Consider the following 72,089-nt stretch of genomic DNA (forward strand, 5'->3'; position numbering starts at 1 on the left):
ATATGGAAATTTGATGTATGTTTGAAGGGGATGTAAGCATGTTGTACTGTCTTCTCAATTATTTTTTCTATATTTCAATTCTAGAATAATAGTTTTTCATATGTATTGTCATCTATATATGGAAATTTGATGTATGTTTGAAGGGTATGTAAGCGAGTTGTGCTGTCTTCTCAATAAATTTTTCCATATTTGAACTCTAGAACAATAGTTTGTCATATGTATTATCATTTGTATATGGAAATTTGATGTATGTTTGAAGGGGATGTAAGCATGATGTACTGTCTTCTCAATAAATTTTGCTATATTTGAATTCTAGAACAGTAGTTTGTCATATGTATTGTTATCTATATATGGAAATTTGAAGTTTGTTTGAAGGGGATGTAAGCTGTTGTACTATCTTAAGCCTTGCTTACATAGCATATATATACACATATAATATACATATGCAATACACATGATACCCACTTTTAATTAAATATAAAAAAACTTACCACAACAATTGCTTTAATGAACGTATCTTTTTCAGCAATTTCTTCACCATTCTTCTCAGCCTACAAGATAAGCACATCTATGAAGTCCATCTCTTCCTTCTCTTTTGGTGGATTTTCCCTGTGCTTCTCCACCATTCACTATTGTAGGGGTTGAGTTTCCCTTGCACCTTCTTCATAGCCCTTCCACATTGAAACTGAGATAAGGAGCCTAACAAAAACCCTTGGTCAGAAAGAAGGTCAGTAGCTTAGTGGTAGGGAATTTTGGCATACATATGAGAGGTTGTAAGTTTGAACCATAGGTGGTCTGTGGAAAAGAAAACATGATATTAGAACCAGCCTAGGAACCCCAAACACCAAAGTGTGGCTTAATGTGGGGTGTTAGAAGACATGAACCACACAATAACTATAAGGAGCCTATTAAAAAGCTTCTTTGATCACAAAGAAGGTCAATTTCCTAGTAGTAGAACGCCCTAACATGCACACCCTAGTTTTGAGTGTTGTCCCATGGAAAATGACATTTACTCCACATTTTAATAGACTGCCTTACATCACTTATTCACACTATTGTCCTTTTCACTCTAAGTTGTATTACTATTTGTATAGCACTCAAAATTGTCTTCAATGAACTGGGGTATGCACTTCCTTCCATGCTTCTATGTTTACTTTACAACCATAACATAAATTTGTTCTTGTGTGTTCTTTACAATGACTAGGAAAGTAAAATAACAACAATATGTCAGTATAATACAACAACAATGATCAAACAACTCTGAATGCAAATAAAAACTAATAACTATAAGTATAGGTAGCAAGAAAATGGTATATTTTAGAATGAAGAATTCACCTAAATACTACTACAAGGTCATGCCTAGTTGCATAATCAAGTTTAGTTTAGGCTCTCAACTCTATATTGAATGCTTCAAGTACCTATTATGTTGTGTATGCATACTTTAACTGTCATGGACCTTTTTGGCAATAAAAAGCCTGTAAAGTGTGAAACAAGGCCTATACCTAGTCTACTTCCTTACATGGAATCTACTTGACAAAAACAAAACAACATAATGAATTTCAACTAAAGTGTATGCTTTGCATGACATGCATTTTGCAATGACTCACTGAACGAGTACATGCCACCAACACTTTTCAATTTCTATTGTGGTTGTACAACATGCTATAATGTTGGACATCAAGATTTGTATTAATCATTTTCATGAAACCATTGATGTGGACAGGATGCTTGAATTTTCATTTTGGAAGTCAAACAACTCTCTTGGAGCCACACAAATTGGTTTTTGAGTTTCATATGAATTACTATGCTTTAATTTGGTGGTAGGCTCATGCCCAAATTGTGTCCCTATGAAAGGGACTAGACAATTTTTTTTGAAGAGATCATAAAAAAATAGTTACCTTCTTGTTTACCAAGGCAAGTTATTGCAAAGTTAGCTTCAACTTTTCTACCCTTTTGGGCAAGTAGTCCAATAATAATTTGACCTTTATAATCATCTCTCCATCAAATTAGAGATGTAGCATACTAATGATGTCATTTTATTTAGTTATCTCATATTTTTTCATCTCTCAAGGGACTAAGAGCTTCTTGCCATCACTTCATTACTGTATGTTTTCTAGCTTTCTTAAAGTTGGATGTTTAGCAATATAAGGCACCTTCACAGTGTAATCAATCTTCTCTTTCTTCTATCTTTGCCAACTCCTCTACTATAATGCCCCCTTTTTAGCTAGTGTTAGTGAATGAGTTACTAGTACATCATTGCAACCCTCATGGGTTAATGTCATGGCTTGAGCTATTACTTGAACAATGGTGACATTACTTCTCTTTAGTGAAATTTGGGATCAGGGGGACTATCTGGAAGAAGTGAACACAAAAAGATTTTTGCATGATTTCTGTATGTTGAGAATTGTGTTTCCCCTTGGAAATATAACTAATTGGTGAAATGAATAAATTAGCTTTAAGATAGAGTACATTTATGTTATATTTTATTTGAAAATTTACACCAACCATTCTATTCTTACATCTATTACGAGCACTTGAATTCCAACATATTTGAGATCCTAGCTGAATTTGTTAACATATGCTCTTAGGTCATCTTCCAATATTTTGTCATAAATTTATAGTCTAATACTCCAATATTCTGTCATAAATTTTCATCTTGTTTTATGCATCTAAAAATATTGTTTTCCAGCTAACAATTGCTGAAAATGTCATTCATCAATCTCTTGACAAGCATTGATGAGGGGCTTCATGTCACTACTATTGCTTCCACACCTAGAAATGTGAAAGTTGTTTGGATTTGAGATATGGAATGAAAATTGCTCAATATACTCCTTGAGAAAGTCGCATTAGGAAGAAAAGGAGAAGGGGTGTTTTAGAAAGAAGCTTGGAGCAACATTGAAAGGAGGTTCAATTTGGATATGAAGATGAATCTTGTAAGAGACAACTTCAAGAATAAATTGAAAACATGGAAGCAAGCTTATTGAATGATGAAATACTTGAGAAATTAGAGCGGCTTCACATAGAATGAAACTACTCAGTGTGTGGATGCTGATGATGTTGTATGGGAAGAGTTGTTAAAGGTAATGTACTCTACAAAATGTTATAAGTTAAGTTAAATATCTCTTAATTAATACTAATGAAAGATAAATATCTAATAGCTTATTTTCCTTCATGTACTGAAAGGATTTCAAGAATGCTAGGGTGTACAGGAGGCAACCATTCCTCTATTACAATGACTTACCAATCATTGTTGGGAATGACATTGCTGATGGAACTACATCTACAACAACCCAAGAGAATGAAGATGGACACCTTTTTGATGAGGTAGTTGATCTTGACAATGATGGGGGCTTCACTATGCGTATGGATGGCACTCCCAAATTCGATGAAGGGTTCATTGGGATGAATGATTCTAGTACATCTGTTAGACAAAATGCTTCTACACCATCATCAAGGAGGACCAAGAAGAGGAAGGCAAGCATGGATTCTTCTTTAGATGTGATATGTGAAAGCATACAAGATATATGGGAAGGCATGAGGGAGTCTCAAATAGTAAAAGTTAATAAAGGAGAAATGAAGCAAGATATATTAGCTGCATTTGCAGCCCTCAAGGCCATACCTGGACTTAGTCGACAAACTCTAATTGTGGTTTATGACACTTTTACTTCAAAACCTATAAAAGCTTGGGGGTTCTTAGAGATGAGTCCAGAGGAGAAAGAAGAGTATGTCCAATATAAATTTGGAGGATTGTAGTGATTTCCAAACACGACATTCCATGTTTAGTTTGTGTTTCCATTTTGACTTTATCACACTTTTGCATGATTAGATTTTTCCAAATTATAACTTGTTTGTATGATCATATTTTCATATGTTGCTACTATTTTATGCATGATCATATTTTTGTCTACTGCTAATGTATTGGTTTCTTTCAATTATATCTATAGGAGTAAGACGTTTGGAATTTTTTCTTTACATGTGAGGAATATATATATACATCTTTGTACTAGTTATTCACCATATTCACCATCATTGTTTAGTGTTGAATGCTATCATTTATGTGGATTGTGGAAATATGATAATGTTAACTATGCATTAGTTTTAAGTTGGATTTGAATTTTTCATATTTGATTGAGAAGATGATTTCTGGGGTGAGACATTGTGTTTTGCAATTGTACTATTTGTTAGTGATGTTGCATATGGTTTAATATACATCTTTGTACCAATTCTTGCATCTTCGCCATTATTGTTTCATGTTGAATTCTATCATTTATGTGGATCATGGAAATCTGATAATGTTAACTATGCATTAGTTTGATTGAGCAGTGATTGCTGGGGTGAGACTTAAAGACGTGTGCTTTTCAATTGTACTATTTGTTAGTAATGTTACTTAGAGTTAATATATGTCTTTGTACTAGTTCTTGCATCTTCACCATTGTTTTTTATTTATGTGGATTGTGGAAATGTGATAATGTTAATTATGCATTAGTTTAAGCTAGATTTGAATTCTTCATATTTGATGAAGTAGATGATTGTTGGGGTGAGACCTGAAGATGTGTGCTTTGCAATTATACTATTTGTTAGTGATGCTGCTCACTCTTCCTATTGCTTCCATGTTATCTTGGATGGTTGTTCCATGTTCAAAGGCAGTGCTTCCAGCCTAGGTGGGTGTTTTAAGTGCCATACCTTTTTACCTCTTTATTTGTACCCTAAAAATCCTAATAGGAACCTATATTGGCAAAGTATTGGGATAACTTGCATCAACATTCATAACCAACCCTCTTTTTCACACTCTTCTGGTCAAATTGACTTCTAGGATTTAGAATGACACAAACACATTTGAAGATGTGGATTTAGACACAATCACACATTTAAATTTTCCCTTCACTATGGTATTTGGGACTGTAAATTCTACCATCAACACTCTAACTGCAATTTTTATATCTTTGTGTGAGGGATATATATATGGCTTATGGTTTAATATAAGTATGTGCACTAGTTCTTGTATCTTTGCCATTGTTAGTGCTAAATGGTATCATTTTCTCTGACAATCTCAATGCCTTTGCCAATTTGTTCACACTACAATAGTCGTCAATAATGGTTGTATGACTGATACAGTTGGGAATAAGTTAGTGATGTCAACACCCCTGCTACAAAAACACCACCCCAATAAATTGTGCTTCTCAATCTCTCTACATCCTATCTTTGCTTTATGGTATATAAAATGCATGCATTGGTATGCTATATATATTATAGAGTGTTTAGGAATTTGTGACAATATACAATTGAAAGTCATGTGTCATGTGTCAAAATTTTTAAGTCAAGAGTTATTTGCATCACTAGTAGAATTGGACTGAGGTGTGACAACATAGTCCATTGAATATAGATATCAGAATATATTTTATGCTTTTGTAGTAATTTCTCATTATATTTGTTCATTATTTATATAGGGTCGATAGATTTGACAACTTTTCCAATGTGTCGATGTGGTGCTGGACCTATAGTAATGAAGATGTCATGTACAAAGGATAATCCTGGGCATAGGTTTTTGTGTTGTCTAGATAAAAGAAAGGTTGTTAATCTTGTATATTTATATTTTTTATTTTATTATTGTGGCAAGCCCTAATGTAGTTTTGGAATGCAAGGGGACAATGGCTGTACTTTCTTTGAGTAGGTCAAAGATGGCTCATCTACATCAACGACATCAAAATCTACAGAAGAAGATAGGAAGGGTTGCAAGTTGTGCATTGTGCGGGAGACAACTGCTAGGGAGATTGGTTTCATGGTGAATGCCAAAATCATGTTTCAATGTAGACTTAATTCTGTTATATTTTTTATAAACACACTATTGGTGATGGTGATTCTAATTTTAGCAATGAAATGACCATTTTGTTGTAAAGAATCATGGAGACTAAACCTTTTATATGATTTTGTATTAAACAATGAGCAAATTTTAGTAATTTCAAGAGTATATTATTGTGTATAACATTTTTATGTTTATATCTATTCATTTAAAAAATATTGAAATAAATTAATTTCTTATTAATTTCATTTAATAAAATAGAATGGAACAAAATTATTTGAAATAAATTAATTTTTTATTAATTTTATTTAATAAAATAGAATGAAAAATAATTATTTTCTTTACAATAAATTGAAATAATTAACCAAATATAATAATATAGTGAAACAAATAAAATATATTAAATGAATTTAAAAATCAAATTGACGTACAACTGAATTCATCAAATTTGGTGACCTTAATAATCAATCACGATGAGCCAATTTTACTAATTTCATGATTATATTATTGTGTATATATTTTTATGTTTATATCTATTCATTAAAAAATTGTGATGAACCTCCTTATAGCAATATCGTGAGAATGCTCGAAATAACAGAATACAAAGTGATAGCAGAACTCAGAATGAATCTACTGATCGCAGGCCACTTCGAGGGGGTAACCTCCTTTGAGCAAGCTCAATACAATAAATTCGTCCGTGCCCATCAAGGGCCTCAACCTATTCTTATATACTGAGTACGATCTAGAAAAGTAATACTACCTATGCATGTGGGATAATAAAATATACTCACGGGACGACTTACAAAGCATATGCGTCCAACAACACTACTCTAACAAAATAAACAGAAGGAACACACAGGTTCCTAACATCCCCTCTCCCTTAGAAAAAAGCTTTGTCCTCAAAGCTTAAGGTGTGGAAATTGTTGTTGAATCTGAAGAAGGGGTTCCCAGGTAGCATCCTCTGGTTGCATGCCATGCCACTGAATCAAGACCTCAGAGATGGAGCGAGAGCGAAGCTGGCGAGTGCGCTGGTCAATGATTGCCACCGGCTCCAGGATAATGGATCCTTCCGTATCCATTTCAGGGAGAGTAGTTTGTGCTCTGACAGTGGTACCCAGAACTTTCTTTAGACAAGAAACATGAAAGACTGGATGAATGCGGGAAGAAGGAGGAAGTTCCAGTTTATAAGCAACTGAACCAATCTTCTGCAGAACCTTATAAGGCCCATAAAATTTTGGGGCCAGCTTATGACGCCCTTTCAGCTTTAGGGAGGATTGTTTGTATGGCTGTAGACGAAGAAAAACCATATCCCCAACTTGAAATGAGCGCTCAAAACGGTGTTGATCTGCTTGCTGTTTCATCCGATTACGGGCCATGTGAAGATTATCCTGTAAGGTACGAAGAATCTGATCCCTGCTGCGGAGAACTATGTCAACTGCCTGGACTGGTGAGCTGTTGGGAGTGTAGGGAAGGAGCACTGGAGGTGCCTGACCATAGACTGCTTCGTATGGAGTCATTTTAGAGGCAGTGTGTTAAGAGGTATTGTACCACCATTCAGCTAAAGGGAGCCACTTGGCCCACTGATGTTGCTGTTCGGAAGTGAAGCAACGAAGATAAGTTTCCAAGCATTTATTGACAATTTTAGTTTGACCATCAGTTTGTGGGTGATAGCCCGAACTCATCTTCAGTTTGGTGCCAGTTTTCTGAAACAGTTCAGTCCAAAAATGACTGGTAAAAGTTGCATCACGATCAGAGACAATGGAAGAAGGGAGTCCATGAAGACGAAATATCTGGTCCATGAAGATTTGTGCAACAGAGGAGGCAGTATAGGGGTGGCTAAGGGCACAAAAATGACTATATTTCGAGAGACGATCAACCACAACCAAGATCACTGTCTTGCCACCGGATTTAGGAAGCCCTTCAATGAAATCCATAGAAATATCAGTCCAAATCCGTGTAGGGATGGGCAATGGTTCGAACAAGCCAGGAAAGAGGGTTGTTTCACCCTTGTGGCGTTGGCAAGTATCACATTCAGCCACCATCTGTTGAATCGTCTGTTTCATCCCTTTCCAAAAGAAGTTTCTCCTTGCTCGCTCATAAGTTTTGAGGAAGCCTGAGTGCCCTGCTGAAGGAGAAGCATGGAGTTCATAAAAAATAGCCTGATGTAGAGCTGGGTTCTGAGGAAGCACTAGCCGACCCTTGTATCGAAGAGAAGAACCATCCCAAGAGTAATGTGGTATAGCAGAAGGATTATTGGCTAGCTGGTGAATGATTTGAGATAAAGAAGAGTCACTGTCATAGCCCTGCTGAACAGACGCTAACCAATTGGGAATGGGCATAGAAATAGCGGAAAGGGAAGCTTGATTATCAAATGTGCGAGAAAGAGCATCTGCCACAATATTCTCCTTACCCTTCTTGTAGGTGATCTCATAATCATACCCCATGAGTTTGCTGACCCATTTCTGTTGTGTAGGAGAGGATACCCGTTGTTCCAGGAAGTATTTCAGACTTTGGTGATCGGTTCTGATGCAAAAATGACTCCCTAAGAGGTATGGCCGCCACTTCTGTACAGCATGCAAAATAGCCATCATTTCTTTTTCATAAGTAGAGAGGGCTAGATTCTTACCAGAGAGGGCTTTGCTAGTGAACGCAATAGGATGGTCATCTTGCAGGAGAACAGCACCCAATCCATTGCCGCAAACATCACTCTCAATAGTGAAGGGTTTGGAAAAATCTAGCATTGCGAGAACAGGTGTACTGCACATAGCCTGTTTCAGTTGTTCAAATGCAGTCTCAGCAACAGGGGTCCAGGAGAAGGCATCCTTTTTTAACAGAGCTGTCAATGGTGCTGCAATTTTCCCGTAATCTTTGACAAACTTGCGGTAGTAGCCAGTCAACCCCAAAAAACCCCGAAGGCTCTTGAGAGTTTTAGGATGCGGCCAAGTTTTCATGGCATCTATTTTTGTAAGATCCACCCGCACTCCATGGTGTGCAACAATATGCCCAAGATACTCCACTTCCTCCTGGCCAAACACACATTTAGATAGTTTTGCACAGAGTTGATGATCAGAGAGAAGTTGCAAGACAAGCTCCAGATGATGGAGATGCTCAGCCCAAGTTTTGCTATATATGAGGATATCATCAAAGAAGACCAGAATGAATTTCCGGAGGTATGGTCGAAATATGTTATTCATCACTGCCTGAAATGTTGAAGGAGCATTCGTGAGGCCAAAGGGCATGACTAAAAATTCATAGTGACCATCATGTGTGCGGAAGGCAGTTTTAGGTATATCCTCCTCATTAACCCGAATTTGATGATACCCAGAACGAAGATCTAACTTGGAGAAAAAATGAGCCCCATGAAGTTCATCAAGAAGTTCATCAACAACTGGAATGGGAAACTTGTCCTTTATAGTGAGATGATTAAGTTCTCGGAAATCAATGCAGAGTCGCCATGACCCATCTTTTTTGCGAACAAGCAGAACTGGAGAAGAAAAGGAATTGGTACTAGGGCGAATAATACCTTGCTTCAGTAAGTCACGGACAAGTATCTCGATTTCGGTCTTCTGATGAAATGGGTAGCGGTAGGGCCTGATGTTGGGCGGAACACTGCCAGGAAGGAGCTGAATACGGTGGTCCTCTGGACGAGAAGGAGGTAATCCCACAGGTTCAGCAAATACACCAGAATACTTGTCCAAAATGTGTTGGAGATCGGCAGGAGTGCTAGAGACTGCTGATGGCTGCATCTGAATGGAATGGAGCTGAGCGATGACACCATGTGAATTCTTCTTAAGAAGTTTTTCCATACGGTGTGAACTGATGATGCTGAGAGACCCTGGTTGTAAGCCTTTCAAAGTGTGTTGGTGCCCCTCGGCTGAAAACTGCATCCAAAGTTCAGCAAAATCCCAGAGAATGGGGCCAAGAGTGCGTAACCATTGGGCACCCAAAACCACATCACAGACACCTAAGGGTAAGGCAAACATGTCAGAGCGCATGTTATAATCGCCAATAGAGAGACGCACATTGCGACATTTCCCTTTACAAGGTAAAGTGCCCCCATTGGCAATCATGACTTCAAAGCTAGAGCAGGGATGGATAAAGCAATCAGCCTGTTTGGCTATTCGTGGATCAATGAAGTTATGAGTGCTACCAGAATCAATGAGTATAGTAAGAGGGATCTTCTTGAAGAAACCCTGGACCCGCATGGTTTGTGGAGTAGTGACTCCTGCCAAAGCATGGACAGATATCTCTGGTGTAGCTTCTGGTGAAGGAGGTTCAGGCTGGTGAGGTTCAACCGCATCATCCACTGTTTCCTGAGCATCTACATATTCTTCCAGTTCCGGTGGAGAATCCACATCCAAGAGATAGAGCTTTTGCTGAACACATCTATGGCCCCGAGACCATTTCTCATCACAATTATAACAAAGCCCTTTGTCTCGCCTGACTCGCATCTCTGTTTCAGACAAGTGCTTGATCGGAGTAGTTCTGGGAGCTGGTATGACTGGAGGGTTGTGAGAACCTGTATTTCTGAATGGAACAAAATTAGATCTGGAGCGTTGTAGAGCACTAATCTTGTCTTCCGCTAACTTAGCCAACCCAAGGGCTTCCATCATTGTAGTAGGTCGAAACATTTTGACTTCTGAGCGAAGTGCATCCTTCAGACCACTGACAAAACAACTACGGAAGAATTCATCAGACAAGCCCTCTGTGTGATTAGCTAATTTTTCAAACTCTGTCTGGTATTCTCTTACAGTGCCTGTTTGACGCAGTTTAGTGAGTGCTCCTGTGAAATCATCAAAGGAACTAGGGCCAAAGCGCTCCAAAATGAGGGTGCACAATTCTCTCCATGTTGGGCCTACATTAGCCTTGATGTACCAACGGAACCATTGAAGAGCTTCATGTTCCAAATGAAAAGATGCAAGGGGGACTTTGTGGTTATCCAAAGTATTATGCAAGCTGAAATACTGCTCTGCCCTATAGATCCATCCAGTCGGATCAGAACCATCGAAGCGTGGAAAATCAAGCTTTGGTCCACGGAAATTGCCAGAAGAGGACCCAGTATCTCCTGAATGGTTTCGGCTCATGGCTGATTGCTGAAAGTTAAGACCCAGAATTTTGTCATCCAGATCTTGAAGTTTGGTTTTGAGGGATGCCATTTCTTCTTCCATGATTTTTGCTCCTGTACGCATAACAACCATAAAGCAAGGTTTTTTTTTTTTTTTTTTTTTTTTGAAATGGGTAGAAGAGGAGAAACAAAAACTTTTTTAGTTACGGCAAACTTGGATTTGGGTAAAACTCAGATAGGAAATGGGTGTTCGACGGGTGGTGGGAGACTATCTGAGGACAAGGGAAACAGAGAAATGAGGGTTTCAAGGGTAGGGAGGCGAAATGAGGCGAACAGTCCAAGAGGGATAAGGGAGCAAAATGAGGAATTGAATCTTGTGGCTCAGTTTGGTGGCGATTGGATGAGAGGTGAAAAAGATAGGGCAAACCCTAAAATTAGATAAATGAGGGATTTAGGGCTTTGATATGTAAAATTTGGGGTTGGGTCGCCAAGGAAGGAAGTATGCGAAATGATATTGCAGACGTTCTGCGGAAGTATGAGCAGAAACAGAAAGCAAACAAGGAAGCTACGACTAAAAAACAGAAAAAATTTTACAGTCGACTTAGAAAAATTCACTCAGACAGAACAACTGAAAAGAGTTATTGCAATAACAAGAGATATTAGAAGTGAGAGGAACCTGAAGGCCACGGCAGAAAAAAAAAATTTGATGTAATTTCCACCCAGCGAGCCCAAGAGAGTGCTCTGATACCAGATGTGATGAACCTCCTTATAGCAATATCGTGAGAATGCTCGAAATAACAGAATACAAAGTGATAGCAGAACTCAGAATGAATCTACTGATCGCAGGCCACTTCGAGGGGGTAACCTCCTTTGAGCAAGCTCAATACAATAAATTCGTCCGTGCCCATCAAGGGCCTCAACCTATTCTTATATACTGAGTACGATCTAGAAAAGTAATACTACCTATGCATGTGGGATAATAAAATATACTCACGGGACGACTTACAAAGCATATGCGTCCAACAACACTACTCTAACAAAATAAACAGAAGGAACACACAGGTTCCTAACAAAAATGTTGACATAAATTAATTTCATTAAATAAAATAGAATGAAAAAAATTATTTTCTTTATAATAAATTGAAATAATTAACCAAATATAATACTATACTAAAATATAAACTTAACTGTATTCCAATTCCAATTTTTTATTCCAATCAATACCAGGTAAACCAAACAAGAATGGGATTGCTCTTTTCCATTCCCATTCCCCATTTCCATTCCTATTCCAATTTTCCATTCTAATTTTCTATTCCTATGCTGACAAATAAACTGGCCCTAACCGATTTTATTAGAATGGATTTATGACTATGTGATGTGGGGTTTAAAGTTGTTTTGGGAAACACATAAAATATATTGGAGAGTTTGTGTTTTAATTCAACATCTTTTATAGATATGCTAGGTAGATAGGTAGATATTCTAAAAGTAAGTACTATAATATTAAAATACAAAATAATAACATAAGAAATTAAGTATTTATTTATAATTTGTTTGATCGATAATTATTCATTATATTTTTCAATGAAATATAATATAAGAAGATTAGTTTTGAGTAAGATATATTTGATGTGGTTTATAAATTTTAATAGATTATTTATCTATCACATATAATTCTTATACTTTTAATATTAGGACATACTTGGAATAAAATTTATTTTATCACCATTATTTTTTGACATTTAGCAATATTTAATATTTTTCTATTTATTTTGTCTTTATTAAATAGATATAAACATTTTATTCTTGTACTATCAAACATAGTCTGGCTAAAGTATCTTAACCATAAAAATGATAATTAGAGAACAAAAGCTCTTACATATTTTGAATGTTAAGTATCAAACATTATATAAGATAGATCTACAATAGAAAAATAAATTGAACATGTTAATATTTAAGATTTATAAGACATATTATGATTTAAAGCTTAGTATAAAAACTATTAATAATTATTTTGACTTATAAATACTACAATATTTACATTGTAGTATAATAATAATAATTTTTTTTATGGCAAACATACATTCTATTTCACATAAAGGCATGGACTCTAGCTCCTTAAGAGCTCTTGTTTATGCAAGTGATTAGAATTGAATTTAGGAATGAAATTAGAGTTTCAGTTGGTATTAGTGTTAGCATAAGCTTTATGCTTAAGATTTGATTATAATTTGAGATAGACAAAAGGTCGTAGTGGGTATTCTATATATATATATAGGGAAGTCAAGAGTTAGAGAGTTGTCAAGGCTTCAATTTTTATAATATATAGTTTATTTATCAATTATTAAATTATTCTCTCTCTCTCTCTCTCTCTCTCTCTCTCTCACACACACACACACACACACACACACACACACATTGTCTTTATATATTTTGAGCTTGAACTATCCTCTTTCTATATTTACCTCATCTCTCACCAATTCCCCTTATACATTTCTTCCATCTCCCTTCCCCTCTAGTCATTGCTTCCACCTAAATACCACATATATCTTTACATCGTGTCTCTCACTCATCTCTCTCCCAAAAACATACGTACATATCTTCCTCCAAAATTACTCTCTTTCCCTCTAGCCCCACCCTCCCCACATCATATCTTCCCCCTATTTAACTCCCCATGCTTTCTCTACCATCCTGTCTTCCTTCTCCATAACAATGTACATATATTGTATTCCCTAATTATTATACCTCATCTCTCCCTTTCTCTCTTTCTCACATATTCCTCTGCCCCTCGCCATCTCTTTCCCCTAATTATAATATAGCTCTAGCCAATGTCTCCCAACCTTTTCCTCTTCTCTCTCGATTTCTCGCACATGTCTTGCACACTTTCTCTCTTTCACTCTCTCATCTCTCTCCTCTCACCATCTCTTCCCCTATTTACCCTCTATCTCTACCTCATGCATCTCTCTCTCTCTCTCTCTCACACACACACACACACACAGACACACACACACACATACACACACACACAAGTCACTTTAACTCCCTCCCCTCCCTCCTCTCACAATCTCATCCCCTTATTTATCCTCTATATCTACCTCATGTCTCTCACCCTCTCTCACTCACATGTCTCTTTATCTCTCACAATATTCTCTCTATGTTGACCTCATGTCTCCTATGCTATACTTACTCCCTCCCTTCCTCCTCATATAACGTATCCATCTATTTTGGACCCTAGTTATCCTCTTTACCTATTTGTCACATCTTTCCCCTAATTACCATCTCTCTCTCTCTCTCTCTCTCACACACACACACACACACACACACACACACACACACAAGTACCTTTAACTCCCTCCCCTCTCTCATCTCACAATATCATCCCCCTATTTACCCTCTATATCTTCCTCACATCTCTCACCCTCTCTCACTCACATGTCTCTTTATCTCTTAGAATATTCTCTCTATGTTGATCTCATGTGTCCTATGCTATACTTACTCCACCCCCCCTCCTCATTATATCTCCATCTATTTTGGAGCCTAGTTATTCTCTTTCCCTATTTGTCACATCTTTTCCCTAATTACCATCTCTCTCTCTCTCTCTCTCTCTCTCTCTCTCTCTCTCTCTCTCTCTCTCTCTCTCTCCAGATCCATCCAACTGATGCCCTAATTATTCTCTTTCTCCCTACTCATCTCTCTTTCCCTCCCTTTTGTATCTTTCTACCTCATCTCTCTCACACACACACATAGAAACACACACTTTGAATACTAAATGTATGTGTTTTAAATTTATTTATAAAGCTTGATTTTATTTGTAAACTCAAACTTGATTTCAAATCCTTGTCTCAACTTTTAAAGGTTGGCTTAACTTCTAAATCATCTTTTAATTCTAGCTTTTAAGGTTTGACTTAGCTTATAAAGTTTGAGTTAATTCTTAATGGTTACCCAAATTTATTGGTCTTGATCTTATTTCTAAAATTTTAATTAATATCTATTTTTTTTGTAATTTATAAAATTTGTTCTATTTTCAAATATTTATTGTTATAGTTTTAACTTCATTATTTAATTACATTATCATAGTTTACTTATATTAATCAATTTTTTTGATGAATAGACCTTTTCCATTAATCAAAATTTTAAGATACATATTCACAAAAAAGAGGCTAGGAGATACAAGATCACCTTGCAAGTTCAAACGGCCCAAGGCCGGAGATCAACTATTCATCAAAAAACACATATAAGCAAAAACAAAAAGCCTTCAAGCTGCAAGAGCAGTACCAACTGAAGGAGGGTCTTTATCATCAAAACCCCAAGAAATCCTTGGGGTTAGCGGTTGGCTCAAGGGGATCCCAACCATTAGTAGCAGCAACATCTTTATCAACACCATTTTCTTTATCTTCCTCAGCTCTAGGAGGAGAAATGACTAAATCCAACTGATGGAAAGCCCACTTGGGGTCACGGTGAGTAGACGACCAACCCACATCAACATCAATAGGGGCAGCCACTAGGGACCAACCTGAGCCCAGCCTCCGAGGAGGCAAGGCTGAGTGGCGACGGCCACAAAAGCCACCATTGGGAGAGTGGCAATGAGGGTGCGACCTGGGAGTCTGTGAGCGGTGAGCAAATCTACTCTAGCCTCGCCAATTAATTTTATTAATTAACTTTAATTTGATTATTTAGCTTTAATTCAATTATTTGAGATTAGTTAAATATTTATATAAATACACAAGTCGTAGAATTCAAAATTTAATTGATTAGATTATAATTTAAGCAATTTCTATAATTAAGTTAAAATAATAAATAAATCTTATCTTCTTAGCTCTCCAAAAGAATAAAAATATCATAAAGTTTATTTTTATTCACAAATGCATATGAATGGTCACAAGCTCATCCAAAAGTAATATTAAGAGATATAAAATTTAACTAAAAATAATGAACATAACAAGACAATTATTTATTAAAAATTTAAGAAATTAAAAAATAATACAAGGCAGTATATAAATTTTTTACTTCATATAATTTTTGATAATTAGGCTTATTATTCTTAAAATGGATAAAAAATAAAATTGGAGTATACAAAATCCACACGATGGACCATAAATATCACAATTTAATATTAAAAATAAATAGTTAATTAATAATTTACTATAGAAAGTATGATTATGTTTGGAGTTCAATTTTATTTAATTTTTCAATTCTTCTTTTCCTTTATCTTTTTTAATTGCTCTAACTTTGACTCCCAATCTAGTGTAAGGGAAGAATTGGTCAAGGACAATGTAGTTCCTCTCCCATTTGATTTTTTGAAGTCATCTTGATGGATGCAACCTTGATGCTCTTGCTTGTGCATGATCAAGGTGGTGATTATTTTATGTTATTGCATCAACATGATTAATTTTATGCTTAGACATGATTTATGAGATTATGATGTGCTAGATGGTTTCACTGAAGTTGTACCAGTGGTTACTTGGATTTATATGGTATCACAATGTGGTTATGTGAGTATCCTTGAGATACGAACAATGGTTAGATTATGTATTTTTGGTATATATATCAGAGCATTATGATGTTACTGTAGGATGATTATTTGAGATCATGTGTTATATCATGCATTTTATACTACTGGGTACGCTATTATTATTTCCATTATTAAATGCTTAGAATAACTAGAAGTGAGCTATCCATATTGGATTTATACTTATGTGTTACATATATTTACCTTGTTCCTTTCACTAGACTTATGAGAATGGATTATTTAAAAGAAATTAATTAAATGCTTTATTATGTGATTATGCATAATTGTTGCTTCAACTATTATATATTGTGCATCTACACTTGATTATGTTTGTTAATTGTGTAGGACTTATATATCCACCAGTGGCACATGGGGTTAGTGATATGGCCTTTCATGTTAAGCTGATATTATCCCTATATGGGTAGTGTATTGTTATATCATTATTAATAACCCTTCAGTAATTGGTAAATCTAGATTCATAATACATTATGTGATTAGACCTATGACTGTATCTGTACATTTAGGGTTCCACAATTGTCATGAAAATTATTGAATTACATGTGGATTTAATGGGTTAGAGGGATTTTAATCATTTATTTTAATTTATTTTATTACTGGATAATTTTTTGTAGTTAGATTCCAATTTAATTGGAATTGCCTGATTTAATTTGGGAAAGGGTCAATTGGTTTACTAAGTTATTTTAATATTCTAATTTATAAGCCACTTTTATAAAAGTTCTTATATTAGACAAATGCGAGTTTCTCTTCTCACCACTTCCTTATTTCATGGTTTTGGAGGAAATTATTATTGTTGTAAACATTCATATTGTCAAATAGTGCAAAATGCAAGTTGATGAGTGAAGAAGGTATTGATTTGTAGACATTTGTTAGCATGAATGCTAATGATATTCCTATGGGGGAGTATCCTAGAATTGCTAGAGCATTGGGGAGATTGTTAGCATGATTGTATGTTGCATTCATGGTAGTATTTTTCATTGATGTCAACATATTGGTAATTTTGTAAAGAATAACAAAGTAGTAGATAGAGATCGAGGACGTGTGGTTTGAGGCTTGATAGTAAGATGTTGTGATATTAAGGACATATTCCTTAGTATATCCTGATGATGTGATCAAGAGCACATGTGGAAAGTCAAAGATAGATGATAGCCATTCAAGATTTATTGAAGATAGTGTACAAAGAAAGTTCCTGTGAAGTAGTTTTTGGAAATTGGATTATATATCCTAACATGGATAGAATCTTGTTAAGTACAATCGAACAAAGGTAGAAGACATCCTAAAGATGGTGTGGTTGATCATGCCAAGGAAAATGTTGAATGTGTGAAGAATTATGAAGACTGTGAGATGATAGTCTTATGTAATTGTGGAAAGTGTAATGCAATGTGTATTGTAATTTCTTAATGTGGTCCTATATTGTAATTGTAAATTGGGAAAGGCTCAAGGTCATCTCAATAATTAGTTTGAGGAATTAGTATAAAGGAAAGATGTTTTTCCTAATTGTAAGTGTGAATAAAAAATAGTAGAAATTGTGAAGTGTAAATTAAGTGAGTACTAAGCAATCTAAGGGATTATATGTGATGCAACTGAGAAAACCTGGATGTGATATCCACTAAACTTGATATTGCAATCAAGGAAGTGTTTGGTGCAATAGAGGTATGGTAAGTGAGTGAAGAGATTGTATTTGGAAGAGAGTGCTAGTGAACAATTGATCATTTGGTAATATTCTAAAAGGAATACTACTAGGGGTAGTTAGACAGTGAGTTTGGTGGTCTTTCCCCTAAAGTTATTTGGATAGTGGATCTTTATGCCTTCCACAACTCTTAACAAGGTTGGTACAACTCCTAACAGGGTTGGAATCTCCTTAGAGGGATTCAGAGTCTCCTAATAGGGGCTGATATGTACTAAATGTAATTCATTGACTCCTAACACCATCCTCTTACAAGGAACTTATATATTAGTACATCATTTTGTGGGTACCATCCCTACTGGGGTTTTCCCTCTGATCAAGGGTCTCCCTAATTAAAAAATCTAGTATTACTATGTATGGTTATCTTTTTGTGGTTATTGCATTTGTTGATTATATATTTTAGATTTTATAAGGATAATAAGAATTGTTTCAATTGGATTCCTGATTCACCCCCTCCCACCTCTTAGTTATCTCGGTGGAATTTACTTTCTAACAATTGGTATCAGAGCATCAAGTCCTTAAAGAAAAAGCTTAACATCTTAAGGATATTTATGGAGAATCATTTTAGAAAGGATAGTTTGAAGTTTGAAAGAAAAAACTATGAAAGTTGGAAATAGAAGACGAAGACACATTTTCTATGCATGGGCCCAAGATATTGATTAATTGAAGAGGAAAAGCTTGAAGATTGTGCTGAAAGACAAAAAGAATTATTCATGTGTAGCATTCTTGCTAGGGAAGCACTTTTGACAACTCTTCCTAAAAATGAGTACAATCAGGTAAAATCTTTAAGATTAGTATATGAAATTTGGGAAGCTTTAGAATCTAATTTTAAAGGTGATAAGTATGCTATGTAGGTTAGATTGCAAAATTGGACTTATTTATCTCAAGAAGCTAGAATGATGGAAGATGACTCTATAAGAAGATATTTTGGTAGATTACCCAAGATTGTTGTAGGAATTAAAGCTTGTGAAGGAAAGAAGGATGAAGATGCAATTGTATGAAAGATCTTGAAAAATTTGACACCTTCATTTAAATAGACAACATAGATGATTGAACAAGTTATATCTTGTACATAAAAGTTCACAAGAGAGACTCTTCTTGGAATGTTGGAAGCAACTGAGATAATCTTGAGACAAAGTGGAGATCCAACTAGAGTTGAAACCACATTCAACTCATTGAGTGTTTGACCTACATTATCAAGGAGTGTAAGTACTAGTGGAGATTATGCTAGAGGAAAATTTGAATAAGAAATGAATATTAAAGAAGGTATTGTCTTACATGTGAAACATGAAACTATCGGTAAGAAACTATTTAAATGTTGGACTTGTAATGAATATGGTCATTATGATTCTAAGTGCCCTAAGAGAGTAAATAAGTACAAAATGAATCCTAAGCATATGAGGCCTAGAGAATGTCTTTATGCAAGTGATGAGATCTAGAAGCTAGTGTGGAAATATTCTTGAGTGAAAGTGATGAAATAGGATTTATTGTAATTAAAGAGGAAAGTCCCAAAAAAAAAGAAATTAGAGAAGAAAAGGTATTAGTTTCACAAGTTGAAAAGAATAAATTGTTAGAAGTTTGGTTGGAAGCATGAATACTGATCATATTCCTATGGGGGAGTATTATACATGATATGTTACATTCATGATTGAGTTTGTCATTGATGTCAACAAAACAATTTTGTATGGTATCTGACAGAAGAACAACGGAAAGATTAAGTTTGTATGGATGACTAGTTGAGTATTCTAACTACTTGAGGTTATGGGAGATACTTCTAAGTATCTAGTATATGCAGTTAATATTGGAAGAAGAAATGATAATTCTAGAAGAAGTTATGTAAGTTTTGGTGATGTTTGTTCTGAGATAGAATTTACAAAGGCATGTTTTGGCAAACTTTTTATATCTCTTATCAGAGTTAATATTCTGAGGATCAAGGTTGAGGACATGAAGAAGACATATTGATGATGACATGGCTAAGCTCATTCATCATAATATTGCATGTACGAAAAGTTATTCAAGTTGCAAGGCAGAAGATTTATGTTATTGCTAAGTGTAACATGTTCTTAATGTGGTCCTATAATAATTAATTGAGAATGTCTAACAACCAACTTAGGGAATTATTTTGAAGACTAGGTATAAAGGAAGGACATTTTCCTTTATCATGATATGTGATGATATGGTTTTTATAATTGATGATAAGCAATAGAGAGTTCAAAATAAAAAGTTGAGCAGAGCAGTGCAGAAGTGAAGGAAACTTCATTTCTGAGGTTCTAGTGAGTGATCTGAGCTTTGATATTTGGATATGAGGTTCATGATCTAGTCTACAAGGTCTGATAGTGATTGGTCTAGTTGACAAGATAGAGGAAAGAGGAATATAATAGTAAATTACTTGTTTCAGTAGTGAGCTTTTCTTATAGTTGAAATTGCATGTTTGGGCAGTGGGCTCATCTTGCATACATTGTACTACAACTCCTAACATGGTTGGCACAACTCCTAATAGGGTTGGAATCTCCTAATAGGGATTCAAAGTCTCCTAACAGGGACCCTATGTACTAAATGTTGCAATAGACTCCTAACAGGGTCCATCCTCTAACAAGGGATATTTATCTTAGTACAACATCTTGTGGGCATCATTCCCACAGGGGTTTTCCCTGCGATTAAGGGTTTCCCTAGTCAACATATTTGGTGTAATTGTCTATGTGCATTTTAGTATGGTTGTTGTTTACTTTTATTGAATGATTAAGTTTGTTTAAAGAAGATAAATGTTTTAATTTTCAAATAACTAATTCACCCCACCCCCCCTCCTCTTAGTTATCTCAGTGGACTATTATTTCTAACAATTGGTATTAGAGCATTAGGTCATTGAAGGAAAAATTTAACAACTTTTGGAGATCCATGTTGAACATGTTTAGGGAAGATAGTTTGAAGTTTGATGGAACAAATTATGATAGCTAGAAGGAAAAGATGAAGACACATTTGTTGTATGGGTCTAGGATATTGGATCTTGACAAAATTAGAGAAGACAATCATTGTTGGAAAAGATTTTCAAATTTTCACTGAGAAAAAAAGAGATCTTTTCATGTGTGACATGAGAGCTAAAGAAGCACTATTGACTATACTTCTTGAAATTGAGTACAATCAGGTAAAAGCACTTGCTACTTCACATTTGATTTGGAAAGATTTGGAAAATAGTTTTGAAGGTGATGCACATTCTGAGAAGTTGAGGCTACAAAGTTGGATTTGTGCATTTCAAGATGCTAAAGTGATGGAAGATGAATTTGTAAGAACATATATAGGTAGGATATTAGAAATTACTATTGGTATCAAACCTCAAAGAGGAACTAGAAGATGATGAGGTTATATGGAAGATACTAAAGACTCTAACACCACCATTTAAGTTAGCAATTCAGATGATACAGTTGTTGATAACTTGTACCAAATATTTCATAAAGGAGACATTGCTCGGAAGACATGAAGCAGTTGAGAATGAACTTAGACAGTCTGGAGAGTTGACCAGAATAGAGATAGCTTTCAGTGCACTAAATTTTTGACCTAATTTGTTAAGGAGCACAAGTGCTAGAGGAGATTTTGCTAATAGCAGTAGATTTGAGAAAGAGAAAAAGATTGAAGAAGGAGTAGCCCTTCTGGTAATAAGAGAAAAAGGAGGTAAGGAATTTTTTAAATGTTGGACTTGTGATGAATATGGTCATTATGCATCTAAGTGTCCTAAAAGAGAGAAAAAGTATAAGGTAAATTACAAGTCTAGAAAGGATAGAGAGTGTTTGTATACAAATGAAAATAATGATTTTGATGAATAAACATTAAGTGCTAGTGATGATGAATTTGTAGAAATTAAAGAAGAAAGTCCTGAAAAGGTAGCTTTGGTGTCATGGGTTGAGAAGAAATCTAATTGGATAATTAACAATGGTTGTTCACATCATATGACTGGTGATATGAATAGGTTTTTTGACTTCAAAAGTCAAGATAGAGGAATTGTCAAAGTTGGAAACAATGTAGCATGCCAAGTTAAAGGCATTGGATCTATAACTCTTGATGGTAAAACTAACACTAAGGATGTATACTTTTTTGAAGGTTTAAAGCACAATATTTTGAGTGTTGGACAATTAGTAGACAAAGGTTATCAGTTGTAGTTCACATAAAAGACATGCATGGATTAAGATAGAAAGGTAATTGGAATAGGAACCAGATCTAGAAATAATGTATTTTAGTTGAATCCTACTGAAATGACATGGTTGGTTGCAAAGGTAGATGACAGTTGGTTATGGCATACTATATTTTTTCATATAAACTTTGATAGTCTTGTAAGGACAAGTAGAGTGTTTGCATTTAGAGATTTACCGAAGATTGTAAAACCTACTAACACAATTTGCAAGGAGTGTGTTTTGGCTAAGCATAACAAAACTTCTTTTCCCATCAAGAAGCTTACCACTACAAAAAAGTTGGAGATTGTACACATAGACCTCAGTGGTCCTACAAAGACTAAAAGATTCTATGGTGAAAGGTATTTTATGATTCTAGTTGATGACTTTTATAGAATGATGTGGGTTGCATTTCTTAAACAGAAATCTGAGACATTTGATAAATTTAAGATATTCAAGAATAAGGTTGAAAATGAGTCTAGTATGAAGATTAAATGTTTAAGATCAGATAGAGGAGGATAATTTACTTTGAATGAGTTTAACATGTTTTGTGAAAAAAATGGAATTAAAGGATAGTTATTAGATCCAAGAACCCTTGAACAGAATGGTGTTGCAGAGAGAAGGAAGAAGTTAGTCATAGAAGCTGCAAGAGCTATGTTAGTAGAGAATGATGTATCCAAGACATTTTGGAGAGAAGTTGTGAATACAACAGTCTACACTATGAATAGAATGCAAGTCAGAAAAGACACAAATAAGACCCCATATGAACTATGGTTTGGTCACTCACCTATAGTTAAGTATTTCAAAATTTTTGGAAGAAAGTGTTATATCAAAAGAGATGATGATATTGGTAAATTTGATGCTAGAAGTGATGAAGGTATGTTTCTTGGTTTTCATTGAAAAGAAAGGGTTAATAATCAAAGTGTTGATAATAGATTGAAAAGAGATTGTTGAAGAATAAGATTGTAAAAGAGGGAGATTGTATGTTTCAATTATTGTTTTTTCACTGGTGTCAAACCTACTATTTACCAGTAAGACAAATACTTATATGATTTAAGTATTATCACTTAGTTGATTGATAAAGATGATTTGATCAAAAGAAGTAACACTAGCACCTAGAGAAAAGGTTGAGTTATGATTATGTAAAGAAGTACAAGAATTAGTTAAGATAATGATAACATGATGTGTTGATAATCTACTTAAGGTTACAAATGCTGGTTACAATAAGAAAGTTTAGAAGAATAAGTTACACAAAGTTTGTCTACCAAGCTTGATCGAGTGGATAGTAGGTGCCAAGAAAAGTCAATACAAGTTGAGTAGAAAATCAGTTGGAGCCAAGTAAAAGTCTATTGTAGTGTATGTTGAGCATAACAATGGATGCCAAGTAAAGTTTAGTTGATGTCGAGCACTAGTAAATTTTAGTTTGAGCTAAGTAATTTCATAGAGGATGTCAACCAACATAGTATGTGCCGAGCATCAGAAGCTAGATAATGCTGAGCTACTATATTATTTTAAAAATCATGAATTCAATGAATTTGAGCTGAAAAGTTTATTTTCTTGGATTGTGTGAGCCATGTGGAAGATAAGATTGATAAGCTAGTGGCATAGGATTCAAGGTAAACCATTTTTAGGTGAATTCAAAGAGGATTGAAGGAGAAGTTTCTAGAAGAGATATGGAATATGGGGTAGATTCATTGTATCCTACCTAATCCATCCTAACCCTAAATTGGACTATGGAGAATGAGTAGCAAAAGATCTTAATTTCTTATTTATGGGAATGGTTAGTCATGAAGCAAGGTTGTCATGTGTGAGAACCTAAGGAAGACAAGGAGTCAAGGGTTTTCCTTCATCAAGTGACCTAAGAGAAGAATCTGTATTGGCATGTTAAGCAAGAAGGATTAAATATATGAATGCTTGAAGGGTGAACAAGCTATCAGAGCTGAAATGTGTGAAGGCCAGGTAGAATGGAGAACTGAAACAATGATCTATATTCTGCAAATGGAGTTGTAAGTTGTTATCAGATCAAGCCTTACTATTAATCTCTATTAATTGTATCAGTCTAGGGTAAAATCCTTTGGATTAAGGTTGACCTAATAGTAATTTATAAATCCTTTAACCAGGTGACATTCCAAGTAAATGGTCTAAAGTCATCTAACAAGGACTACACTTTAATAGGGTGATTGAAATCCTTTAATAGGGTCACATTTAATAGTGTGTATTGTAATCTTTAATAGGGTTGGCCTTTCGTAGGGCATCACTTTAGAAGAGTGAAAAAGAGTAGCATGTTAGTGGTGATTTTTCCCAAATTGGATTTCCACATAAATCATTATGTCAAGTGTGTTGATGAATCTGTTATGTTTCATGTTTACATTTTTGCAAGTTGATTTGATAGTAACCTACAAGTTTTAATTGATTACATAATCTTATGGATGCATGCATGATGATAAATTTTTTATGGGTTCACTAAGCTATGAAAAGTTTTATTTATACATCTGGACCTTGGATAACTGATTCACATGCGCCCCCTAGTTATTCTAAAGTATTCCGCCAATTGGTATCAGAGCCATCTTCTTAAGAGGACTAGTTTGAAGGTACTAGAAGCATAAAGATCAAAATGTCAAAAAGAGAAGTACCCAAGCTTAATAGAGATAACTTTCTTGCATGGAAATGTTTGATGAAGCTACACCTTGGAGGACTTGGAGATTATGCACAATCTACCATTACCACTGTGCATGTTGATCCTGCTAGAGCCCCAACTATTGAGGATATGAAAAAGAAGAAAGAACACAACCAGACAATGTTGGAGATTGCCTCTATCCTAAGCTATGTTGAATTTGATGATATCAAAGGTCTTGATAGTGCAAAGAAAATGTGGGATGCCCTAACCACTATCTATGGAGGAGATGCAAATGTTCTAAGAGACAAAGCTGAAAGTCTTAGAGGTAAGTTTGATGATATGAGAATGGAGGAAGGTGAAAATATTGCTCAATATATTACAAGGATAAAAGAAGTTGTTAATACAATAAGAGGAGCTACTGGTAATATAGATGATGATACCATACTAAGAAAAGTTTTAAGGACACTATTGCTTATATATTCTATTAGAGTTTTTGCAATTCAAGAACTGAGATGTATACCAGGGAATAATCTATCACTTGAAGGTCTGGTAGGTAGGCTCACTACATTTGAGCTATCTAACTTTGATAATTACAAACCTGAAAAGATTGAATTTGCTTTCAAATATAAGGTGTTGTTGAGGGAACTTGATGAGAAGAAGAAGAAGAAAAAGATAAAGTTTGTGTCTAGTGATAGTGAGACATATGAGGAGGATGTTGAAAAACTTGAAGCACTATTAGCAAGAAGATTCTATAGAGGAAAAGGAAAGTTTAAAGGTAAATTACCTATCATTTGTTTCAATTGCAATGAAGTTGGTCATATTGTTGCTAGATGTCCAAAGAAGAACTACAGAGGTGGTGAAAAGTTCAAAAGTAGAAAAGATGAAGACAATAAGGACTACAAAGACAAAGTCAAGAAGTCTTTCTATATTGCTGAAGAGGAAACAAGAGATGAATTTGATAAACATGATGATGAAGTGGTGTATGTTTCAATGAAGGATGAATCTAATGAAGATGAGGCAACTGCACTTGTGACTTGTGTAAACAAGAATGACAAATGGATCATTGATAGTGGGTGTTCACATGACATGATTGCAAACAAAAGTAAGTTCATTACCTTGAATTGTTATGATGGAAATAGTGTAAGATTTGTTAATGATGCACCATGTTTGATAAAAGGGAAAGGTACTATCAAGCTCATAGAGAAGATTTTATGTGACAATGCTTACTATGTTGAAGGTCTTAATTGAATAATTCAAGATGTAAGGTTGAGTTTGAAAATAAGATTGCTAAGATATATGAAACTAATGGGAAACTAATTATAAAGGGTGATCAAATTAGGAGTAATCTATTCTATCTTGATATAGAGGATGGTACTTGTCTAGTTGTAAAGTTTGATGATGTATGGCTATGGCACAAAAAAGGTTATGTCATGTCAATTTTGATAACTTGGTTAGTATTAGTCAGATGAGAAAAGTTAGAGTTTTTCCTAAGTTGAAGAAGCTTGACAATATAATGTGAAAACAATGTCAGTTAGGCAAAATGGAAAAGTCAAGTTTCAAGAGTAAAGCTCATACCTCTAAAGGAATACTAGAGATCATTTATACTGACTTGTGTGGTCCAATTGATGTACAAAGTTACAAAGGAGATAAGTATATTATGCTACTTGTTGATGACTATTCTAGAGTGATGATAGTTATGTTTCTGAAACATAAATCTGATGCTTTCCAAATGTTTATGTGGTACTTAGGAAGAGTTGAGAAAGAAATAGGTAAAAGTATAAAGTGTTTAAGATCTGATAGAGGAGGAGAATTCACATCAAATGAGTTTGAGATGTTCTCTAATGACGGATGAATCAAAAGACAAACATCTGCCCCTAGAACCCCTCCACAAAATAGAATAGCTGAAAGGAAGAGCATGTCTATAATGGACTGTGCTAGAACACTCATGATGGAGAAAAATGTTGCTTTGAAATACTGGAGAGAAGTTGTAAGTATAGCTGTCTATACCTTGAACCATGTACAAATCAAGAAAGGTACTCATTCAACACCTTTTGAACTATGGTATGGATACTCACCCAATGTAAAATATTTTAAGGTATTTGGAAGAAAATGTTACATTTTTAAAGACTTCAAGAATGGTAAACTTGGTGCAAAAAGTGAGGAAGGTATATTCTTAGGATATTCCACAAGAAGTAAAGCTTATAAGTGTTTAAATACTAACACTAAAAAAGTTGTGAAAAGTGCAAATGTAAATTTTGATGAATATACAGAAGTATGAGGCTGAACCTATGAAAGAACCAAAAGAATACAAATCATTTTTATACTTTTATGAAGGAATGCCTCTTGAAGAAGATGTTTCAAATCAAGCTACAAACCAACAACAAGTTTTGGTGACTGCCGAGTCACATATTATGAATGTCAAATTGCAATCAGGAATTGAGCTACATTCAGATGCTAAGTTACATAATGAAGTTTAAACACATTATGATTCTAAGATTAGTGTACATGAAAGAGATTTTGAACTACCTGATAGAGATGTACATAGTGATGCTGAAGTTGAAAGACAAAATGAAGAAACTAGAGCTGAACCAAGATTGTCCAAATATGTCAAGAGACATCATCCCGTTGCACAAATTATTAGAGATAAAGATGCAAGATCAATGACAAGAAAAAAATTGAGAAATGACACATGTTTTCTAAGCATGAAGGAACTCAAATCGATGAGAGATTCTTTAGAAGATGTAGATTGGAGTAAAGCCATGGAAGAAGAGATTGAACAAATTGAGAAAAACAAAAGATGGACTCTAGTTCCTAGACCAGAAGATAAAAATGTAATTGGCACCAAGTGGATATTCAGAAACAATTTAAATGAAAATGGTGAAGTTACAAGGAACAAGACAAGATTAGTCTACAAAGGATATGCACAAGAAGAAGGAATTGACTATGGAGAGACATTTGCTCCTATTGCAAGGTTGGAAGGAGTAAGAACTTTACTTTCTTATTCTACATACAAAGTTTCAAAGTTTATCAAATGGATGTTAAATCTATATTTTTGAATGACATATTATAGGAAGAACTTTACATAGAATAACCAAAAGGATTTGTTGATGTTAATAATAAGAACATGGTATTGTTGATCCAATAAATAAGATTGACCAATGAGTGTCAACACACTTAACCATTTTCACCATACATGCCGCGTACATAATGGGAGCCGAGCCAAAATTTCTTTATGTGCCGAGTCATAGATAGTGCAAAGAAAACTGTAGTTTATGCCGAGCAGAACACATTTTAGCATATGCCGAGCTATACAGAATTCAACATGTGTTGAGTAGATCAAAAAATAGTGTGTGCTGAGCATTGCGAAGTTAATAGGAGCTGAGTAACTCAAGAATCAGTAGGAGCCGAGTAATATAGGAAACACAGTGGATGCCGAGAAATCCAGAATAGATGGTGTCGAGCAGCCGAGCAATGCAGGATTAGCATAAGAGTTTGTGCCAATACAAACCAAGATGTAAAATGGTTATGCATGACTCATGACAGGATAAGGAGATAAGATCAAATCCTTTCATTTACCTATGTGATCCTCATGCAGCCAAGTAGAAAATTGGAATTGCATGCATCCAATGGGTGAATTTCTAGGGTTTGAGCGGGAACACTTTATCCAAGGATGCATAACGATCCACTGATATTTATAAGAGAGTCTTGATACCGTTGAAAGAGAGTTGGAGACAAGAAGGAATAACAGAGGCATTTATTAAGGTCGTTGCAGAGCTTTGGTGTTAAAGAGATTAAGTGGAAAGGACAACAGTTAGACATTCAGTTGATAAAAACAAAGCAAGGGATACAAATGTATATCAGATCTCAAGAGATCAAGATCAGGGAAAGCAGATCAAGCACCTATATTCAGCAATCAAGGATTATAAGCTATCAGGTCTATTATACCTAATACTCTTTAGCCATTGTATTAGAAAAGAAACCCTATGTTGATAGGTTAGCTTAACAGCTATCTTGTAGATCCTTCAAAAAGGTGATTAAATCCTTTAATAGGGTAACACTTCATGTAAAGTGTTTGTAAATCCTTTAACTAGGTCACTATTGACACAGTGTAAAGCCTTTAACAGGGCAAACCATCAAAAGTGGTTAAAATTAATTGCTGCAGTAATTTCGTGGGTATCATCCTCACCCCAGTTTTACCTTCTTATTCTTGGAGGGTTTCTGGGTCACCAAAATCTCAAGTGTTATGTGGTGATGCATGTTTCTTTCACATGATTGTTTCATGTTTATATGCATGCATGACAATTTTAGTTATATGTTATTAAGGGTATAAAAAGTGGAAAAAAGGGCCAGTATTTCTAATTCACACCCCCCCTCTCAGAAGATCTCTTCCCATTAGGACATTCCAAAAATTGGTATTAGAGCTTAGTTCTCTCAAGGAGAAGCCTAACAACTTGGAGGAAAAGATCTGAAGATAGAAGTCTTCAAACTTGGGAAGATCATTGAAAACCAGGTGATAGATGTGCATCTCACTCTACACAAGGTAGAGGAAGCTAGAGAGAAATTAAGTAAATCCTTAAAAAGAAGGAAGGAAATAGCTATAGCCGAAAATGATATTCACTACAAGGAGATTGACACCACACAAGTATTTGCCAAAGGAGATTCCAAAGAATTTGATACAGCAATAGCAGAACTGATGGAGAAAAATAGAGCTCAAGCAGAAGAGATAAGAACTCTTAAGATAGAGCATGAATCAAAGGCCATGATGCTATATGAAATCATTGAACAAAAGAAAAGAGCAGTTGAGGATAGAGTTATGATGGAAGATGACAAAAGAAATCTTGCAAATAGACTTGAAGAAAAGTGTATTGAATTAACAAGGACCTCAAACATGCAGATGGATACACTTGCCCAAATGATGAACCTTCATCATGAACTCAATATGAAGGATATTGAGATCTCTACTTTGAGGATGCAGAATGAACAACTGTAGAATGAATTAAATAGAAAAAAAGAAATAGCAGAGAATCTCAACAAGTCAAGTGAAGTCATCAAGTACTTTGAACAGTTGCTGAAATCCCCAAGATCAGCCCATGATACATCAGGAATTGGATACAACAGCACTGAAGTTGGTGAATCATCAAAGAGTGCTGAGCAAAGAAGTGACAATGATAAAGATTCTAAACCCACTTGTCATTACTGTAATAAAAAGGAGCATACTACTAATGTCTGCAAGAGTAGAAGGATCAATTAGTCTAACACACCCAAAAGCAAGGGTTACTATCACAAGTGCAACATGCAAGGACATGCGACACAAGATTGCAGGTCTAAAGTCACAAGGACACAAAGATTTGATGGACATTGCCATAATTGTAAAAAGTATGGACATAGAGCCTTTGAATGCAGTTCAAAGTCTATGTGGACACCAAATTAGCATGTAAGAAGGGACAACTATGAACACCATTACAATTGGGACTACAATACAAGTCAAAGTTGTCACTATTGTCAAGAATATGGACATATACCCCAGAATTGCATAAGGACACATTTCAAGGGAAACTATAAAAGATGGTTGAACCAAACTACTTGCTTTAGTTGCTTGAAAACTTGACATGTCAGCAGGAATTGTCCAACAAAAGCTAAGGCACCCAAGACTGAAGTAAATAAGGGCAAAGAAAAGATTAATGTGAAACACATCAGAACAAACATGAAGAAGACATGGCAGAAAAAGGATGGATCAAGCACATCTAATGAAAGGGTCACTTCACCCATGAGGGCAAGTGATCATTTCTCATCCAACTAATCACAAGATAAGCCTATAGGGCTGATACATATAAGGAAGTATCATACATCAGCCCTAAACCATGAAGAAGCACTGAAAAGTATAAATCTGCATGAGATAAGATGCTAAGACTAAACTTGAATGATGATGCCAAGTGAAACTGCTTTAGATGCCGAGTTAAGAAGTCAAAAGGAGGCCAAGTTATTAACAAAGTATGTAGATGCTGAGTAAGTATAGCTGTCGAGTGGATGCCGAGTTGAAAAACCTTTGGAAGCTGAGTGACATGTGTAAGTACAAATTTGCATTAAATGCAAGGTTTTTGTGTCGCTTAAAGGTGAAAATTGATTCATTTTTGAGCCATTCAAACAAAGAGTGATCACCAAGAGCATGACTGAGCAATTTTCAAGCCTTCAACTAGTGTTTTGTAGCGATTCAACATCTACCCAAGTGATCTAAGCATTTATCCAGGTATTTCCTTTAGGTGTCGAGTTTTATAGTTTGTGAAGTTTGCTTTAATCTTCAAACCCTAGTTCAGATATAAATGGTGTCTAGTTCAAAGACAACCCAAGGGAAAGTGAGCCATGAGATTCAACTTGTCAGCAACGAGGTTAAGTAACCTAAGTTTAGACCTATACCAGAAGTTGCATATAAAAGCGATCCCGTTGGTGCCCTATCTGCCATCCTTGAAAAATTTGTTATGGTTCAAGATGTGTGAAAGTGTTATAACTGTAAAATAAGAGCCATAGGAGACTTGGAAATCTTTAATGACTTTGAAAAACTCTATGATAATGGTATCTTGAAAGATGAGTTTACTATCATAGAGAAGAAGGGTTTAACCAAAACCTTAGTTTTTCTAATCGTATTCAAAATTGAGTGGATATGCATAATACTTAGTAGAATCCATGATGGATCATTCTGGTTAGAACAAGGACCAGTCAAGATTACCAAGAAAATGGTTTATAGGGTTACAAGTTTTCCAACCCTAGATCGGACCAAGACATTGAGAAGTGAAAAGAAGGAAACAACTGAGAAGAACACAGGTGCAAAATGGAACAATAGAGGCATGACCATAGATACCCTAATTGATCCCCTTCTAGACTTTTCTGTAAGGATCATATCACATAAGTTTAATCAATCTAGTAGGTTGAATAATGTACCCTGCATAGCAGTGGATGTGGCATATAAGCTTGTAAAGAAAGAGCACACCTATGACCTTGTAGAACTCATGTTGCAACAAATCAATGAAAATCTTGGAGCTATTAGAAATTCCAAGGGAGCACAGTGTAAATTTGGTTCAATGTTGGTTTGTATGTTCTTTTATGTGATGAAGGAATTCCCTTCATTTGGCAAAGTCAACTGGAGTCAGAATAGAACCATTGTTGATCAAATAAATGATTTCATTGCACAAATGGGAGATAGCTTTGATGATCAAATGTCTATCTATTTTGATGATTTCAAAAATGCAATAAAGAAGAGAATGAGGATACCATTTTCACTGGTGGAAGAGCATGTAAATGACATATGCTTTCTGATTGACATTGATTATACTTACATTCAAGTAGTCCTTCCAAGAGCAAGATGGCTTAGACCATTGGGATATGAGCTTGATGTTGACCAAGCTTCTGCAGCCATCACATCATTACTTTCCAAGGAAATGGACAAATCTACAAAGGCATTTGGAACATTTGACACTGTCAAATCAAGAGTTATTACAAAACTTAAGACAACCTCAAAAGTCAAGAAGAAGGACAAGCTAGTGAAGAAGATAAAGAATAAATTTGGTGTTAAAGAAACAAGTGCAACAGGTGTAGTAGAGGAGATTAGTGAAGGAGAAGAAGAAGATGATGAAGAGAAAGATGAGGATGAGCTAGAACAAGGGCCACTTGAATTGTCACAAGGCCAAGGTGAAGACAAAGATGAGAGTGTCGAGGAAGAAGAAACCAAGGAAGCACCCATCAAAGGCAGAGTCATCAAAAGGAAGGCAAAGACACCTCCTGCATCTCAGCCTTCACCAAAGAAAGCTATCATGCAAACACCCAAGAAGCCAACAACCAGAGCTACAACAAGGGCTTCTACACAAAAGGCCAAAGAGGAAGTGACAAATAAAAAGAAGTCAGTCAAGAAGGCACAGGAAGAGCCAAGGAAAAGGAAAAGATATGTGGCTCAACTTGATACTGATGAAGAAGATCAGACTGAAAAGGTAAGTCATACTCCTAAGTCTTTAGTTGATATATTATGTGAGAAGATTAGGAATGGAGACTTAAGTGAAATAAAAGGGATTGATTTCAATAAATTAAGTAAAGAGGAACAAAATAGCATTGAAGAATTAGTCTATGAATTAATGGCACAGTTCAAGTATACACCTCTTGAACTAGATGGACAATTTCCAAAGGAATTGTCTAAAATCGTAGAAGACAGATGACATTTTTGTCTAATGATGGAGAAAGAGATGAGGGAATCAACCCTAGCAAACATACTACTTGATTTGACAAAGGAATAGGTAACTCAAGCAATCAAACGACATAATAAAAGGTTTACACCTAAATATAGGGCATTCTCCATCTTACAAAAAAAAATTGAAGAAGTTGTACAAAGAACTACAAGAGCATGGAAGAATTTATATAAGAAGACTGAAGATGTTCTTGAAGAGGAGTACAAAGAAGAAGCTTTTGCTAAACCTGAGGAAAGAAGGAAGAGGAGAGAAGAGAAGACATAAGAAGAGAAAAAGGTTGAAGAAGAGGAAAACAAGAAAGAAAGAGAGGAAGAAGGAAAAGATGAAGACAAAGGTACTGATGAGCAGCAAAGTGTGCAAGACACACAACTTTCACCTCCTAGTCCTTCTCACTCTACTACCACACCTGCATAAATCATAAAGATTAAGTATGTTGTTGACACCTCATGTCAAAACATCAATCCATTAACTTTAGAGGATCTTACTAAGATCCTTGAACAAACAACTCTACAAGCACAATTGCATACAAGTCCCATATTGGTCAGTGTAGATGATCTCCAAAAGTTAGTAGACAAAATCAAAGAAGCCAAGGTGTCACCACAAGAACCACCTCAAATCATTCAAACTACTGGGCTTACATTTCTACCACCTCCATCACCACCAAGAATAGCCATTCAAGCTCATCAGGAGCCGAGTGCAACAACAGAGGAAGTCATAGGTACACTAGTTCAGACAACAGGTATACCTCCAGTAGCAGTGACACAAGAAGAAGAAGAAGCCAAGCAAGAAGAAGAGGGCAAAGAAGAAACACAAGATAAGGAGGAGTTTGCAATACAAACTTTGGTTGAATTGCCAAAAATAGGTACTCCTACCAAACCTATTCAGGAGCCAAGTACTGAAATGATGACCTTACATGTCAGTACACCAAGCTCAAGTTCTACTAGGGTAGCTAGGACCATTCATTATGGCATTCTTGAGCTTGATGAAGAAATTAAAATACCCTATTATGATTCAAGCACTCTAAATGATGAAAAGATGAATGAAATACAGAGTGCATTGGATAAGAGAAGGAGGCAAGAAGCAATGAGGAAAGACTACAAATACAAGCAGACAATGAATAAGATCAAAGATATATTCATGGATGCCTTCAGCCTACAACCTCCAGATGCAAATAGGCCAATTCTTGAGCAACTATTTGATATAGTTGACCAAGTGAATAATGAAGACCATGATACCAATGTAAAACTAATGGAATGGTCAGAAAAGAAGTTTGTAGGTAAGGTCAACCAGAGGATAGATAATAATATAATTTTGGGATAGGTTGACCTAGCCAAGAAATTGGATAATGTAAAGATTGTCTTAGGGAACATCTTTTCCCTTTATAGAAAATTGTGTGATTTTTCCAGGTTCACACAAGAAATAAATCCAAAAATTTTGAACCTTGAGAGTAAATTAAAGCTCTCCAGCATGCAACTACCCTTAGATCCTGCATAGAGTGAAAATAAAGTTGCTCAAACACTTCACACTCAGAGGGAATTAGCTACATTATCAGCAAAAGAGGCCACTATTAAAGAAAAGCTGATGCAAATACAAGCATCTATCACTCCTCAATTGGAAATATTACACAAGGAGCAAATGTATGCAGAAAGAGTCCTAAAGAAGGATCCAAATATTTCTACACATGAAGGACTTGTTGATCTAGCAGCATAGCTTGCAATCCAACAAAAGTCATTGGATATTGCCTTGAATAACTGGGATGCAGCTCTCAAAATACTCCTTGAGGTAAATAAGACATTTTTGGCCAAGCATGGCATCACCATTTAGGACTCTTTGACATCAGTGTCAAAAAGGAGGAGATAATATTCTAAGGGGGAGATAATATCTAAGGGGGAGATAATATCTAAGGGGGAGATATTATTAGAAAGATATATTAAAGGAGAAGATAAACACAAATTCATGACATGACAAGGCATAATCAACTTAGGGGGAGTTATAAGGTGTAATATTTTTTTGACATTTTGTAAGTGAAGAATGTACACATAAGGTTTAGATCATGAATGATTAGTTAAGTATTTTTGACACTCATGTCAAAGGGAGAGATTGTTGATCCAATAAATAAGATTGACAAATGAGTGTCAAAACACTTAACCATTTTCACCATACATGCTGAGTACACAACAGGAGCCGAGCCAAAATTTCTTTATGTGTCAAGTCACAGATAGTGCCGAGTAAACTATAGTTGATGCTAAGCAAAACATATTTTAGTATATGCCGAGCTATACAAAATTCAACATGTACCGAGTAGATCAGAAAATAGTGTGTGCCAAGCATTGCAAAGTTAATAGGAGCCAAGTAACTCAGGAATAAGTAGGAGCCAAGTAATACAGGAAACACAGTGGATGCCGAGCAATCCAGAATAGATGGTGCTGAGCATCAGTATTACTTTATGAGCTGAGCAACGCAGGATTAGCATAAGAGCTTGTGCCAATACAAACCAAGATGTAGAATGGTTATGCATGACTCATGACAGGATAAGGAGATAAGATCAAATCCTTTCATTTACTTATGCGATCCTCATGCAGCCAATCAGAAAATTGGAATTGCATGCAACCAATGGGTGAATTTCTAGGGTTTGAGTAGGAACACTTTTTCCAAGGATGCATAATGATCCACTAATCTTTATAAGAGAGTCCTGACACCATTGAAAGAGAGTTGGAGACAAGAAGGAATAGTAGATTCTTTTATTAAGGTCATTGCAGAGCTTTGGTGTTAAAGAGATTAAGTGGAAAGGACATCAGTTAGGCATTCAGTTGATAAGAACAAAGCAAGGGATACGAATGTATATCAGATCTCAGGAGATCAAGATCAAGGAAAGCAGATCAAGCCCTGTATTCAACAATCAAGGATTGTAAGCTATCAGGTTTATTATGCCTAATACTCTTTAGCCATTGTATTAGAAAGGAAACCCTATGTTGATAGGTTAGCTTAATAGCTATCTTGTAGATCCTTCAAAAAGGTGATTAAATCCTTTAATAGGGTAACACTTCATGTAAAGTGTTTGTAAATTCTTTAACCAAATCACTATTGACACAGTGTAAAGCCTTTAATAGGGCCACCCCAGTTTTACCTTCTTATTCCTGGAGGGTTTCTGGGTCACCAAAATCTCAAGTGTTATGTGGTGATGCATGTTTGTTTCACATGATTGTTTAATGTTTATATGCATGCATGAAAATTTTAGTTATATGTTATTAAGGGTATAAAAAGTGAAAAAAAGGGTCAATACTTCTGATTCACCCCCCCCCAGAAGATCTCTTCCCATTAGGACATTCCAATAGGTATGTAGATTACACAAAGCTCTATATGGTTTGAAGCAAGCACCAAGATTATGGTATGAGAGACTTCATAATTATCTTTTAAAGATTGGATTTGAAAGGAATGATGATAAAAACAATCTATACATGAAGACAAAGAAAGGAAAATGTAGTTTGTTATCTAAATTTTTTGTTGATGACATCATATTTGAAGGTCAAGATGCTGTATGTAAGGCTTTTGCAAATGAAATGAAGCGAGAATTTGAGATGTCTATGTTTGGAGAGATCAAATTCTTTGTGGGTTTGCAAGTATATCAGATGAAATATTGTATATACATCACTCAGTCAAAATATGTCAAGGAAATATTAAAAACTTTTGGATTGGAGGGTTCCAAACTAGTAAGTACACCTATGGTGATAAGACACAAGTTGTCAAAGAATGATGATTCAACTAAGGTAAATCAAATATTGTACAAGTCTATGATTAGACAATTGCAATATGTAGTGCATAGTAGACTTGATATTGCATTATCTGTAGGGATAGTTGCAAGATTCTCTATTAATCCCAAGGAGAATCATTTGATGGCTATAAAAAGAATAATGAGATATTTGAAAGTAACAAAAGAGTTTGGTCTATACTAAAAGAAAAATGAGAAATTTGAATTAAGAGCCTATATTAATGCTGATTGGGTTGGAAACATTGATGAAAGAAAGAGAACCAGTGGAGGAGCATTTTTCTTAGGCAAGAGGCTAGTTACATGGACTAGCAAGAAACAAAACTGCACTTCACAATCTACTGCTGAAGCTAAATATGTTGCTACTGCTGTAAATTGCACAAACATTGTATGGATCAAATAGCTACTCAAAGGTATGAAAGAAGAGATCATAGAACCTATGATACTTTATTGTGATAATACAAGTGCTATCAATATATCAAAGAATCTTGTGATGCACACAAAGACTAAGCACATTGCAATCAAGTATCATTATTTGAGAGAGTTAGTTCAAGATAAAGAGGTGAAGATGAAATATGTTAACACAAAAGAAAAAATTGTTGATATCTTCACAAAAGAATCACCTAAGGATGTACATGAGTATCTAAGAGGTAAACTAGGGGTGATACCCCTATCAGAGGCTATCTAAGTAACAAGAGGAGTGCCCTGCACCAAACAAGCTAATGTTAATATGTTACACATTGATGTAGTGGATCTTACTTTAGGAACTGCCTAAAGTAATCAAAGAACTGACACTTCAAATTAGTCACAAGTAAGGTGATAGAGGGAGAAACTAAAGAAAGTTATATCTACATGTTAAGATGACAAGTCTTTGGCATTATTGTCAAAGAGGGAGAGATTTATTGATTAGAGGGAGAAATACAAGAATGAATTAAAACTAATCTTAGAGGGAGATAGTTGCTGATTAGGAGAACAAAGATATAGGAGAACAAAGATACAAAAATCCTAACATCTACCTAGTAAGAGGGAGATACAAGAAGTAATTCAGAGGGAGTTATAAGAAAGAATCTTGTAACCTATTCAGAAGATGGAAGTTGCTGATAGAGGGAGATATTTAAGGAATTGTTTTCTTTTTAGTATTTTTTTGGTCTTATTGTTTTAACCTAGTTAGTTTGGTTGAACAAGTTTGGTTTGTCATTTGGTTGATCAGTTTGGTTTGCCATAAATGCCAAAGAGGGAGATTGTTGATAATAGATTGTTGAAGAAGGAGATTTTTAAAGAGGGAGATTATTGTTTTGTCACTAATTTCAAACCTGCTATTTGCTGGTAAGACAAATCTTTATATGATTTCAGTACTATTACTTAGTTGATTGATGAAGAGGATTTGATCAAAAGATGTAACAATAGCACCTAGAGAAAAGGTTGAGTTATGATTATGTAAAGATGTACAAGAATCAGTTAAGATGGTGATAACATGATGTGTTGATAATCTACTTAAGGTTACAAAGGTTGGTTACACTAAGAAAGTTTAGAAGAACAAGTTACAAAAATTTTGTTTACCAAGCTTGACTGAGTGGATAGTAGGTGCCGAGAAAAGTCAGTACAAACTGAGCAAAAAATTGGTTGGAGCCAAGTGAAAGTCTATTCTAGTGTATGTTGAGCATAACAGTGGATGCCAAGTAAAGTTTAGTTGATGCTGACCACCAGTAGACTTTAGTTTGGGCTGAGTAATTTCATAGAGGATGCTGAGCAATGTAGTATGTGCCAAGCATTAGAAGCCAGATAATGTAAAGCTACTGTATTATTTTAAAGATCATTAATGACTATCATGAAGCAAGGTTGTCATGTGCGAGAACCTAAGGAAGACAAGGAGTCAAGGGTTTTGCTTTATCAAGTGACCTAAGGGAAGAGTCTGCATTGGTATCTTAAGAAAGAAGGCCTAAGGATATGAACGCTTGAAGGGTGAACAAGATATTAGAGCTGAAATGTGTGAAGGCCATGTAGAATAGAGGACTGAAATAGTGATCTATAAGCTACAAATGGAGTTGTAAGTTGTTATTAGATCAAGCCTTACTGTCACTCTATAATAATTGTATCAGTCTAGGGTAAAATCCTTTGGATTAAGGTTGACCTAACAGTCATTTGTAAATCCTTTAACCTGATGAAATTTCAAGTGAATGGTCTAAAGTCCTCTAACAAGGCTCACTCCTAATAGGGTAATTGAAATCCTTTAACAAGGTCACATTTAACAGTGTGTATTGTAACCTTTAACAGGGTTGGCCTTTTATAGGGCATGACTTCATAAGAGTGAAAAAGAGTAGCATATTACTGGTGGTTTTTCCCAAATTGGGTTTCCACGTAAATCATTGTGTCAAGTGTGTTGATGAATCTATTATGTTTCATGTTTACATTTTTGTAAGTTGATTTGACAGTAACCTACAAGTTTTAAGTGATTGCATAATCTTATGGATGCATGCATGATGATGTTCACTAAGCTGTGAAAAAATTTATTTATACATCTAGACCTTGGATAACTAATTTACCACATCCCCCCCTAGTTATTTTAAAGTATTCCAACATAGAGAACTAAGACTATCATGGAAAGTGCAAATGTGAGAATCGATGAGAAATTTAGAATACAAGAGAGAATAGTTGATTATAATTTAGATGATGATATTGTTACTAAGCCAATGAATGATGAAGTATTTCTTGAGACTAACAATGATTTGTAGAGTTAAGGGGAGCCAAGGTAGGAAAAAAGCCTAGAACCTTTAGTAGAGCCAAATGTTGAGATAGAAACTCCTACTTCAAGAAAGAATATGGTAAAGAGTCACCCATCTAAGTAGATCATTGGAAGCAAAGATAAATGTGTGATGACAAGAAGTAGAATAAATGAAGAACTATGTTTGATATCTCAAGTGGAGCCTAAGAATGTAGATGAAGCATGCAAAGATGATTATTGGAAACAAACCATGAAAGAGGAATTGGATCAGATAGTAAAGAAAGAGACATGGGAATCGGTCCCTAGACCAGCAGACAAGAATGTGATAGGAACTAAATGGGTATTCAGAAACAAGATGAATGAGCAAGGAGAAGTTGTAAGGAAAAAAGAAATATTAGTATGTAAAGGTTACTCACATAAAGAAGGGATAGATTATGAGGAGACTTATGCTTCACTAGCTAGAATAGAAGTAATAAGATTATTCTTAGCCTATACAGCACATAAGAAATTCAAAATATATCAGGTGGATTTCAAGTTAGCATTTCTAAATGGAGAACTTGAAGAAGAGGTATAAATTGAGCAGCCTAAATGATGTCCTTTAACAGATGACAAGGACATAGTATGCAGACTAAGGAAAGCATTGTATGGATTAAATCAAGTACCTAGAACATGGTATGCAAGGTTGGACAAATATTTGACAAAACTTGGATATAGAAAAGGTATGGTAGATAGTAATTTGTATTGGAAAGAAATTGATGATGGTTTAATGATTCTAGTAATATTTGTTGATGATATCATATTTGGAGGTAACGATGAAGAAAGAAAAAAGTTTGCCAAAGAGATGAAAAAAAAAATTGAGATGAGTATGATAAGAGAGATGAAATATATCCTAGGATTATAGATTTTACAGAATAAAGAAGGAATCTTTATTTGTTAGACTAAGTACTTGAAGTATTTACTAAAAAGGTTTGGTTTGGAAACATGCAAACCCTTTGGAACACCTATAGTAACTAGACACAAGTTAAGTACAAATCTATGATTAGAGGATTGCAATATCTGACTCACACATGGTTAGATATAGCAAATGCAGTTCAAATTGTTGCAAGATTTCAAGCTAATCCCAAAGAAGCACAGTATGTAGTAGTCAAAAGGATATTTGGATATTTGAAAGGAACATCATAGTTCAGATTATGGTATGAAAGATCTAATAATTTCACTCTAAGTGCTTATACTAATGCAGATTGGGTAGACAATATGGATGACAGAAAGAGCACTAGTGGAGGAGCCTTTTTTCTTGGAGGAAGATTGGTCTCTTTGTTAAGCAAGAAGTAGGATTATACATCACAAAGTACAATGGAAGCAGAGTATGTTGCAGAAACAAATAATTGCAATCACGTCATCTAGGACCATTGTTGTATGTTGTTTTGAATAATGTCTTTTGACACTCAAGCTAGTAAGTATCAGTTGTTGCAGAGTTTGATGCAGTAAGTTGGTTGCTGAAACCTTTGACATTGATGTCAATGGGAGAGAATATTGCATGAAAAATATTATGTTGAGGAAGATGTTTAGCATGAGTACAATATGTTCGACATAAGCACAATATGGAATGACAGTTTGACAAAAAACACATTGAGTTATATCAATGGGGGAGAATGATTGATGAAGAGGATTTGAAAAGATGAACATTCTTTTGTTGGTATTCTTGGAACTAGATGTTTTTCATCTTTGTTTCCCTCAATGCCAAAGGGGAAGATTGGATGGAAGCATGAATGTTGATGATTTTCCTATGGGGGAGTATTATAGGTGATATGTTACATTCATGATTGAGTTTGTCAATGATGTCAACATAACAGTTTTCTATGGTATCTGACAGAAGAACAACAAAAAGATCAAGTTGGTATAGATGACTAGTTGAGTATTCTAACTATCGAAGGTTATGAGAGATACTTATGAGTATTTGGTATATGCAGTTAATGTTAGAAGAAGAAGGGATAAGTCTAGAAGAAGTTATGTAAGTTTTGGTGATGTTTGTTTTGAGATAGAGTTTACAGAGGCATGTTCTGGTAAACTTGTTATATCTCTTATTAGAGTTAATATTATAAGGATTGAGGTTGAGGACATGAAGAAGAAATATTGATGATGATGTGGCTAAGCTTGCTTGTCATAATATTGCATGTATAGAAAGTTATTCAAGTTGCAAGGTTAAAGATTAATGTTATCGCTAAGTGTAACGTGTTCTTAATGTGGTCCTATAATAATCAATTGAGAAGGTCTCACAGACTACTTAGGGAATTTTTTTGAGGACTTGGTATAAAGGAAAGACATTTTCCTTTATCATGATATGTGATGATATGGTTTTTACAATTGATGATAAGCAACAAAGAGTGCAGAATGTGAAGTTGAGCAGAGCAGTGTAGAAGTGAAGGAAACTTCATTGTCGATGTTTTGCTAAGTGATCCAAAGTTTGATATTTGCACTAGTACAAAAACAAAAATATATTACTAAATAAACTACTAAAAATTGTAGATATGTGACTAATTTTGATCACGTGACCAATGGTAGTTTATTGCTAGACATTTATCTCCCAACCAAATTTATGACTAAACTACTTTAATCATTGATTAGGTCATTCACTTAGTCGTTTGTTATTGTTACTTGGTAGTTTATATGGTAGTTTATTTTGGCAATTTTGGTAGTTTATTTGGTAGTATATTTGGTAGTTTTTTGGGTAGTATATATGGTAGTTGATTTGGTAGTTGATTTGTTGTATATTTGGTAGTTTTTTGGGTAGTATATATGATAGTATATTTGGTAGTTGATTTTGTAGTTTATTTGGTCGTATATATGGTAGTATATTTGGTAATATATTTGGTAGTTAATTTAATCATTAATTAAGTCTTATTAGGGCATGATGGAATTGAACCACCATCTTCCTACTTATAAAGTAGGTGCTCTTCCATTGAGCTAGTACCCTATAAAGAATAATGCAAAAAATTGACAAAGTTGTCTTCCAAACATTAGATCTACCATGATCATGGTCACTGTAACATGATATACTCTATTCATAGTAGCAGTAAGAACTTACATATTTATCCAAAATAATTCATTGAGAAATTATGAGAAAGCACAAAACTTGAAAAATATCAGACCAACCATCATGTAGTATGTTGAAATCAAAGTACACATATGTTCCCTATTCATATTCATCTGTTTTGACTTTTGGTTCCTCGTGTCTCTAGAACCATGTATTATATTTCCTATGGTACCTCCATGACTATTTCTTCAATTCTCTTGCAATACTACTGATATGTATTATTTCATATTTTAAAGCCAGGATGTGTCTTTACTAGATAAATAACATTAAATATAAAGAGCTTGTGTTGATTTAGAAGCATTGAATATTAATCTTGTAGAATTGTACCTTACCTATTGGTAGTAAAAAAAAAAAAGAGTATCTGTGTCCAAGTGCTCCCAAAAGGAAGGATTTTCAAAAATAGGCAATTGAACTTGAGGAAAGCTTGCAGGTGTTACAAAACCCTATCTCTGCACATTTTATAGATGACGAAACAACATAATTAAATAAAAGACCTAAACTATAATCATGTCCAACTTCCATATCATGCATATGAATAATATGTTTAAGCTTCTTTTTTGAATCCAAAGGAAATCTTACGTCAAGCGCTCTAAATCTTTGGATTGAGGAAGCTTGTGGTATGCTGCATCAAGCATTTGGAGATTGTAAATGTGATCATGTGCTCCTCCAGAATTGCCAATTGAGCCAACCAAATTATCACCAATAGCATCAAGGTTAGAATTGCTTCTCTGTCCTATAGCACCATGACTAGAAGAAGGCTACATAGGTTGCATTGGAGTTAGATCAACATCTCTTGAAAGTTGATAGAGTTTTGCCAAAGAACTTGGCCCCACAACCTACATAAAACACTTGATTACATTAAAACTACTTTGAAACATATATTAAGTCTAATAACACACACATTACTCTAAAATTTTGGAAGCATTATATCTTATTATGATTTAATTTCCAATATTTTTACTCTCAACTTAGTTAATGAACAAGAATTGCATGCAAGGAGTTTATATGCCATTTAAATTTGGATGTCATTTGAAAATAGAACATAGATAAGTGGCATAATTCACAAGAGCATGACACAATATTAAGGTATATTTAAGTAGGTTGTAAATATTAGATGACATTTTTGTTGTGAAAAAAACTATGTATAGTCATCTCAAAGATCAAAAGTATTTCTATGTTATGTAGCAGCATTGGGCTTAACTCTAGCTAATATAAATGTTTTATTACAAAATTCCTACCCATGAATTATTTGTCACAAATTTTTAATAGTACGAAAAATCATAATGTTGACAAAATAATCAATATCTAGTGTACCCATTAAAAAAATGGTGCAGATGGCCTTACCAATGTTTTTTCCTTTTTCTCATAACTTCTAGTCTGTTATTTTGTCCTCAAGCATTCTCTATTAATAGAATCAGTTAAGCACACTGAGCTCAAGCAATAAGCATATACCAGACTACTTCTATAGTTGCAACTTTAATGCAGATAGTGACTTACCTTAGTCATTTTAGGTCTAGAAATATTCTTCAAAAATTCAAGTTACTAGTTATTTATTTTTGCAACTCAGAATTTCTAGAGTCTTCTATCAAAGCTGTAGATGCCTATACTGTTGTGAAGTTCCCTTTAGAATTCTTCAGCATTTTGTCAACTCCAAAACACTTAAAATGTATGAATTATAAAGATTAGTGAAGATAACACCATTGCAATCGACTGGAAATGAAAAGTAGAGTTAGAATTGAAACCAACTGGAAGTCTGTTCCACAAATCAACTACATGTCAGTCAGATTGGTTCAGCTAATAACTCTTAAAAGTCAAAGAAAAAATGCACATATATGAAATGACTCAAATAGATAGCTATGCAATATTGGTCTTCTTGACTCACACATGCAATGGACCGAAGTATTTTTGGAACATATAGAGCAATATAGATGACTGAACAAAACCTTATGAATCTCATATAGCATGACATACTTAAAAAGGATAATACGAAGGTCTAATTTGAATTTGTAGAAAATTAGTTTCTTTAATTACATACACAAGCTAGACTCAAATAGCCTTCTGTAGTTGTAATTGGATAAGAAAACACTTGGCACCAAACTGTTATAGAATAATAGCATTACTTTCTGTAGTAATAATAGTTCTTCCCATATACTCCAAACATCAGTCCATAATCGACAATAATGTCATGCAGATAAAAACACCTCCTAACGGGACCATTCCAAACATTTTCTCTCCTCAATTATGATTTTAGTTTCCAGACATACTATCAAACAGTTAGCTTGAAAGAATTGTTTCTTCTGAGTTTCAAACTTGGAAAATAGCTAGTATGATTTAGCATAACAAGCACATAAAAATTTACGCACCTCTAAACATGAAGAGAATAGAAACAATAAACCATAACAGAGAACAAATTACAACTCTTCCATAAGTTGTTTAGTTTCAGATCTGACCTGACACCTTGCTTGTCATAACTTTGTTGAATGTTATGGTCTCTATCTAGTAGAACATACTTATTATTTGAAAACTTTTCCACAAGCACCAATGGCAATCATTAATGAAGAGCCAAGACACCAAATTGATACCAAGAAATGATAATCTTAAGGGACCAATGCTTTCGGCTCAGAATATTTCCTGTAATAATCCCTTCATACAAAATTCTCAAATTGAGGTGAATCTTTATGCTCTTCCACCATAACCAATTTCCAGCACCAAGCTGCACAGCTCTTTAGCACCCCATCTTTTACACTCCCAAAAAGAAAATAAATTGCTCAAAAATAACTCTATAAGAGACTTCTTTCTTTCATGCAAGAATGAGGAGATTCTAAAATAATATGTGCCACTGACTGGAGAAATATGCCCAGTTGTCAAAACAATTCCTTCAATAACTGTAATAGCTAATCTCACATGATGCCCAAATTCCAAAAATATTTGAGAGTAGTGCTATGATGTGCTACCTTTGCAACTAGTAAAATTACTCTGACATAATTTATCTCATACTATAAACTAATTGCAAATAATCAAAGTATTATGTGAAACAACTCTTGTGTATTCTTCCTTCAATATGAGAATGGCATATGCAGTTTCAATCCTTCATCTACTACTTGCTCCTATAAAAATGGCCCCTAGAAAACAAGGCTTTCATCTCCTCACATAATATTCCCCGATCACAACAATCATAAAATTGCGTCAGACAAAAAATAATAATATATATATATCCATATGTTCCACAAACTTGTAACCCAAAGAGAATAACAGACACATTGAGTAGTCTTCTCATAAAATGAGAGAGACAGTAATAAAGAAACATAAAGGAGGTGCTTGGCTGTGAAATACAAAAATGGAAGAAGAATAAAAAACAATGATGATGGGAACAAAGAACCTTGACTGTTATAAATAACATCTCTTTTCTGCCAACAGACAACGACTTCACTTGAATGGAAACTTTTATTTTCTAGTAACTTGAATCCAAAGACACCAACACAAGAAGAGAGAAAAAAATAAATAGTGGGAAGAATTCAAAATAAAAATGAACATGCAGGGACATCCAGCAAACATGCCAAGGCACCATTGACAATCATATTCAATCTCACAAATAACCAAAACACATTTCACAACTAATCATAAGGACAAGCTATCATAAGATTGTATTTAGCAATCAATCTATAATGCTCAACCATTTCTAGCGATAAGGGAGTAGACTTACATCGCCAATTACAGGACATGGCAGAGCACTGTTAAGCTTTGCCAGTTATGCCTTATGTTTACTCTTTGATTCAATATATAATATAATAAAATTGTATTATTGCGATTTAATAAAATAAATATTGATTATGCTCTAAAGGATGCAAACCTTCAAAATTGAAGGCATATGAGGTGAGTAAAAGGGATGAAATCATGGTGCATCACTACTTACTCATCACCTTGGAAAGGTTGACATGTTTCACCACAATAATCCATAAGCTATGTAAAGGACTCATGAAACCACAATAGCTCTAAGCTGGGCATCAAAAATATAAATCGTAAGTTTCAATAATGGCAGAAGGAAATAATATTTGTATTGGGAAAATACATTCTTAGAGCCAATGAGGTGTGAAGCCAAACCATTTAATCTCCTTTAATATCTAGGCCAGAGTATAATGTGTTGGGTTCCATGAGTACTAGTAATATCATTTCAGGATCAAAGCCAACCTATACAGTTTAGGCTGGGTATTGTAGAGTTATGGAGGAGGAGTGCACAGTGCTGAACATTGAGTGTAAAACTGTGAGTTTTCTTCTGAGCATTATGAAGCACTGAAAGTCTGAACAGAGCTACCAAGTTATATCCTTGGTTTCAAAGGAATTGGTCTCTGTTTCTAGCCCACTATCTTCCATGCTCCAATTCATAACATGGATAAGAACTGTTTGTCTGGTATAGTTTTCTGTTTATTTATTATGTAAACAGATTAACTCTGAATCTGAGACAATACTTGAATTCATGAATTTGCACTCCTTATATGTAGGTAACTATTTGATGAAATTACTTTGAGGATTTGAGTGAAAAGGGGTTCAAATCTATTTGGAGACATTATAGAATTGACAGCCTCTAAAGTAGGGAACAATACAAATTTTCATTTCCAAGTGCAATCAAAACCCTAGATGGAGTTTTTGGGTAAAACAAGTAAAGTCCTAATTGGGGGACACTGCAAATGCCAACTCTAAAACTAGAAAGGATTTCTAGTTCCATGCCAGACCACCTAGAACCTGGTTATACAAAATAAATTTTAAAGCCTATAATGTTGTTTTGTCTTGACCATTTTCCCCCAATCAGTTCCTCCCCAATTATTTAGACAATATATACCTATAATTAGGATACAACCCAAATATAAAATTTTGCATGAGAACTATTTGCCATTCAAAATAGAGCTTCGGATCTTCAGAAGAGCTCTTCCTCCTTAAAAAATCAAATGTACTACACCAGATGCACCACTTTTCATATCCTGCACAAATATCATTTTTTTATTCACCATCATTACTAATGCTAAAAGTTGTCTTTAAAGAAAATGCTTACCTTAGCATCACCAACACTGGCTACATGATGGACAGTTGTTTGATCTTCATCCTCATAGCCATATTCCTCTTCAATTTCTTCTACACTAGTTGCCTCATCAGAGGTAGGATTGTCACCTGGAATTCTGACACCCATAGCCCGACCTAACTTGGTCAACACATTTGGATCCTTCTAGTACCTGAAAGCAAAAGGCATGATCAATCAAAAATATAAATAAATCAGCCACATTTTAAGTAAATAGAGAATTTGCAACACCATAGTGTTTTGGAAATGATTGTCCTACTTCATCATTGTAGTTGGACCTCCAATCTCAATCTCCTCTAGTACATGCTTGAAAGTAGGATCATCCCTAATGTGTGCCATGTGTTCCTCCAATTACTCTTTGTGAGTAGGATTTGCAAGATTCTCTAACATACTAGACATTGATGGGTCCTGCAAAATTGCATAGTCAATAACATATTAGTTGCTAGATAAGATGAAATTGCCAATACTAAAAAAAAAATCAGGATTAAGTCTTCCTTACTAAGTGGCAAGCTACCATCCATACCTGCATAAGAGCACTACCAAGCCGCTCATCCATGTTCATGAATTGACGATTTTGCATAACTTGTTGCATTGTAGAAAAGTACTGCTGTGCATCTAGCTACGGAATGCCTTCTTGCCCTGCACCATGCACACTATGTTGCAACTACTCGGCCATCTTGTTGAATGCTGGATCCTTTGCAATTCTACTTAGCTAATTCCTTTATGCTTGGATCCTAGAAACAATTGAACTAGCAGCTAGTTTTAGACAACTTTATCAAATAAACAAGATAAGGAAATTAAGATTAGAGGAGAAAATAAGCATATAAATTCCACCAGTCAAATCCTATAAACACAACTACAGGTAACCTGACTAAGAAATAGAAAACACAAAATCCATGTTACAAAACTTTACATACTTTCAAAATTAAAGAATCCTTCTTCCTGAATATGATTTCAAAACAAAGTTCCTTCTTTCCAAATGTAACTCTTTTAAAAATCATTGCTGGAAACTAATTACTATGTACATTCCCTTCAAAACTAGTATCCATCTCTCCAAAATTTACTCTTTCAAAAATGACTATTGAAACCTCATTGGTCTACATTATGATGTCATCATATTAACTTTCTCTTTCATGTTTTCTTATATATATTCAAATAATTGAATTTTCTAAAGAAATGGATCCCAAATAGTTTGGGCAGAGAGTACCTTTCAGAATTGTGGGAATTTGCTGCCTAAGCTCACCTCTATGATTTTAGAGAAGAGGTTTTTTTTGAAATAGGATATCCGAATTGGCCTCCATAACATCAATTATGCAATTTTTCCTCATTTTTGTTGGTGTACACCAGTCCAACTTTAGCCTCATTCATTACATACCCCATCTCAAATCAAATTCCATTCAATATTTAATTCACTCAATTCATTTTTTTGGCATCACCAATAGATGGATATGGGTGATGGGGATTGAGACAATTATTTGGATTACGACAAAAAATGAGTATACAAAGAGGGACAAGGAAATTATTTTCAAACTTCTTTGAAAGTTTCTAAACCCTTTTCAATAAACCGATTTTGTGCAAATCACACAATTATTACAATCCATGAGATCACATCTCATTTCGGCATCCTGTAAAATAGTTTGCATGACTTTTCTATGCTTCCATGTTTGCATACATGTCTAGTAGGGCACTTGACACAATGACATCTGACAAAATATGCTCTCAATTAAGATTTGATGGCAGTTCAAGCCTTGCTCTAAATCTCTAATTTGAGAACAGACAGTGAGAATGCAGGAAATGTTTGAGGATTCTAGCTTTACACCACCCAGTTGCATGTGCTTATGAGTTTCTAGTGCCTTTCCAGAAAATCCATCTTCTATAAATCTCTGTCCATGAGACTGCATTCCTTTGAGGTATTTTGTCAAACAGTTCACGCACCTGTTGTCCTTCCAAATTATGTGCACAGTTCTACCAAAACACTTACAACTACAAAACTCGATGAAACTCCCCTTCGATTATGCATGATAGATGCCTACACCCTATTTCAAAGATCCCATTTTGGCACAAGCTACGAATACGCTAGCAAATTGGAATTGATCGAGTTGAAATCCTCTCAATTGCATGTAGGAAATGAGCGTCATGACTTCTATATATTGCAAAGATCTGATTATGATCACTGTTATTTCTATAGATATATTGTAAAATTGAAATGCTATTGAACTTTGGGTATTTGGACCACTCTTATCTCCCACATTACAACTAGAGAACCACCTCAACTCCATCTCAAACCCCCCCAATCTAATTGCATAATTGGAACCTCCTCTTCAAATCTCTTCATGACAACTAAGAAAGTAAAATGAAGTATTCACTTGAATTTTTCATTTTAAACAATGTCTCCCTAAACCCCTTGAAATCTTCTCAAACACACACACTTTTGAAGCTGCTTTACTAGATTGGAGCAAAAAAGGTTGTGATTTTTTTTGTCTCATCCATACTTTAATCTCGAACACACTTCATTTTAAATTTTGGATAGTTATATCAACATTATAAAAAGTTATGTTAATTAAGGGCATAGTTGAATTAATACAAGGTATAAGTATGATAATATAGAGATTAAAATTATATAAATTTAGTTGTCATTTTTGTACTTATTTGTACTTATTGTAATAAAAATAAATTATATTATATTGATAATTTTTTATTTTACACAATATTGATAATTTAAAAAATAAATTAATATAACTTATTAATTTATTTTATAATTAATATATTAATATAATTTAATATGTTTTATTTTTTATTATATATTTATTCTATAATATAATTAATCATATTTAAATTTAACTGTAGTTTTATTCTATATAATATCTAGATTTAATTGTAGTTAATATATATAAAAGAATGTATTGCAATGGTTATGATATGATTGACTCTTGGTGAGATTTTGAGCATATACATTTCAACAAGACTTATAATTTTTTGTTTAAATATTTTTTAACTCAATGTAGAGATATCTCTACTTGTCAATGTTTAGCAATAAGTTTGTACTATTCATTTTTAAATTGAATAATTTTTTTAATACAAGTCAAATATAATTTACTTAATTTAAAAATGATGAGTACAAACATATTTCATAACATTGATAAATAAGAGATATTTTACATCAACTCAAAAAAAAAATTATAGAAAAATACTAGTATTGCTTAAATGTACTTATTCAAAACTGCACTAAGCAAAACAAACCAATCATATTAAAACAATTATAATAAAATACATCTATGCTAGTATTGTAAAGTTATTGAATAAAAGAGGGGTTATAATTTATTGAATCAAGAAGAAAAATAGAGTATGGGCACCAAACAACTCTATCAAGATCCACTAATTAATCTAACAATTACTAACATCTTAAAATTTTGAAATACTTTTAAACACTACACCTCCTACAACTATGAATATGCATGTCCATAATGCTAATTGAAAATACTTGGATATATTTCACAACCCTCTAATGAGACCTAAGAAACATACAAAGCTATTTTATGCTTTAAACAAAAAATATAGGTAACTTGTTTAAGGGCTTATTTTAGATGTGAGATGAGAGACCACCTTGAAATAGTAAATCATGATCACTAATTTATTTGATGATTACTATTCCTTGTGATTCCATTTCTAAATGTTGTTTATTCACTTGAAAGCTAGATTTCTTGCATGTGACACATGCACATAGATTTCCCATGCAATAAGCCTATTAGTGAACAATCATTACTAGTAAAATGCAACTTCTAAGCATATAAGTTCATGATATTATCAAATGTTAGTATAAAGGAGTAATTGTCATTCATTTAGTAGTTTATTTGAATGACTACTTATGAGTGACTAATTATTTAATCATTTATTTGGTCATTTTTATTTGTTTAGCATTGTCATTTTATTTTATGACCAAATTAGTCATTTATTTAATCATTTTTACTTGTGAAATATAAAATAGTTGTAGAATTTGAGCAGTTTTGGTCATGTGACTAGAAATTTTAGTAATGTGACTAAAAATTTTAGTCACATGGTCATTTATTTGCCAAAATTCTACTAGGTTTGGATCTGAGGTTCGTGACCTAGTCTACAAGGTTTGACAGTGATCAGTCTAGTTGAAAAGATAGAGGAAAGAGGAAGATAACTTTAAATTACTTGTTTAAGCAATGAGATCTTCTTGTAGTTGAAATTTCATGTTTGGGCAGTGGGCTCATCTTGCATACATTGTACTACAACTCCTAATAGGGTTGGCACAAATCCTAACAAAGTTAGAATCTCCTAACAAGGATTTAAAGTCTCTTAATATGGACTCTATCTACTAAATATTGTAATAGACTCCTAATAGGGTCCATCCTCTAACAAGGAATATTTATATTAGTACATAATCTTATGAACATCATTCCCTTCAAGGTTTTCCCTATGATCAAGGGTTTCCCTAGTCAACATATCTAGTGTAATTGCCGATGTGCATTTTATTATGGTTGTTGTTTACTTTGATTGAATGGTTAAGTTTGCCCCCCTCTCAGTTATCTCAGTGGACTATTTTTTCTAACATAAATTTGACTAGATTATAGATAGTGGTGGTTTACGTTATATGACAAGTGATATGAATAAATTTATTGAATCTAATAGCTATGATGGAGGAATTGTCAGAGTTGGAAACAATGTTGTTTGTCACATAAAAGGAATATAACTTATTACTCTTGATGGAAAGAATAACACTAATGATGTTTTTTTTGTTGATTGTTTGAAACATTTGGACCTTGTACAGTGGGGGGTGGAGAATCAATTATCCAAGGTCCAAATGTACAAATGGAACAAAAAAATACTTAAACAACTTTAGATCTTAATGTTCCATAACTTGGTCTCTATAGTTAACTTTAATTAACATCAACTAGTAGTTTATTGTCCTCAATATAAAAAAATTGTAGAATGTAAACATTAATCAATAAAATACCATAATTGTAACATCCACACAGTTTTGACACTAGGATTTTATGTGGAAACCCAAATTGGAAAAAAATAGCAGTAACATGTCACCAGCATTTTACTCTTCTAAAGTGAGCTCTGTTAGGAGCCAACCATGTTAAAGGTTACAAAACACACTGTTAAATGTGGCCTTGTTAAAGGATTTAATCAACATATTAGGAGTGGCCTTGTTAGAGGACTTTATAACATTCCATTAGAATACCACCTTGATTAAAGGGTTTACATATGAATGTTAGGGAAACCTTGATTAAAGGATTTCAAATATAGTTTCTAATGGTTAGAAAGTAACAATAGGCTTTGATCTATCAAGTACAAATCACTTTGCAAATTTAGATCTCAGTTCAACTCTCAAGCTACTTCATTGTCTGGCCCTCTTTGTCATCTTAGTCTTTGATTTTCTCAGCAACCCTTCAATCAATCACTCTTCATGTCCACTTAATTCATCTCAACTATCTTCTTAGATTCACCACTCAACAACATTAGGAATTGATCCAACCTTCAACAAAAAAAATTGATTAAATTTAGCCCTTGTATCTCCTTAAATAGGTAATTCTAATCTTTTTCTACTTAAACACCATCGTAGATCTTAGGGTTATGATTAGACCTAATACATTCAATAAATTTGATCACCATCTTGTTCATCCTCTTCTTTTCTACAAACTTCTTCACTAATCCTTACATAGAAACATGCTTTGTGCATTTTCCCTTAATTTAAATGCTCTAAGTCATCCATCGTTATCTTCAACATGCTTTCCATGTTCTAAGAAATGAACTTAGTTAGCTGGAAATTACAATTTCTCATTAACTGTCAAAATGATGTTCCTTAGCCAACACTATGTTTTCACACTCAGTCATCATTGGGTTACTTGGTCACTACTAAATTTCTTTCTCTACACATATGTTGTCACTTAGTCAATACTGATGCTTAGTCAACACTAATTCTACTAGACACTTACTATGGCTTGGTCAACACTAGTATCACTCAACTTATACTTAAAAATTCTTAATCTTTTGCTTTGTTTCTCAGTCAAGCCTATAAATTTGGTCTATCTTTGATCACTTCTTCAAGGCTTTAGTGTAACTATCTTCTCCTCTTGCAACATGATTTAAAAAATCACTTTATATTGTCAGAGTCCAACTAATCAAGTGTCCATTTGTAGTTTCCTTTTCACAACTCAACCTATCCTCTAGATACTTTTTTTATGAACAACTTCTCAAATCCTCTTCATCAATTAAATATATATGAAACTTAGATTAGATAAAAAATTGTCTCACCAATAATGTTTGACATTAATGACAACATAACAATTGTTGCAATTGTAGTTTCCAACAATCTCCCTCTTTGGCATTGATGGAAACACCTCTAGTTACCATGCAATCTAAAACATGTTCTGTCTTAAGAAACTCCCTCTTTGTATAGTATCAGATATTCATTAATATCCTTAGTTTCATTCTGATTGACATCTCTATGTCCAATAATTTCTTTATTTAGTTTCAATTTGATTCTCATCCATACAACTTTGATATACGACACAAAAGCTCCCTCTATCATATCAGATCATGAAATCAATTAGATTCTTCTATATTGTTGACAACACCAATTTCTCCTTTTAGTAATCTCTCCTTATTTTGACAAAAATATCTCCCACAATGTCTCTATTTTATTTTCTCCCTCTTTCTTATGATAACTTTTAAAACATCTCTCACTTTTTCATGGGTAACTTACTTTGATTATCTCCCTTTGGATATGTCTCCCTCTTTGACAATAATGCCAAAGACATTTCAACTCATGCATCTTTTCCATGTAGATATCTACATAGTAGTTCTTAATTCTTCAACTTTTATCTTTGTATGATTGATTCAACATGATTATATCCTTCTCCTTCATGACTACCTTAGGAAACTCCTAAAGTAGGATTGTCAGCATCAACTTGTAAGATAATTTGATCAACACATTTGATGCAAAGCACCATCTTTTCTTAAGTATCTTTGTCTAGAGGAATCACCCTTGGTTTACCTCTAAGATATTCATGAGAATCTTTAGGTAAAGCTTTAGTGAATATATCAACTATTTTCTCTTTAGTGTTCACATACTCCAATTTCACTTCTTTTTCATGAACTAGCTCTCTCAAGTAATGATACTTGATAGCAATATGTTTTGTCTTTTTGTGCATTATAGGATTCTTTGATATGTTAATAGCACTACTGTTATCACAAAAAATAACCATTGGATTAGTAATTTCCTCCTTCATACCTTTCAATAATTATTTTATCCATATGATATTTGAACAATTTGCTATTGTTGCCACATATTTAGCTTCAATTGTTGATTGCGAAATGTAGTTCTTCTTCTTGCTTGTCCAAGAGATTAGTCTCTTTCCTAGAAAGAATGCACCTCCACTTGTGCTTTTTCTATCATCAACATTTCATGGCCAATCAAAATTAGTAAATAAATTCAGTTCAAACTTATCATTCTTCTTGTAATACAATCCATAGTCTTCTATTCCTTTCAAATATCTTAGTATTCTTTTCACTGCCATCATGCGGTTCTCCTTATGACTTGCAAAAAATCTTGTAACTATCCCAATTGCTAATGCAATATTAGGTCTATTATGAACAACATATTGTAGTTTTCCAATCTTTGATCTATATAATGTTTGGCTCACATTAGTAGAATCATCATTCTTAGACAACTTATGGCATGTGACCATAGGTTTACTAACTGGTCTTGAATCTTCCATTCCAAAAAAATTTAGTATCTCCTTGATATATTTGGACTGAGTAATGAAGATACCTTGCTTCATTTGATATACTTGTAATCCGACAAAGAATTTGAACTCACCAAACAATGACATTTCAAACTCCTTCATTTCATCAGCAAATAATTTTCATAATGATTCATTGACTCCAAATATGATATCGTCAATAAAGTTTTAGATAATAGTACCTCATTTTTCTTTCCATTCTTCAAGTACAAATTGTTTTTATCATTTGTTCTTGCAAATCCAATCTTCACCAAATAGTTATGCAGTCTTTCATACCATGTTGCAGGAGCTTGTTTCAAACTATATAAAGCCTTGTACAGTCTACTCACCATGTTCTTTTTGCTAGGGTCAAAAAATTCTTTAGGCTTCTCTATATACACTTCTTCTTCATGTATTCCATTCAAAAATGTAGACTTGACATCCATTTGATATACCTTAAATCCTTTATAAGAAGAATATGCAAGCAATGTTGTAACTCCTTCTAGTCTTGATACAAGGGAAAATGTTTCCCCATAGTCAAACCATATCCCTTCCATACTAGTCTAGCCTTGTTCCTTGTGTCTTCACCTTTTTCATTCAACTTGTTCTTGAATACCCACTTGGTTCAATATATTTTTTGTCTTTAGGTCTAGGTACAAGTGACCATGTTTTATTCTTTTCAATCTACTCAATTTCTTTATTCATTGCTTGTATCCAATCCTCATTCTCTAAAGCATCTTTCATAGATTTGGGCTCAAACTCACAAAGTAAGCACGTATCACTTTTGAGTCTTTTTCTTTCCATAACACCAGATTATTTATCTCTAATAATTTTCTCAGGTGCATGATGTCTTCTTCAATATTTTGCTAGTACAAGTTCTCTCCGTCTTTTTTCTTTAGAGGTTCATCTTGAAAAATTATTTCAAACTCATTATTTTTCTCTTATTTAGGTTCTAGTTCATTATATATAGGATTGACATTATCTCCCCGATGTTCAGTTCCTTTTGTCTATGATGCGACATCATTCAATAGTTTCTCGACACCCACAATGTGCTACTCGATAACTAGTTGTTGCAACTTGACATTTTCATTTTGTCGTTGATTTGCAACGTTATTCTTCTATTCAGGTGGGGTGCTAGGAGCACTATCATTCACATGTATAAATTAACTATAGTCTTTAGGTTCTATCTTATATTCAACTTCATTCTTTTATGCATATTCATCAACTTTCACATTTGTACTTTCCACAACTTTGTTAGTGTTAGATTTCAAACACTTATAAGATTTTCTCTTAGTGGAATATCCTAGAAATATGCCTTCATCACTTTTTTCATCAAGTTTTCCATTTCTATTATCTTTTAGTATGTAGAAATTTCTTTCAAAAATCTTGAAATATTTTACATTAGGAGCATATCCATATCATAATTTAAAAGGTGTAAAATTTGTACCTTTCTTGACTTGTACTCTATTGAGAGTATAAACTATTGTACTTACATATTCTCTCCAATATTTCTATAACACATTCTTCTCCATCATCAGTGTTCTAGTACAATCCATGATTGATCTATTTATCCTTTTTTCTATTCCATTTTGAGGAGGGGTCCTAGGTGTTGACATATGTCTTTTGATTCCTCTATCATTGTAGACTATATTAAATTCATTGGAAATGAATTCACCACCTTTGTAAGATCTCAAGCACTTGAAACTCTTTCCTGTCTCCTTTTCAACTATGGCCAAATATCACTTAAATAACTGAAAAGCATTTGATTTTTCTTTAAGAAAAATTACAGTCATCATTCTAGAGTAGTCAACAACAAATAAAATGAAATATTTGTCACCACAATAGATTTGAAAACCAATAGGTCCACATAAGTCAGTATGAACCAATTCCAAAATATCATTAGACAAATATGTCTTGCTCTTGAAACTAGACTTTGTAATTTTTGCCAATTGACATTGTTTACACATGGCATTATCAGGTTTCTTTAGTTTTGGCAAACCTCTTTCTCTTTTCATTTTTCTAATGCTAACCAAATTTTAAAAATTTATATGACATAATCTCTCATGCCATAACCAAATTTCTTCATATTGTGCAAAGAAACATCTCTCATCACATAAATCTAGATAGAATAAGTTACCTCTTGTTTGATCACCACTTCCAATTAGTTTACCATCAACATCAAATATCTTTTCATTTCTATGATGAAATTCAACTCTATATCCTGATTTGTTCAACTATGAAATAGTCAAAAGATTATAGTTAAGTCCTTCAACCTAATACACATTGTCATAGGATCTTATCAATCAATTGTATTGATCCTTTACCTTTCATAAGACATGGTACATCATTACTAAATTTAACACAACTACCCTTTTAGGGTCCAATATTCTCAAATTTACTTCTATTACAAGTCATGTGATTTGAACAACCACTATAAATTATCCATCTATCACTTTTGTTCACATAAGAGATCAATTCTATTTTCTCATCTTCATCAAAATCTTCTCTCATGCCAACTTCTTCATCATTACTTTTAGATTCAGTATCAGTTTCTTCTTCTACAATATAACAAAATTTATTACCTTTATCTCATCCTTGTATTCTCTGTTGGGACATCTTGCAACAACATGACCAACTTTGTTACATGAAAAATAGATTATAGGAAGTTTACCTTTGTATTTTCCTTTGCCTTGTCCAAGTCTTCTAGCCAATAGTGCCTCAAGTTCATCATTAGAAGTATCACTGTCACTCTTCACATGTTTTCCATTTCCTTTCTTGCTAAGAATCAGTTGTGATTTAAAAGTAGATTCAATAGTGGTAGGAGTGTAGTTGTCAAAATTAGACATTTCAAAAGTAGTAAGCCTACCAATCACACCTTCTAGAGTTAGGGTATTGTTACCACATTTTTCCCCCCGCCACATTTCAAATTTTGAAGTGCCTGCCCTCCCCAACGGTCCCTCCCTCTAGTTTAAATAATATTCAAAATCGCCCAGGAAATATGAAAAAATTAAATATTTCTAACCTTGCAATATTTCCTAAGTCCCCTAAGTCTATTTTCTCTTACCCGCATGTTCCCCATCGTCCGATCCGCACAAATCAATGGTTAGGCGCTATGTCGCTGTCGAGATTTCCAACGCAATTCTCCATAGCAACATGGCACCCTTATGACGCGTGGCGTGGTGGGTCCGTGGGACAGAGACCAGTGTTAAGACGACAGCCAGAGGATGACGCGTATCACTGGAGGGCGCCATGTCGCTAACAGGAAATGGGTCCTTATTGCCGTTAGCGACATAGCGCCCAGCTGGGAGGTGTGACGGCAAGCAAGTCTACGACGGGCCAATTTTGCGGCAGGAAGAGGTCAGGCAGCCGAAAAGTTTAGAAATGCTGGTGGGGTGCCATGGCGCCATCGAAAAACTCATGAGTTTTTCGTTGGTGACATAGCGCCCAAACGGAAAACAAACCATGACAGACTCTCAGGCTTGGTGGGACCATAGGACGAGACAGGTGGGATGAGCTATCTAACGTTGTGGCCTCATGATTGGTCAGGGTGGTACCTCATCTACCACAGTGGCATTTTAGAATATGCCACGTTTACATCAAAGGGTGAGATGGCAGTTGGGCACTATCTCGCTATGGGAAGGTTGCCTCGATTTTCCCATAGCGACATAGCGCCTTAGTACCACGTGGCAGGTCAGTGGGGCCAAGTGTTATGGAATTCGCTAGAATGGTGATACGTCAGGCCAATGAAGGACTACCACATATACCAGGTTAGAACATAGACATGAGGTGGCACTAGATCTTCAATGTGGCTAGCGCAGTCAGGGGTTGAGTTTTGAGCCGTCAGATCTGCAGAGATCAAGGGCAGGCGCCATCGCGCTATGGGGAAGTTGCACGAGGTTTGCCATAGCTAGTTGGAGCCCTTCTACCATGCGTCCTTGGGGCCCAGGGGGGATGCACAGTTAACATCATAGTTATGATTGACAGTTAAGTTTCCAAGTCAATGATATAGTCAGGTTGGGGCATCGCAGTCACAGTTTGGTACCACCACGGATAGAAATAACTGTTGGGCACTATGTCACTATTAGGAACTTTAGGGCATGGCGTCCATAGTGACATAGCGCCCAATCAAACATAAAGGTGCGGTCAACGCGTGAAGAGGACTGCCAGGGTGGCAAGGGGGAGGAAAGTGATTGCCCCACGTGGCCTAGTCAGCATGTGGACCTGGTTGACTTTTTTGACCCTGCTGTTTCGTGAACTAGAAAGGATAGAAATCATTTATTTATTTTTTGCTGTGGATCTAATTTCATAATCAATTGCCACCAACTCAGAATGAATACCAGGTGCAGAGGGACACTCCATCTATCCAGTCGATCCATCTACCATGTCAGGGAATGTTGTGGTGCCATTCCTGCCCCTTCAATGCCCTTGTTTTCAACGAGATATTGGATTTTCTGTACCTAGAGCCATGCCTAGATTAGATCCTTGATTGGATTTTGTAGATGAGGAATTAATGCCAGTAGGTGAGAAGTGAATGTAATGCAAAAAATCCTCAGTCATGCTCAAATTATAAAGGCAATTTTGTGATCTTTTTTCAAGGTCGACTCTTCTTGATTTCTCTGCTATTGCTTGCAGATTTGTAGTGTAAAAATCCCTTTGTCTCTGAGCTAGATGAACATCCTGTATCATCTCTTTCAGCCATCAACGTGTATGTGTATCGTTTTGCCTCTCATTGATGCATTGTTGAGATCAGTGGTCTGCATACTGTATCTATCTTTGGCCTATTGAATAATATACAAGTGAAATCTTCTATTCCTGGTGTTATTCAGTTGGTCTCCTGATTTGTATGTGGCTGTTGGTTGATATAAGTCTGAATGAATGTATGACCTTGAATGTTACCCTAGTTCCATAGTGCATATTTGGGTGAAGAACGAGTCTGAACACTCTATTTTGGTGCATCACCGCCTTAGATTAGACAAGGTAGATTTTCTTTAATGCTCTCTTTATCCCTTTCCCTTCTGAGAATAGATAGGTGTGCCTTGATAGTAAGAGGAAGCCAGCCTTCTCTGGAGACTCAACCTCGCAGTTCAAGTCCCATAGCTTGGAGGTTGTTTCCATGTTTCGCTAGGTTGTCCTCGCGTATAGGCCTTGGACAAGGGTGCAAACCTAAGTGACAACAATTTTTGGCACGCCCGGTGGGACTCATATCAGAAGATTTCAGATCTACTAGTGTCAAGAAGAAAGAATTCTAGAGGTAAATGCTGAAGAAGTAGTGCTGACTTCAGTTTTTGAGCCTTTAAGAGGCTGATTCTTCAAGTACTTGGTGACTCTGAACATCAAAAAGTCTGGTTCCAGACCAAGTTTGCAGTGATTCATGCCCAGGACTGAAACAAGGGTGTCTTCTAGAGGTAAATTTCAATATCAAGAGCTTTCTCTTTCAAATCCTAGGAGAAGAAGGACTAGAACTTCATTATCACCAGTTAGGGGTAGAATAACAGTTGATATACCTGTAAGATCTGTCTCTACTCCCCCTACTGTTTGAACTCAGCCTAGATTGCCATCAACACTCATCAATAGAACACTTGTTTATATGGCACAACCAAGAGTTCATGCTTTTGCCACCTTTAATGGTGGAAGTCCTTTGTTGTTAGCCCAAAGACATGATATACCAGTATCTGCACTAAAAAGTATACCTGATTTTACTGGTGAAACTTCTATTTCCCCTCTAGAGCATATCCAAGAGGTAGCGAATGTCTGCAATATTCATGGTATTACAGAAGATGATGTTGCCGTCAGACTTCTAGCCTCATCTTTAAAAGGAAAAGCATTACAGTGGTATAGAGGCTTAGTTCATGGTTCCATAACTGATTAGGATGGACTAGGAGCAGGATTATGCAAACATTTTGAGGATAAGAGTGACCATTTGTCACTACTAGAGCAACTGACTACAATAAAAAGAGCCCCCGATGAATGTATGATTGATTTTAATTACAGATTCCAAAAGACATGGGATAGGATACCTACTATAGTGAAACCTACCCCTGGTAATGCCTTCTTGCATTACCTTAGAGCTTTCAATAGTGACATTGCCACCACAATCCAAACTATGGGAGGGGATACATTACCGAATGCTTATGAGATAGCTATAAAGGCTGAGAACATCCTAATACAAGGAGGAAAGTTGGCTCCAAGGCCTCCTATGCCTTTCTTTCCTGATGTTCCCAACCACCAACCAGCGATAGCCCCCCTTCCTACAATTTCTACATCACAAGCCCTTACTCCAGTTCCCCAAGCTTCCACATCCTCAAATGGAATAGATGAGCTCAAGGAAATGCTCCAAGGTCTAGTGCTGAATAGAGAGAAAAGAGAGAGGACTCTGGATAAAAAATTGTAAGAACAGGGGAAGGAGTTGAAGGACCAAGGGAAGAGATTAGAGGATAGTTTTTCTCTAATACAAAAAATGAGTAACAAGGTGGTGGCCTTAGAAAGGCAGCAAGCCCAAAGTGGCAAGCCTCCCCAATTACAACATCAGGCTCCAAGTGGTGGTAGGCCTCCTAATCATTGGAATAGCTCTTTTGATCAGAATAGGCAAAATAGTCATGCTGTTGCTTCAAGCTCAAATCAGAGTAGAGCTTTAGTTCCTCAAAATAACTTAGCCCAAGATCAAGACTTCTGTCCTTCATGTAACTATTCTTATACCTATTGCCTATGTCAAAAGGCAGAATCTTATTTGGCCCTAACTGTCTAGGAGTCCGCAGTAAAGCAATCATACAAGGAAGATCATCCCAAGGAGGCTTGATATATTCAGAGGCAGGGTGATTGCTCTTTTATGAATCACCAGATGGAGGAGCATTGTAATGTAAACCAGGATTTCGTTGCTCATAACACAAGAAGCAAAAAGAGAGCTATGGAACATACTGCCCCCCTTTCTCCTGAGCAGGCCTCAACTTCGAGTGTTATACCTCATATACGAACAGCAAGTGAGCAGACAAACACTTCACAACAGCAAAGGCAAGGTTCAAGAAAGGAGGATGCAAGTGATCCCTATGTTGCTCCATCTCAGCCTCTCATGAGTACAGCTCCCAAAGTTTCTACCAAAATTCCTAATACACCCTTGAGTGTGGTAGAGAAAATGAAAAAGACCAATGTAAGCATCTCCATGTGGGATGCAATTGCCACCATACCAATGCAGAAAAGGATGCTGCAACAAGAATTGGAAAATATTGAGCCCAAAGATCAGTCATCTACCATGGAGAGTGACACTAGTTTAGTACAACCATCAGGTGATGTGGAGACAAATAAAAGGTTAGACCTCCTCCATTCTATGTTTCTCTGATTATAGGGGGCAAGTTAGTCCATAATTGCATGATAGATTCGGGGGCTAGTAGCTCAGTAATGCCTAGGTGTGTTGCTGATGCTTTAGGAATGAATTATGAGCCCATTATTAGGGATGTGTTACAACTAGATGGGAGTACTGTCAAAATCATAGGAATCCTTAGGAATGTGGAAATGGCCCTACATGCATGCCCTGGTTGTACCATGATTCAAGACATATCTATTGCTGAAGTCAAGCCCTATTTTTCCATCTGTCTTTCAAGAGACTTCACTGCCCAAATAGGTGGATTCATATCTGCTGATTGGTCTTATATGTCATTTAAGACCAGATATGGGGCCAATGCTTCAATTAGAGCAGAACCTCAAGCCCTTCATCACACTGAACCCTACACTCCCAACTTCATTAATATGAATTGCCCCATTTTGGAGATGGATGAAAATGACATAGTAAATGAGCTTGCCACCTCCATAGTAGAGATTCCTAATTTCTTCTTAGATGAGTGGGAAAATACATGTCAGTTTGAACCTATGCCAGAAACTCTTGAGACAGGCCTTAGTACATATTGCATAATAGAGAAGGAGGCTCAAGTTCCTGATCTTGTTGGAGCTAATGATGACATAAGTGGAATATGGAGTATGCACTTCGATGGCTCAAGGAATAGAAATGGATCAGGGGCTGGTGTTATGTTGATCTTTCCTACACAAATAAGATACTACTTCTCTTTTAGGCTCCAATTCAGTTGTACCAATAATGTGGCCGAGTATGAATCTTTGATCCAAGGTCTCCTACTTGCCCAAAAGAGGGGAATTCAAGCCTTGAAAGTATATGGAGACAGTGAGTTGGTAGTGAACCAAGTGAGAAATTAGAATATCACCAAAAATGGCCTGCTCAAGTCTTACAAACACAGAGTCTGGGATTTGCTTGAGGGTTTCCAAGCATTTAATATCCAGAGCATTCCTAGGAAAGAAAAAAAAAATGCTGATAGACTTGCAGAAGTGGGTGCATCTTATGATGTGCCAGGGAATCTTGAGGAAAAGAAGAAGCAACAAATAAGGGTGGTAGTAAGGCCTGGTGTTCTTGATAATAATACTCATTGGCAAGTGTTTGAGTCTGATGAGTAGGTTGTGAGTTTCTTGCAGAATGAAGCAGAATTTTCAGAAAGAAATCAGTCAAGACTACAAGACCAGTATGGTGATCAGATCATTCACCTCAGTTCCAACAAGTTTCCCAAGGATCTCATTACCTTGGAGAGTTTCTTTAATCTTGATGATCAGACAAGAGGCAAAGGAATAAATCTAGCTGTAGAAAAGGATGATCATGCTCCAATTACTATTGTTGATGGAAAATCTCTTAACATGGGGAAGGTATGTTCTGAGGCTGAGCAAGAAAGTTTCATTCATCTATGTCAAGAATTTAATGATGTGTTTGCTTGGACATATGATGACTTAAAGGGGTTTGACCCTAGTTTGTTTCAACATACCATAGATTTAGTTGATAGGGTCAAACCAGTAAGGAAAAAATAGAGGCCAGTGAATCCCAAGATTGAACCCTTAATGAGGAAGGAACTATCCAAGTTAATTGAAGCTAACATAATTTTTCCTATCAAACACTCATCATGGGTGGCTAACCTTGTCCCTGTAAGGAAGAAGAATGGAGAAATCAGATTGTGTGTGGACTTTAGGGATCTTAATCAGGCTTCCCTTAAGGATCACCATCCTCTCCCTTCTATGGAGCAAATTTTGTCCAAGGTCAGTGGGTCAAGGAGGTTCTCTTTTCTTGATGGATTTTTTGGTTATAACCAAGTGTTGGTTAAAGAATCTGACAGATATAAGACAACATTTACTACTAAATGGGGCACCTATGCTTATTGCAAGATGCCATTTGGACTAACAAATGCCGATGCCACATTCCAAAAGGAAATGGAGGTGGCTTTCAAAAGATTAATTGACAATTTTGTCTTAGTATACCTTGATGATATAACTGTATATTCCAAGAATGTAAAAGATCATCTTGATCATTTGAGACAAGTATTTCTAAGATGTAGAGAGTTTGGGGTTTCCCTCAACCCAGCCAAGTGTGTCTTTGCTACAAGCCAAGGAAAATTACTGGGACACATTGTATCTAAGGGTGGGTTGACCATTGATCTAGAAAGAACAAAAGCAATACTTGCCCTTCCTCTCCCTAAACACAAGAAAGGGCTGCAAAGTTTCCTTGGTAGGATAAATTTTGTAAGAAGGTTTATTCCTAATCTTGCCATCATAGTGAAACCCCTTACAGCCATGCTTAAGAAAGATATGGTCTTCTCATGGACCAAGGAGGGGAAGGAGAGTTTTGAAGAAATTAAGGCAGCCATAGCCTCAGCCCCCACTCTCATGAACCCAAATTTTGAGAAAGATTTCATCCTCTACACTTTAGGTGGTGAGTCAAGTGTTTCTGCTATCTTAACTCAGACAAATGACAAGAATGAGGAGCAACCCATAGCCTTCTTTAGTGAAGGACTCAAGGAATATGAAGATAAGTATAGCTTTGTTGAGAAGCAAGCCCTTGCAGTCATTAGAGCCTTGAAGAAATTTAGACACCTCTTATCCCACAACAGGATCCATTTGTTGGTGCCCCATGCGAGTGTAAAAGACTTCCTGTTAAGCAAGGACATCAGTGAAAAGAGAGCTGGATGGATCACTAGGGTAATGGAATATGATGTTGATATTCAAATTACCAAATTGGTAAAATGGAGAGGATTATGCAAAGAAATGTTATCAAGTCAGGATTCAGATGAAGGGACTGCTATGGTAATTGCAGAGCAGCAAGAGGAAAGGAATGTTAATGCCCCAAGGAGCTGGATGGATGACATGAGGAACTTTTTATCAGGGAATGGATACCTGCAGGGATTGGACAGAGCTAAAAGAAGACAATATAGACTGCAATCCATTCCCTATGTTGTGATTGATGATATCCTATTCAGGAGGGATTTTAATGGGACCCTGTTGAGATGTATTGAAGAGGATCAGGTCGAGAGGATGATTAAAGAACTTCATGATGGCCCTGATGGTGGCCACTTCTCTGCAAGACCAACTGCCATGAAGATCATGAGGGCTAGATATTACTGGCCATCTCTATTCCATGATTGTTATAGGTATGTGAGAAAATGTGAGAAATGTGCCTTTTTCTTAGGTAAACAAAGACTTGCAACTCTTCCTCTTCACCCCATTCAGGTGGATCAGCCCTTCACCCAGTGGGGGTTGGATTTTATAGGCCCCATTAATCCTCCATCTAGTGCAGGTCATAAATGGATCTTGGCTGCTACCAATTATTTCACTAGGTGGACAGAGGCAGTTGCCTTGAATGATGCTACAGAGCCATCAGTTGTTGAATTCCTTGATGGAATTGTATCTAGGTTTGGAGCTCCTTCTACTATCATTTCAGATAATGCTAAATCTTTTGTCAGAACCCAAATTTGTGCATGGGCAATGAATCACAATATCTATCTGAGCACATCATCAAATTACTACCCCCAGGGTAATGGTTTAGCTGAATCTTCCAACAAGAATCTGATCAGAATCATAAGGAGAACGATAGAAGATAGTCAGAGGGTCTGGCATAAAAAATTAAGGACTGCTCTGTGGGCTGATAGGATAACACCCAAGAGATCTATTGGGAATTCACCTTTTGTGCTAGTATATGGTAGGGAGGCCAGACTTCCAATCTCATTGGAATTCCCATCCTTGGAGTTGGCTCATCAGCTGGAATTGGTTGAAAATAGTTCCATGTCAGTAAGAATGGCAGAGTTGATTGAACTGGAAGAAAAGAGAAACAAAGCTATGCAAACCCTAGAGATACACCAACAACAGATGAAGAAGAGTTTTGATAAGAAGGCAAGGGCCAGAATCTTCAGAGAGGGAGATTTAGTTCTCAAGTGGGACTCAGATAGAGCAAAACTAGGAAGGCACTCCAAATTTGATCCACTATGGAGTGGCCCTTATCTGATCTCCAGCTGCAAATAGGCCAATGTGTTCCAGCTAAGCAAGCCAAATGGTGAAATTCTGCCCATTCCAGTCAATGGGATCTATCTGAAGCCCCGTTTCTGAAAATTTGGGAATCCATGTACATAAGTAGTTTAATTTCTTTCTGTTGTTCCTACTTTCCAAGAAGTGCACATGCACGGGTTTCTCTCTGTGAGTAGCCAGGTTTCGAAGTTTTGAGGTTGCAGAGGAGGAAGTTTTTGTTTTTTGGCTCCAGTTGCAGGGTTTCATGTTTTGACCTCTCACAGGCAGTGGTTAGGGTTTTACAGTTCACCAGACCCATTTTTTGACTCCATAGCCCAATGGATACATAAGGCCACTGGTCTGATGCATAGCAAGCTTGCATCCCCTATGAGTCGGTAGAATGTTACCACATTTTTCCCCCCGCCACATTTCAAATTTTGAAGTGCCTACCCTCCCCAACGGTCCCTCCCTCCAGTTTAAATAATATTCAAAATCACCTAGGAAATATGAAAAAATTAAATATTTCTAACCTTGCAATATTTCCTAAGTCCCCTAAGTCTATTTTCTCTTACCTGCATGTTCCCCATCATCCGATCCGCACAAATCAATGGTTAGGCGCTATGTCGCTATCGAGATTTCCAACGCAATTCTCCATAGTGACATGGCACCCTTATGATGCGTGGCGTGGTGGGTCTGCGGGACAGAGACCAGTGTTAAGACGACAGGCCAGAGGATGATGTGTATCATCAGAGGGCGCCATGTCGCTAACGGGAAATGGATCCTTATTGCCGTTAGCGACAGCGCCCGACCGAGAGGTGTGACAGCAAGCAAGTCTACGACGGGCCAATTTTGCGGCGGGAAGAGGTCAGGCAGCTGAAAAGTTTAGAAATGCTGGTGGGGCACCATGGCGCCATCAAAAAACTCACGAGTTTTTCGTTGGCAACATAGCGCCCAAACGGAAAATAGACCATGACGGACTCTCAGGCTTGGTGGGACTGTAGGACGGGACAGGTGGGATGAGCTATCTAACATTGTGGCCTCGTGATTAGTCAGGGTGGTACCTCATCTACCACGGTGGAATTTCAAAATATGCCACGTTTGCATCAAAGGGTGAGATGGTAGTTGGGCGCTATCTCGCTATGGGAAGGTTGCCTCGATTTTCCCATAGCGACATAGCGCCTTAGTACCACGTGGTAGGTCAGTGGGGCCAAGTGTTATGGAATTCGCCAGAATGGTGCTACGTCAGACCAATGAAGGACTGCCACATATGCCAGGTCAGAACACAAACATGAGGTGGCACTAGATCTTCAATGCGGCTAGTGCAGTCAGGGGTTGAATTTTGAGCCGTCAGATCTACAGAGATCAAGGGCAAGCACCATCGCGCTATGGGGAAGTTGCGCGAGGTTTGCCATAGTGAGTTGGAGCCCTTCTGCCACATGTCCTTGGGGCCCAGGGGGGATGCGCAATTAACATCATAGTTATGATTGACAGTTAAGTTGCCAAGTCAATGATACAGTCAGGTTGGGGCATCGCAGTCACAGTTTGGTACCACCACAGATAGAAATAATTATTGGGCGCTATGTCACTATTAGGAACTTCAGGGCATGGCGCCCATAGCGACATAGCGCCCATTCAAACATAAAGGTACGGTCAACGCGTGAAGAGGACTGCCAGGGTGGCAAAGGGGAGGAAAGTGATTGCCCCACGTGGCCCAGTCAGCATGTGGACCTGGTTGACTTTTTTGACCCTGCTGTTTCGTGAACCAGAAAGGATAGAAATCATTTATTTATTTTTTTCCGTGGATTTGATTTCATAATCAATTGCCACCAACTCAGAATGAATACCAGGTGCAGAGGGACACTCCATCTATCCAGTCGATCCATCTACCATGTCAGGGAATGTTGTGGCACCATTCTTGCCCCTTTAGTGCCCCTGTTTTCAACGAGATATTGGATTTTCTGTACCCAGAGCCATGCCTAGATTAGATCCTTGATTGGATTTTGTAGATGAGGAATTAATGCCAGTAGGTGAGAAGTTAATGAAATGCAAAAAATCCTTAGTCATGCTCAAATTATAAAGGCAATTTTGTGATCTTTTTTCAAGGTTGACTCTTCCTAATTTCTCTGCTGCTGCTTGCAGATTTGCAGTGTAAAAATCCCTTTGTCTCTAAGCTAGATGAACATCCTGTATCATCTCTTTCAGCCATCAATGTGTATGTGTATCATTTTGCCTCTCGTTGATGCATTGTTGAGATCAGTGGTCTGCATACTGTATCTATCTTTGGCCTATTGAATAATATACAAGTGAAATCTTCTGTTCCTGGTGTTATTCAGTTGGTCTCCTGATCTGTATGTGGCTGTTGGTTGATATAAGTCTGAATGAATGTATGACCTTGAATGTTACCCTAGTTCTGTAGTGCATATTTGGGTGAAGAATGAGTCTGAACACTCTGTTTTGGTGCATCACCGCCTTAGATTAGACTAGGTAGATTTTCTTTAATGCTCTCTTTCTCCCTTTCCCTTCTGAGAATAGATAGGTGCACCCTGACAGTAAGAGGAAGCCGACCTTCTTCGGAGACTCAACCTCGCAGTTCAAGTCCCACAGCTTGGAGGTTGTTTCCATGTTTTTCTAGGTTGTCCTCGCACATAGGCCTTGGACAAGGGTGCAAACCTAAGTGACAACAGGTATTACCTGGAGTACATCTTAGTTCTTGTATTGTAGAGACTCTAATATCATAAATATGAAGTAGAGTTCTCAATACCTTGCTTATTACTATTTTATCCTCAATATTTCCATTGGAACTTCTAATGACATTGACAACCTCTTTGATTCTTGCACAATACTGAACTATATTCTCATCTTCTATCATTATCATTTCATCAAACTTACCTCTTTGGATTTTTGATATAGCTCTCATGACATTATCATCTCCTCCATATATGGTATAAAATTTATCCCACATTTCCTTTGCATTCTTGTAATATTTTATGTCATCAAACTCAACATAGCTTGGGGCTAAAGAAATCACCAACATTGCCTAGTTGTGTTCTTGTTTTTCTTTTAGTTGTTGAGCGGTCAGAGTGACTATTGTTATCTTCACATATGCATTGTCCACAAACTCTAGAACATATCTAATACCATCTATATGTAGCCTCATCAATATTTTCCATGCAGGAAAATTCTCTTTGTTCATCTTTGGCACCTCCTTTTTGTACATCATGATCTTTAGCTTACAGTAGCTTCAAACTTATCTCTGCAAGCACCAATGCTCTAATACCAATTTTTAGAATGTTTTTAATAATTTAGAGGGGAAGGGAGGGTGAATCAATTATCCAAGGTCTAGATTTACCAATTGAATAAACAAACACTTAAACAACTTTAGATCTTAACATTCCATAGCTCTGTCTCTACAGTTAACTTTCAGTAACATCAATTATAAGTTCACTATCCTAAATATAATAGACTTTTAGAATGTAAAAATTAATCAATAAAACACCATAAATAACATCTACATAAGTTTGAAACTAGGATTTAATGTGGAAATATAATTTGGGAAAACCACCAGTAACATGTCACCAATGTTTCCCTCTTCTGAAGTGAGCTCTGTTAGGAATCAACCCTGTTAAAGGTTACACAACACACTATTAAATGTGACCTTGTTAAAGGATTCAATAACCCTATTAGGATTGACATTTTTAGAGGACTTTAGAACATTCCATTAGAATGCCACCTTGATTAAAGGGTTTACATATGACTATTAGGTGAACCTTGATTAAAGGATTTCAAATACTATTTATAGTAGTTAGAAAGTAATAAAAGGTTTTGATTTGTCAAGTAAAAATTATTTTACAAATTTAGATCTTAGTTTGACTCTCAAGTTTCTTTATTGTTTGGCCCTTATTGTCATCTCAGTCTCTAAATTGCTTGGAAATCCTTCAAGTAATCATTGTTCACCTCCACTTAATTCATCTCATCCATCTACTTAGATTCAGCAACCAATAACATCACCAACTAGTCAAATATTCAACCAAAAACCTTGATTAATGTAAGCCCTTGTTCCTCCTTAAATAGGCAATTCTAATATTTTATCGCATCTTAGGGTTACAATTAGATCCAACACATTTAATGAATTTGATCACCATCTTATTTATCCTGTTCTTTTGTAAAATATTCTTCACTAATCCTTACATAGAAATGTGCTCTATGCATTTTCCCTTGGTTTAAATGTTCCATGTCATCCATCCTTATCTTCAACACACTTTTGATATTCCAATAAATCAACTTAGTTAGCTAGAAATTATGACTTTTCATTAATTGTCAAAATGACTTTCCTCGACCAAAACTATATTCTGACACTCCATCGTCACTAGGTTACTCAGTCACTACTAAATTTCTTGTTCGACACATACATTCACTTGGTCAATACTAATGCTCGGTCAACACTAATTCTTCTTGAAACTTACTATGGCTTGGTTGACACTAGAATCACTCAACTTAAATGTAAAAATTCTTAATCTTCTGCTTTGTTGCTCGGTCAAGCCTATGCATTTGGTCTATCTTTGATCACTTCTTCAAGGATTCAATGTAACCATCTTCTCCTCTTGCATCATGATTTAAAAAATTACTTTATCTTGTTAGAGTCCAACTAATCAAGTGCCCATTTTTAGTTTCCTCTTCATAACTCAACCTATCCTCTAGATACCTTTTTTATAAACAACCTCTAAAATCCTCTTCAATAATTGAATATATATAACACTTGGATTAGATAGAAAACTATCTCAAGAATAATGTTTGACATCAATAACAATATAAAAATTGTTCCAACTATAGTTTCTAACAAAGGTGTGTGTTATGGAAAAATAGAAGAAAACTTATTTTCCAAGCAAAAAGTTTACTACATCAGTAAAGTTGGAGATAGTACATACATACTTGAATGGTCCTATATAGATAAGAGAATTCTATGCTGAAAGGTATTTCATGATTCTTGTTGATGATTTTACTAGGATGATATGGGTAGCATTTCTTAGAGAGAAATATGAAGCATTCAAGAAGTTTAAGGTGTTTAAGAATAGAGTTGAAAATGAATATGGATTGAGGGTTAAATGATTAAGATCTGATAGAGGTGGAGAATTTACTTCAAATGATTTTAAAAGCTTTTGTAAAGTAAATTATATTAAAAGATATCTTTCATCTCCTAAGACACCTGAGTAGAATGGTATAGTAGAACAAAGAAATAGATTAGTAACATAGGCATCAAGAGCTATGATATTTGACAACAATGT

General features: G+C 35.4%; 1 pseudogene; it reads right to left on the bottom strand.

Moving 5' to 3' along the window:
• Positions 1-15,157: 15,157 nt before the first annotated feature.
• On the bottom strand, positions 15,158-48,462 carry LOC149556660 (ankyrin repeat domain-containing protein 2A-like; annotated as a pseudogene).
• Positions 48,463-72,089: the final 23,627 nt, after the last annotated feature.

Source organism: Cupressus sempervirens, chromosome 5 (assembly GCF_028749045.1).
Source record: "Cupressus sempervirens isolate cs-2001-9-10 chromosome 5, ASM2874904v1, whole genome shotgun sequence".
NCBI classification, from domain to species: domain Eukaryota; kingdom Viridiplantae; phylum Streptophyta; class Pinopsida; order Cupressales; family Cupressaceae; genus Cupressus; species Cupressus sempervirens.